This window comes from Oncorhynchus tshawytscha, linkage group LG26 (genome assembly GCF_018296145.1).
Source record: "Oncorhynchus tshawytscha isolate Ot180627B linkage group LG26, Otsh_v2.0, whole genome shotgun sequence".
NCBI classification, from domain to species: domain Eukaryota; kingdom Metazoa; phylum Chordata; class Actinopteri; order Salmoniformes; family Salmonidae; genus Oncorhynchus; species Oncorhynchus tshawytscha.
Genome location: NC_056454.1, coordinates 26,585,086 through 26,657,174, shown reverse-complemented (window position 1 = coordinate 26,657,174; position 72,089 = coordinate 26,585,086). Strand labels below are relative to the sequence as shown.

The 72,089-nt window shown below is 43.5% G+C and overlaps 2 protein-coding genes across 2 annotated transcripts; one reads left to right on the top strand and one right to left on the bottom strand.

The window, feature by feature from the left end:
* The first annotated feature begins 17,336 nt into the window (after window positions 1-17,336).
* LOC121841033 (extensin-like) lies at window positions 17,337-18,590 on the top strand. Its single transcript, XM_042306957.1, has 2 exons — window positions 17,337-17,661; window positions 18,388-18,590. Exons 1-2 carry the CDS (start codon window positions 17,337-17,339, stop codon window positions 18,588-18,590), a joined length of 528 nt encoding a protein of 175 aa, XP_042162891.1.
* A 5,031-nt stretch (window positions 18,591-23,621) lies between these two features.
* On the bottom strand, window positions 23,622-38,713 carry LOC112225448 (atypical chemokine receptor 3). Its single transcript, XM_024389429.2, has 2 exons — window positions 38,516-38,713; window positions 23,622-31,670 (listed from the first exon to the last, which is right to left on the bottom strand). Exon 2 carries the CDS (start codon window positions 31,625-31,627, stop codon window positions 30,491-30,493), a length of 1,137 nt encoding a protein of 378 aa, XP_024245197.1. The 5' UTR covers window positions 31,628-31,670; window positions 38,516-38,713; the 3' UTR covers window positions 23,622-30,490.
* Between the last annotated feature and the right edge of the window lie 33,376 nt (window positions 38,714-72,089).

The following is a 72,089-nucleotide window of genomic DNA, read 5'->3' as shown; positions in this document are numbered from 1 at the left end:
GAGAGCTGTTTTGTTAGACTTCAGTGTGGCTTTTGACGTTATCGATGATAGTCTGCTGATCGAAAACCTTATGTATTATGTCCTTACACCCCCTGCTATATTGTGGATAAAGAGAACATAATCTGGGTAGAATCAGGAATTCCCCAGGCCAGATGTCTAGGCCCTTTACCTTTTTCAATCTTTACTAATGACATGCCGCTGGCCTTGAGTAAAGCCAGTGTGTCTATGTATGCGGATGACTCAACACTATATACATCAGCTCCTACGGCAATAGAAAGTCACCACAACACTTAACAAAGAGCTGCAGTTCATTTCAAAATGGGTGGTAAGGAATAAGTTAGTCCTAAATATTTCCTAAACTAAAACCATTGTTTTTGGGAAAAATCATTCACTAAACCATAACGCTCAACTAAATCTTGTAATAAATCATGTGGAAATTGAGCAAGTTGCGGTGTCTAAACTGCATGGGGTAACCCTGTATTTTAAACTGTCATGGTCTGTAGCTACGATGGGGAGAAGTCTATCCTTAATAAAGAGCTGCTCTGCCTTTTTAACAACACTATCAACAAGGCAGGTCCTACAGGCTCTAGTTTTGTCACACCTGGACTACTGCTCAGTTGCGTGGTCAGGTACCACAAAGAGGGACTTCGGAAAAGTACAATTGGCTCAGAACAGGGCAGCACGGCTGGCCCTTAAATGTACACATAGAGCTAACATTAGTAATATGCATGTAAATCTCTCATGGCTCAAAGTGGAGGAGAGATTGACTTCATCACTACGTGTTTTTGTAAGATGTGTTGACATGCAGAATTGACCAAGGTATCTTTTTTAAACTACTAGCACACAGCTCGGACACCCATGCATACCCCACAAGACATGCCACTAAAGTTCTCTTCACAATCTACAAGTCTAGAATAGAATATGGGAGGCTCAATGTACTACGTAGAGCCATGGCTATATGCAACTCTATTTCACATCAGGAAACTGATACAAGCAGTAGAATCAGATTTAAAAAACAGATACAAATACACCTTAAGGAACAGCGGGGACTGTGAAGAGACACACACACAGGCACAGACACACATACACATGATAAGACACGCACTCTACACACACACACGGATGTTGTTTTGTAAATATGTGATAGTGGAGTAGTGGCCTGACATTACCCAATGTACATTACCCAACGTATTGGGTAAAGTGTTATGAAATGTTATGTCATGTAATATATTAAACTGTATATAACTGCTTTAATGTTTCTGGACCCCAGGAAGAGTAGCTGCTTGGGTATCCTTAATAAATACAAATACAAATTCAGCCATTACATGTCCTGTAAGGTATTTTCTCTGCTTGTAGACTCATTTTCCTCCAGCTGGTTGGCAGTATAAAGGCTGATGGGTCAGCCTTATAATGGCGAACTGGCTGCCAAAGGGAGAGATCCAAAGGGAGAGATCCAAGATCCAACATTTATAACTGGCTAATAATGGACTACATTTATATAGCTCCTCTCATCAAGCCTTAGAGTGCTCTGTAATGTCTGTGGGGGGAACTCACTGCAGATATGTGCAGTAGCATTAGCACCTATATCCCCTGTTCCTGTGGACTGAGGGACACTGAAACAGAGAGGGAGTCATCATGGTACATTGGACCCAACAGATACTGGGCTCTGTCCTCTCATATCCATCTTGTGTCGTGTGTGTAGCTGTGTTTTATGGCAGCGGTGTAAACAGAATCAATGAAAAAGGAAAGGGAGAGGTTAAAAGGCAGAAAGCTTCTCAGGAGATTCCACTCTAATCAATGAGCAGGAACTGAACTTTGACTCAACCCGACAATATAGGACACAACAACAGTCCTAATCTTTTTATATATACACTACTGTAAAAAAATTTGGGGCCACTTAGAAATGTCCTTGTTTTTGAAAGAAAAGCACATTTTTTTGTCCATCTAAAATAACATCAAATTGATCAGAAATGCAGCGTAGACATTGTTAATGTTGTAAATGACTATTGTAGCTGGAAACGGATGATTTTTAATGGAATATCTACAAAGGCGTACAGAGGCCTTTCAAATCGACCTGGCCCGGGTATCCTGGAAGGATATTGTCCTCATTTCGTCAGTAGAGGATGCCTGGTTACTCTTTAAAAGTGCTTTCCTCACCATCTTAAATAAGCATGCCCTGTTCAAAAAATGTAGAACTAAGAACAGACAGAGCCCTTGGTTCCGACCTGACTGCCCTTGACCAGCTCAAAAACATCCTGTGGCGTACTGCATTAGCATCAAATAGCCCCCGTGATATGCAACTTTTCAGAGAAGTTAGAAACCTATATACACAGGCAGTTAGGAAAGCAAAGGCTAGCATTTTCAAACAGAAATTTGCATCCTGTAGCACAAAGTCCAAAAAGTTCTGGGACACTGTAAAGTCCATGATGAATAAGAGCACTTCCTCCCAGCTGCCCACTGAGGCTAGGAAACACTGTCACCACCGATAAATCTACGATAATCGAGAATTTCAACAAGCATTTTTCTACGGCTGGCCATGCTTTACACCTGCAACTTGCCCAAGCCTCCCCCATTTCCCCTTCACCCAAATCCAGATAGATGATGTTCTGAAAGAGATGCAAAATCTGGACCCCTGCAAATCATCTGAGCTAGACAATCTGGACCCTCTCTAAAATTGTCCGCCGCAATTGTTGCAACCCCTATTACTAGCCTGTTCAACCTCTCTTTCATATCGTCTGAGATCCCTAAAGATTGGAAAGCTGCGGCGGTCATCCCCCTCTTCAAAGCGGGAGACACTCTTGACCCAAGCTGTTACAGACCTTGTCTACCCTACCCTGCCTTTCTAAAGTCTTCGAAAGCCAAGTTAACAAACAGATCACCGACCATTTCGAATCCCACTGTACCTTCTCCGCTATGCAATCTGGTTTCGGAGCTGGTCGTGGGTGCACCTCAGTCATGCTCAAGGTCCAATCATCACATTCATATCGGCAGACTCAACAGCCTTGGTTTCTCAAATGACTGCCTCGCCTGGTTCACCAACTACCTCTCAGATAGAGTTCAGTGTGTCAAATCGGAGGGCTTGTTGTCCAGACCTCTGGCCGTCTCTATGGGGGTGCCACAGGATTAAATTCTCGGGCCTCTTTTCTCTGTATACATCAATGGTGTCGCTCTTGCTGCTGGTGATTCTCTGATCCGCCTCTACGTACCATTCTGTATACTTCTGGCCCTTCTTTGGACACTGTGTTAACAAACCTCCAGACAAGATTCAATGCCATACAGCACTCCTTCCGTGACCTCCAACTGCTCTTAAATGCAAGCAAAACAAAATGCATGCTCTTCAACCGATCGCTGCCTGCACCCACCCGCCCGTCTAGCATCAATACTATGGACGGTTCTGACTTAGAATATGTGGACAACTACAAATACCTAGATGTCTGGTTAGACTGTAAACTCTCCTTCCAGACTCACATTAAGCATCTCCAATCCAAAATGAAATCTAGAATCAGCTTCCTATTTTGCAACAAAGAATCCCTCACTGATGCTGCCAAACATACCCTCATAAAACTGACTATCCTGCCGATCCTTGACTTCGGCGATGTCATTTACAAAATAACCTCCAACACTCTACTCAGCAAATTGGGTGTCGTCTATCACAGTGCCATCCGTTTTGTCACTAAAGCCCCATATACTACCCACCACTGTGACCTGTATGCTCTCACTGGCTGGCCCTCGCTTCATATTCGTCGCCAAACCCACTGGCTCCAGGTCATCTATAAGTCTTTGCTAGGTAAAACCCTGCCTTATCTCAGCTCACTGGTCACCATAGCAGCACCCACCCGTAGCACGGACTCCAGCAGGTATATTTCACTGGTCACCCCCAAAGCCAACTTGTCCTTTGGCCGCCTTTCCTTCCAGTTCTCTGCTGCCAATGACTGGAACGAATTGCAAAAATTACTAAAGCTGGAGACTTATATCTCCCTCACTAACTTTAAGCATCAGCTGTAATAGCAGCTTACCGATCATTGCACCTGTACATAGCCCTTCTGTAAATAGCCCACCCAACTATCGCATCCCTATATTGTTATACATTTTTTTTGCTCCTTTGCACCCCAGTATCTCTACTTGCATATTCATCTTCTGCACATCTATCATTCCAGTGTTTAATTGTTCAATTGTAATTATTTTGCCACTATGGCCTATTTATTGTCTTTACCTCCCTAATCTTACTACATTTGCACACACTGTATATAGACTTTTCTATTGTGTTATTGACTGTACGTTTGTTTATCCCATGGGGTAACTCTGTGTTGTTGTTTATGTCGCACTGCTATGCTCTATCTTGGCCAGGTTGCATTTGTAAATGAAAACTTGTTCTCAACTGGCCTACCTGGTTAAATAAAGGTGAAATATATATTTTTAAACATCTTATTTTCCTTCCCTGTTCTGTGGGTGTCCACCCAGTGCTGCTGGCTTATGTAACGTAGAGGTCTGCAGCAGGAAGAGTTTTATCAGCCCATATGGGTGGGGTTTCCCTGTAGTAAAATGATATCCCATGCCATCATATCAACCATCCACACACCTCTTGAACTTCATGCGCAATGGAAGAAAACTATGTTCCAGAGAGGAAATGACTCTGATGCAACTCTTTCCGCTGTTATAGGCTCTGTTAAAGACTTACAGAGGACGTCTAAAAGTACGTTAGAAGTGTATTATAGCAAAGCCTACTCTAATAAATAATTACTTTGACCATAAATAGTAGAGGAAGCAAGTAAGTTATTTTCAGACTTAATTGCATTGAATAGTGAAAGTCATTGGGTTATTATCCCCAGTGGTAAATAACCTTCACTGCACTGTGGTGGCAGTTGTGTAAATCATGTTTAGACCTGTTGTTGTTTGTATTTGAATGGGAGCCAGAACACACTTTTGATGAGATACTGCACTAGTGGCTCCCTTCAGAAACATACTGCATATCCTCTCTTGGCTTTTTTGGGGCACTTTATGTAAACCAGATGACCATGACATGTGTTTTTCTTCAACGCACATACAAGTGACAAGTAGGATTTTGGTTAGATAAATGTAGATACATTTGTCTCTAAGGGAGTGAATATTACGTATAATAAGGGTTACATGGACATTAACAGACTTCTCTGAAATGAAAATGTTTGGCCCTCCCTTCATTAAATATATTTGACCTAAACACTCCATAAACGCTTGAAAAAACAAACAAGTGACCATCCGCCATACCCAGAATAACAACTAAAACATGAAGTGGATAGCAGAGAACATTCTTACTGTTCACCCTCACTTCTTGGACAGTTTTAAAAACTGTTCTTATTCCTTTAATCATTACATGGCAACACAGAAATGCTGATAGCGCAGAAGGTTGCCGGCCAGTAGGTTGTGGGTTCATAGACCAACTCAGACAAGTGTAGGGGTGGAAAGATCTCCTTTATAGTAAAATCAATGCATGAATCTGTAACGGTTTTCTAGTGGTGATGAAAGAGAGTCGGACCAAACTGCAGCGTGTCGATTGCGATCCATGTTTAATATAACCAAGAAACACGAACTTACAAAAAACAATAAACGAAACCGAAACAGCCTATCTGGTGCAAACTAACAACGAGTACACATAGGACACTAAGGACAATCACCCACGAAAAACTCAAAGAATATGGCTGCCTAAATATGGTTCCCAATCAGAGACAACGATAAGCACCTGCCTCTGATTGAGAACCACTCCAGACAGCCATAGACCTTGCTAGACAACCCACTAAGCTACAATCCCAATACCACCACCAAAACCCCAAGACAAACACACCACAATTACAAAAACCCCATGCCACACCCTGGCCTGACCAAATACATAAAGATAAACACAAAATACTTTGACCAGGGCGTGACAGAACCCCCCTAAGGTGCGGACTCCCAACGCACTCAAAACAATAGGGAGGGTCCGGGTGGGCGTCTGTCCATGGTGGCGGCTCCGGCGCGGGGACGTGGACCCCACTCCTTTAATGTCTTAGTCCCCTCTCCCTTCGTCCCTGGATAGTCCACCCTCGCCGCCGACCATGGCCTAGTAGTCCTCACCCAGAACCCCACTGGACTGAGGAACAGATCGGGACTGAAGGACAGCTCGGGACCGAGGCAGCTCGGGACTGAGGGGAAGCTCGGGAGTGAGAGAAAGCTCAGGAGTGAGAGAAAGCTCAGGAGTGAGAGAAAGCTCAGGAGTGAGAGGAAGCTCAGGAGTGAGAGGAAGCTCAGGAGTGAGAGGAAGCTCAGGAGTGAGAGGAAGCTCAGGAGTGAGAGGAAGCTCAGGCAGGTAGATAGATCTACCAGCTCCTGGCTGGCTGGTGGTTTCAGCAGATCCTGGCTGACTGGCAGATCCTGGCTGACTGACAGATCTGGAAGAGTCTGGTTGACTGGCAGATCTGGAAGAGTCTGGTTGACTGGCAGATCTGGAAGAGTCTGGTTGACTGGCAGATCTGGAAGAGTCTGGTTGACTGGCAGATCTGGAAGAGTCTGGTTGACTGGCAGATCTGGAAGAGTCTGGTTGACTGGCAGATCTGGAAGAGTCTGGCTGACTGGCAGATCTGGAAGAGTCTGCAGACTGGCGATGCTGGGCAGACATTGCGGCGCCGGGCAGACTTCCGGGCAGACTGGCGGCGCCGGGCAGACTGGCGACGCTGGGCAGACTGGCGACGCTGGGCAGACTGGCGGTGCTGGGCAGACTGATATGGGCAGACTGATACTGGGCAGACTGGGGGCACTGGCGGCGCTGGGCAGACTGGCGGCACTAGCTGCTCCATATAGGCTGACAGCTCTGGCGGCTTCTTACAGACTGACCGCTCTGGCGGCTCCGTGCTGACTGGCAGCTCCTTAGACTGGCAGCTCCTTGCAGACTGGCAGCTCCTTACAGACTGACAGCTCCGTGCAGACTGACAGCTCCGTGCAGACTGACAGCTCCGTGCAGACTGGCTGCTCCATGCAGACTGGCTGCTCCATGCAGACTGACAGCTCTGGCTGCTTCATGCAGACTGACAGCTCTGGCTGCTCCGTGCTGACTGGCAGCTCCTTGCAGACTGGCAGCTCCGTGCAGACTGAAGCTTGCAGACTGACAGCTTGCAGACTGGCTGCTCCATGCAGACTGGCTGCTCCATGCAGACTGACAGCTCTGGCTGCTTCATGCAGACTGACAGCTCTGGCTGCTCCATGGGACTGGCTGCTTCTGCAGACTGGCAGCTCGGGCTGCTTCATGTAGACTGACAGCTCTGGCTGCTCCATGTAGACTGACTGCTTCATGCAGACTGGCAGCTCGGGCTGCTTTGTAACTGACAGCTCTGGCTCCTCCATGCAGACTGACAGCTCTGACTGCTCCATGCAGACTGACAGCTCTGGCTGCTTCATGCAGACTGGCAGCTCTGGCTGCTCTATGTAGACTGGCTGCTTCATGCAGACTGGCAGCTCGGGCTGCTTCATGTAGACTGACAGCTCTGGCTGCTCCATGCGGACTGACAGCTCTGGCTGCTCCATGCAGACTGACAGCTCTGGCTGCTCCATGCGGACTGACAGCTCTGGCTGCTCCATGCGGACTGACAGCTCTGGCTGCTCCATGCGGACTGACAGCTCTGGCTGCTCCATGTAGACTGGCTGCTTCATGCAGACTGGCAGCTCGGGCTGCTTCATGTAGACTGACAGCTCTGGCTGCTCCATGCAGACTGACAGCTCTGACTGCTCCATGCAGACTGACAGCTCTGGCTGCTTCATGCAGACTGGCAGCTCTGGCTGCGCTGAACAGGCGGGAGACTCCTGCAGCGCTGTGTCGGAGGAAGGCTCTGGCTGCGCTAAACAGGCGGAAGACTCCGGCAGCGCTGGAGATGAGGAAAGCTCTATAGCGCTAGATAGGCGTGAGACTCCGGCAGCGCAGGAGAGGAGAAAGGCTCTGGCTGCGCTAAACAGGCGGGAGGCTCCGGCAGCGCTGTAGAGGAGGAAGGCTCTGGCTGCGTTAAACAGGCGGGAGACTCCAGCAGCGCAGGAGAGGAGAAAAGCGCTTTGCGCTGAACAGGCGAGGCACACTGAAGGCCTGGTGCGTGGTGCTGGAACTGGTGGTACTGGATCGAGTCACGCACAGGAAGCCTGGTGCGGGGAGCTGCTACCGGAGGGCTGGGGTGTGGAGGTGGTACTGGATAACCGTGCAGGCGCACTGGAGCTCTTGAGCACCGAGCCTGCCCAACCTTACCTGGCTCGATGCCCACTTAGCCCGGCCTGTTGTTGCTGGAATATGAACCGGGCTGCACCCGCACTGGAGACACCGTGCGCTCCACAGCATAACACGGTGCCTGCCCGGCTCTCCAGCCCCCGGTAAGCACAGGGAGTTTGCGCAGGTCTCCTACCTGGCATAGCCATACTCCCTGGCCCCCCAAGAAATTTTTGGGGCTGACTCTCGGGCTTCCATCCGCTCTGCCGTGCTAGCTCCTCATAATGCCGCCTCTTTTTTGCTGCCTCAGCTCGGCTTTGGGGCGACAATGATCTCCAGGCTCATTCCAGGGTCCTTTACCGTCCAATTCCTCCTCCCATGTCCATAACTCCAGGTGGTGCAACCTCTCCCACTGTAGCTGCTGCTGCTCCTAAGCTGCTGCCTCTGTGCCTCTTCTCCTGTTGCTCCTTTGGGTTACACTCCCCTGGTTTAGCCCAGGGTCCTCTCCCGTGAAGATCTCCTCCCATGACCAGAAATCCTTGGTGAGCATCTCCTTTTCGGCTGCTCCTGCCTGTTGACACGCCGCTTGGTCCGTTGGTGGTGGGTGATTCTGTAAACTAGTGGTGATGAAAAACAAACTGCAGCGTGACCGATCCATGTTTAATATAACCAGAAACACGAACTTACAAAAAACAATAAACGGAACCAGAGAACAGCCTATCTGGTGCAAACTAACAACGAGTACACATAGGACACTAAGGACAATCACCCACGACAAACTCAAAGAATATGGCTGCCTAAATCATGGTTCCCAATCAGAGACAACGATAAGCACCTGCCTCTGATTGAGAACCACTCCAGACAGCCATAGACCTTGCTAGACAACCCACTAAGCTACAATCCCAATACCACCACCAAAACCCCAAGACAAACACACCACAATTACAAAAACCCCATGCCACACCCTGGCCTGACCAAATACATAAAGATAAACACAAAATACTTTGACCAGGGCGTGACAGAATCTATCATTGTATTTGCAAGTCAGAGCAAAAATAGCCTTTTATAAATGTTTCATGCAATTCTATGTAATTTTACATATTAGCAGAATGTATTTTTAATACCACACAAATTACCAAAACTACAGGCTAAGAATGGACAGAGAGATAGGCCTATGTGTTCATCTGATCATATTTCTTCAATGCTAAATCAATGTGTCTTGTTGCAATGAAACTGTCCCTGTTTGCAAATAATTCATTAGGAATCTGAGCTTAGTATTTTCAAAAGTTAGGCCTAGCTTTTCATCCCAGACAGTAGGCCTACCGACATGGAGAAATTCAGCTCTAACTGCTGTCTACTATTCTTCCGTGGCTTAACCCAACAAGAGAAGGTCCCAAGGTTACATTAAAACTGTCTGGGTTTCAACATCTTCTATCTTCATGCAATTACGTGATTTGACATATTAGCATAATCTGATTTAATACCACACATATATTGTTCAGAAAGTGAATAGCTTAATCAATTGATAGTGACAGAATTAGATTCAGTGCTTAGTCTCTTCGGCTATAGAAGGTTGTAACTCATGAATGTCAAAGACACTAAACAATGATATCCCTATATGGACAAGACAAAAAAATAAATACTAAACCCACCCCTTGACAGAAATCGAAAAAGCAGGACTCTTCCCCATTTCCCTCCAATTACCCATTCTGTACATTTTGATCCATCTCTAAACAAACCTGTGGTTGCTCATCTGTAAACAACAACAGAGCAGAAGACAGAATAGGTGTGCCCCTCTTCCTGGACACGGTTGTCATGACACTTATATAAATTTGGGCTGTACATTCCTGCTGTGTTAAGACACTCCTCGATCCCTGGCTGGAATTTCCCTTTGGCCAGCTCCCTGTTTTGCCTGTTATTTCCATCTTTTCCTGGAGTTGAGGGAAAGTTCACCGTGCCATATTCCGTGCCATGTGTGTAGGTTGTGTGTGTGGGTGTGTATTTGTATCAGTGCATGCATGTGTGCGTACATTTGTACAAACATTATGTTTAACATTATAAACATTAGGGCTTTTGGGATATGATTAGGATTATGTTTAGGATTACATCTCAGAGCACAGGGAGTATCAGTTTCAACCCAGGATCATGATAAGAGAAACAATCAGATGACATCATCAGACTACGTCAGGGAAACAGACAGATGCACATCATCACTTTGGCAGAGTTTCAGGAAAGCCCAACATTGTTTCTGCCGGCATACATTTCCTAGTTCTGTTCAGGGCTGGAGTGAGTTTTCTTCCAATGTATGTTCTCTGAGCAATTTATGTAGGATGTTAAGTCTGTAATCGTCCTCACCTCCACCCCTAAAGGTTGTGACCTGAGGATGTAATGTAATGTAAGGTCGTTGTAGATTGAGGGACTCATCTTGGCTTCTCCTATTAGTTTCACAGAGGCAGGGAAGTGAGACATCTCTGAAAACCATAAAGACTTGGGATGTTCTTGGATTTCAGTCATCTGTCACGCTCTCTCACACTCTCCAGAGTTACGTCCAAACTCCACCCCAAGGAATTGGCTTGATATTTAGCTCTTGGATTGTTACTAGGGCACTGTGCTACACAGTGCGAGCAGCTCCCCAGGACTGCCACACAGAATAAATATTGTCCAGCACAGAGAAGCACGAGATTGAACATTTCTAGAGTTTTCCCCATTAGTTAACGCTATCAACGTTTCCTTTTACTGTGGGAATTGTGATCGAATCAATGCAATATTAAGCACTTTCAATGCAACACCCCGAATCAAAACTATGTAAGACTTAGTATGCAAAACTAACAATGCAAGAGATTTTGTTGTAGGCCGAATGCAACGGAGTAGGATTCTAATTGCATTGACAGGCACTACTCAGCCCCTACTCTACACAGACCGGTGAGTCACAACCAATTAGAGCTGCAGTAGGCCTATATACAAATAGACCATTACCACATATGGATCTGTGCCACTCACTTTGCACTGGACTGTTTTTACAGTATGAGTGGTCATGAGTAGATGTGCTTCTTTAGAGATCAACGCGAGAGCTAAATGTACTTATCCTTTGCTACTTAGTGAGTTATTTGCCCAGTTATAGATCATTTGTAGTCGGGAATGGGGGAGGGATTGCTTTCTTGAAGAGCACGAAACATGTGCATTTCTAGACATCTTTGAAAATCAATTTATTTTTGTCTTAAAGGGGCAGTGTTGTATTTGGAGACAGGATTGATTAAGGTAAGTAGCCAGTAGGCAGAGGGTAGCATCATTTGTCTGATTCTATGTAATAATTGAATGTGAATAATTATGCCTTGTATTTTATAAAGTGTTTTCTTACATCAAACAACATAACAAAATTTTCAGTCACCTCCTTGTCTGAAGGACAAGTGGATAAACAGGTTAATGTCAAGCCCTGCTTTATTTTTTGTCAAAAGTCTCATGGAATGTAGGTCTACATTGAACACCACACATTGGCTGCTACTATAGGCTGAATGATAGAACAGCTATTTCCATGTTAAAATGTTATGTGATGCATTTTCTCCATTGTTTTTTTATGGTAGACCACTCTGGTAGGCCTACATTATGATCAAGTAGCCACAGTAGTCTGTTCAAGTTTGAGATCAGCAGACCTGAAATTTGCTCAGTGAAGAATAAATGTTGAGGGAACATTGGTCACTGGTCCTCCGGTGAGCTGACACCACTGTGCGCCAGCAGTGGGACATTACAAGTTCTGCATGGCACCATTTCTTCAGCCCACACTCTAATAAAGAAATGCACAGATGCGAATATGAGCCAATGAAACAATTTAGAAGTGTTTTGTCTACATTTGCCCATATAAATCAACCACTGAAGAGCAGAAGCAAAACACTACACAATACCAGGGTGAATCTAACCACAACACAAACCATATTAAAAGCAGTGAAATATGTGATGGGGTTCTTGTTTGCTTATTGAATCATAACACCCTCTTTTTCTAGACAGGACATTTTTCATCAGGCACCACAGACAGCTAAAGGCAGCTCTCTCAGGAGCGCGCTACCTACCTGACCGAGTCAGAGGGAAAGACTCCCACTGGGGTGAAATCATGCTGATCCTATGTGGAATTGTCTCAGTGACCCGTCCCTGAACCCACACGCCAGACCCCCTTGTCACACACTCCAGAACTCCATGTCACCACTGCTCCCGTCATACTTGAGGAAAAGTAAAAATACCTTAATAGAAAATGACTCAAGTAAAAGTGAAAGTCACCCATTAAAATACTACTTGACTAAAACTACTTTTCTATACTGTAGAATAATAGTGAAGACATCAAAACTATGAAAAAACACATATGGAATAATGTAGTAACCAAAAAATGTATTCCAGGAAATAACATCATGAAGCTGGTTGAGAGAATGCCAAGAGCATGCAAAGCTGTCATCAAGGCAAAGGGTGGCTACTTTGAAGAATTTCAAATATAAACTATATTTTGATTTGTTTAACACTTGTTTGGTTACTACATGTTTCTATATGTTATTTCATAGTTTTGATGTCTTCGCTATTATTCTACAATGTAGAAAATAGTTTTTTTTAAATAAGAAAAACCCTTGAATGAGTTGGTGTGTCCAAACGTTTGACTGGTACTGTACAGTACATACATATATACATATGTATTTGCTTGACATCATGGGAAAATCCAAAGAAATAAGCCAAGACCTCAGAAAAGAAATTGTAGACCTCCACAAGTCTGGTTCATCCTTGGGAGCAATTTCAAAATGCCTGAAGGTACCACGTTCATCTGTACAAACAATAGTACGCAAGTATAAATGCCATGGGACCACGCAGCCATCATACCACTCAGGAAGGAGACTCGTTCTGTCTCCTAGAGATGAATGTACTTTGGTGCAAAAAGTGCAAATCAATCCCAGAACAACAGCAAAGGACCTTGTGAAGCTGCTGGAGGAAACAGGTACAAAAGTATCTATATCCACAGTAAAACGAGTCCTATATCAATATAACCTGAAAGGCCGTTCAGCAAGGAAGAAGCCACTGCTCCAAAACCACCATAAAAAAGCCAGACTACGGTTTGCAACTGCACATGGGGACAAAGATCATACTTTTTGGAGAAATGTCCTCTGGTCTGATGAAACAAAGATAGAACTGTTTGGTCATAATGACCATCGTTATGTTTGGAGGAGAAAGGGGGAGTTACAGGGGTGGCAGCATCATGTTGTGTGGGTGCTTTGCTGCAGGAGGGACTGGTGCACTTCACAAAATAGATGGTATCATGAGGACGGAAAATTATGTGGCTATATTGAAGCAACATCTCAAGACATCAGTCAGGAAGTTATAGCTTTGTCGCAAATGGGTCTTCCAAATGGACAATGACCCCAAGCATACTTCCAAAGTTGTGGCAAAATGGCTTAAGGACAACAAAGTCAAGGTATTGGAGTGGCCATCACAAAGCCCTGACCTCAATCCCATAGAACATTTGTGGGCAGAGCTGAAAAAGCATGTGCAAGCAAGGAGGCCTACAACCTGGCTCAGTTACAACAGCTCTGTCAGGAGGAATGGGCCAAAATTCAGCTTCCCAAAACGTGTTGTGGGAAGCTTCTGGAAGGCTTACCAAAATGTTTGACCCAAGTTAAACAATTTCAAGGCAATGCTACCAACAATGCTACCAAATGCTAATTGAGTGTATGTAAACTTCTGACCCACTGGGAATGTGATGAAAGAAATAAAAGCTGAAGTTAATCATTCTCTCTACTATTATTCTGACATTTCACATTCTTAAAATGAGGTGGTGATCCTAACTGAACTAAGACAGGGAATTTTTACTCAGATAAAATGTCAGGAATTGTGAAAAACTGAGTTTAAATGTATTTGGCTAAAGTATATGTGAACTTCTGACTTCAACTGTATATACTGTATGTACAGCAATCGTTGAATAGGATATACCTTGACTAGGATATACCTTGACTAGTATATACATATGAAGTGGGTAAAAGTATGCAAACATTATTAAAATGACCAGTGTTCCATGACTGTGTACATGGTAGAGTAACCAGGTGGTACCAGGGTACTGGGTGGAGGCCGGCTAGTGGTGACTATTTAATGTTCTGATGGCCTTGAGATAGAAGCTGTTTTTCAGTCTCTCAGTCCTAGTTTTGATGCACCTATACTGAACTCGCCTTCTGGATGGTGGCGGGGTGAACAGGCCTGGGCTGAGGTGGCTGAGGTCCTTGATGATCTGCTTTGCCTTTCAGTGACACCGTGTGCTGTAGATTTCCTGGAGGGCAGGCAGTGAGCCCCCCGTGTGGCGTTGGGCAGACCGCACCACCCTCTGGAGAGTCCTGCGGTTGGGGACCAGGTGGTGAAAAAGCCCGACAGGATACCCTCAATTCTGCATCTGTAAAAAGTTTGTGAGGGTCTTAGGGGTCTCATGTCATGTTGATATGATTTTCAGTTGGTTGGTTTCACATTTGTCTCCAGGTATCATAAGGAAAAATCTTAATCAATTGCTATGAGTATTTTACATTCCCCTTCTCCAAACGGATGACTAATTTACCTCGCTCTAATCAATAGTTCTTAGCAATTTATAAAATAGAGTGCTTGTAGAATATTGTTATTGTTATTTCTATCGAAAAAAATGAAGTAAATGCTTTTTCCACTTGGAACCAGCAGGTTTGCTCAACCTTATTCACGGTTTCATGTAAAGGTGGTGGAATTATGAGGGAATTAAATCAAGGTCAGAATCCTGCATACTGTATCTGTAGACACACCTTCATTTATTCAGGCTCCATCTCAAACCAATACTAGGTTAAAAGCATGCTATTCTCATGCTTAAGTTCAAGGTCAGAATACACATAGACAAAAGCGCATAAAAAAGGGAATTACGTCCCATTTATGCGTGCTTAACTCGGGTCGGAATCGGGGCCCAAGAGCAGAGCAGGCTGGGGCTCAGGGTTGGAATATCTATTGAGTGTGTAATGCAGCCTGGTTTTATTTACACCATCCTAGCAGCTATCTTAGAAATATGACTTTACTCTAGGCTTCTGAGAACATGCACTTTGTATGCTACAGGATATAGGCTCCGGATCATTTGATTGAGACCACACTAAATAGCTTATAGGCTCACTTGATATTGCTCGCCCAGTGGAGAATCAGAGATGAGGGGCGTTATCAGGCACACATTGATATACTGTATAGCCTAATAAGCAAATAATTATAAAATACTGAGGAATATTGACATTTCATCCATTACAAATTGCATGATCCTCCCCTGGACTAGATCTAAAAAAATACTAAACCCTCCCTTTGACTGAAATTGAAAAAGCATGACCCTCCCCAAATATCCTCCAGATACCCATTATGTACATTTTGATCCATTGCTTAGTAGAAGGAATGAAACGCATGATTGGGAAAATCACTGCATCTGTCAATCAAACTCTGTAGAACTTTATAGGCCCTCCATGTGGCCTGACAGAGAGTGAGAACGCACGCACACACAATGGACATGAATGAGACCAACTGCCTATAAAGGCCCTTGTAGACTATTCATTCTGCTCTCTGATCTGTGTTTTTAGTCCCAGTAATGACCCAGAGAGTGACTGACACAAGTCAGCGTGAGATCTGACCCAGGCAGAACAGTGGATGATAGACAGGTTAACTACACACTGGCTGAACTAAAACTAGACCCCAGTGGCATCTAAAGCCAGAGTATCTCAGAGTATCTCAGAGTATCTCAGAGTATCTCAGAGTATCTTAGAGTATCTTAGAGTATCTTAGCATATCTTAGCGTATCTAAAAGAGACACAAGCTGTTTTTAACACAGACTGTAAAAAATGTCATATTTTCAATGACAGGCCAGTATAGGGTTTGAGAAGAAACAGAACATTGGAAACAGAGTGGAGATAAGGGTAACAGGGTTTAATCATACAGTAAATCTCCCATGACCGATGCTAATGGCACCAAAGAGCTTATTCTCTATCCAACACAGAGTTATGCATTACGTACACCTTTACCTATGACCCACTAGAGTCAGGGTTAACTTTATAGTGTAGTCCAGGGAAGTCCGTCTTGAGCGAGAGGCCCCAAAGCACTCTAGGTCGTTTATTAAAATGTGTCACAGCTTAGGGCCACCTGAGGCTTTTAGCAAATCAGCCTATGTGGGAAAGTGTAAACAGTGCAGCCATATGTTCACACCCACTTTCACAACATACACACATAAGGTGCAACGCGCACATAACACACACACACACACACACACACACACACACACACACACACACACACACACACACACACACACACACACACACACACACACAAGACATATTCACTCCATTGATTTATGAGTATAGAATGTGAGAGGGAGAGGGAAGCCTTTGATATCCATATATCAGTGTTTTCATTATGAGGCCACCTTCTCAGCACTATTTATACACCAGTCTGCAGACATAATCCACATAGCAGGGAGAGCATGAGGATGTGAGGAGGGAATGAAATAGTGACATCTCTGTTTTTTCCCCAAATCAAATCAAATCAAATTTTATTTGTCACATACACATGGTTAGCAGATGTTAATGCGAGTGTAGCGAAATGCTTGTAGTATGTTCACGTTTTGTCTGAGATGCAGATGTGTTCATGTTTGTGTATAAACTGTGTGTGCGTGTCTGTGTGTGTGTATGTGTGTGTGTGTCTGTGTTTACAATACCATAGGTCTGTGTTGGTCCACTCCCTGGTCCTGTGTGTGGATCAGGTTCCTCTGCTGTGTCCCACCCTGCACGCCCAGACCTCTGACCAGGACCCCGACCAGGACCCCTGACCAGGACCCCGTTCCGGACCCCCGACCATGAACCCTGACCAAGACCCCCAACCAGGACCAACAACCAGGACCCCTGACATGACCCCCAACCAGGACCCCTAAACAGGACCCCTGACCTAGACCCCCAACCAGGACCCCCGACCCAAACCCCCGATCAGGACAATTGACCAGGACCCTGACCAGGACCCCGACTCAGACGCCCAACCAGGACCCCTGGCCAGGATCCTTGACGAGGACCCCTGACCATGACTCCCGGCAGGACCCCGACCCAGACCCCCAATCAGGACAACTGACCAGGACTCCCGACCAGGACCCATGACAGTACCCCCAACCAGGACCCCCAGACCAGGACCCCTGACCTGGACCCCGAACTTGACCCCTGACCAGGACCCCCAGTCCTGGATCCCTGACCCGGACCCCCGACCAGGACCCCTGACAGGACCCCTGACCAGGACCCCCAGACAAGGACCCCTGACCTGGACCCCGAACTTGACCCCGACCAGGACCCCCAGTCCTGGATCCCTGACCCGGACCCCCGACCAGGACCCCTGGCCAGGACCCCGACCTGGACCCCGGACCCCTGACGAGGACCCCCGACCAGGACCCCTAGACCAGTACCCCCGACCAGGACCCCCGGCAGGCTGGGAGAGATGATGGATGATGCCCTGGGGGTATGGAGCTGCTGTATGTTTACAGGTGTGCTGTTAGCAGACAGTTATGAATGACTGTGTTCAGGAAACTGTTTTTGTTTTGTGTTTGCGTGGGTGCATTTGTGCACATGAGTGTCTAATGTCTGTAGTGGACTTTGTCGTTTATTAAAATGTGTCGCAGCTTAGGGCCACCTGAGGCTTTTAGCAAATCAGCCTATGTGGGAAAGTGTAAACAGTGCAGCCATATGTTCACACCCACTTTCACAACATACACACATAAGGTGCAACGCGCACAACACACACACACACACACACACACACACACACACACACACACACACACATAAGACATATTCACTCCATTGATTTATGAGTATAGAATGTGAGAGGGAGAGGGAAGCCTTTGATATCCGTATATCAGTGTTTTCATTATGAGGCCACCTTCTCAGCACTATTTATACACCAGTCTGCAGACATAATTCACATAGCAGGGAGAGCATGAGGATGTGAGGAGGGAATGAAATAGTGACATCTCTGTTTTGTCTGAGATGCAGATGTGTTCATGTTTGTGTATAAACTGTGTGTGCGTGTCTGTGTGTGTGTGTGTGTGTCTGTGTTTACAATACCATAGGTCTGTGTTGGTCCAGTCCCTGGCCCTGTGTGTGGATCAGGTTCCTCTGCTGTGTCCCACCCTGCACGCCCAGACCTCTGACCAGGACCCCCGACCAGGACCCCTGACCAGGACCCCAGACCAGGACCCCTGACCCGGACCCCCGACCAGGACCTCCAGCCAGGACCTCCGGCCAGGACCCCTAGACCAGTACCCCGACCAGGACCCCGTTCCAGACCCCAGACCAGGACCCCCGACCCAGACCCCAGACCAGGACCTCCAGCCAGGACCCCCGACCAGGACCCCTAGACCAGTACCCCCGACCAGGACCCCCGGCAGGCTGGGAGAGATGATGGATGATGCCCTGGGGGTATGGAGCTGCTGTATGTTTACAGGTGTGCTGTTAGCAAACAGTTATGAATGACTGTGTTCAGGAAACTGTTTTTGTTTTGTGTTTGTGTGGGTGCATGTTTGCACATGAGTGTCTCATGTCAGTAGTGGACTTTGTCATAGTTGGCAGATTCAGCAATCAGTCAGACCTATTGATAGAATGTATGGGGGAATGTGTGTGTATGTTGTTATAGGTGTGTGTGACAGGTTATTGATGACTGGCGTACTGTGTATGCTGTTTTTCCAGCTATATTGATTGCAAGGTGACAGACACGTGAAGGAAGCCCCTTAAACACTTGATACATGGAACACCTACACTGGTGTTTGTCCCAATCATCCCTGCTCAGACAGGGTTACTGCAACACAGCCTTATCATGTACCAAGTTTGTTGATCATGAGGGAGAGCCCAGGTACTGTTTCACTCTCTGCTCGGCACATTCAGGCCCAATGAAAGTGTTCATTCATCAGGACTGAGACAGAGGCAGCCAGGCATGAGTTTACAGCCAGGACAACAACAAGGGACTGTTTCTAGGTATATCCATAGAAATATAATTTCTATGGGTCTTCCTGTTTGTCTCGTTAGGTGGCTTTGAGATGAGCCTGTTGCTATGTAAAATGACGAGGCCAGGAAACCATGGATTTCAAAGAATACCAGTGTCATTCTGAGTAATAATGTATTTCCTAAAGAATCTTCACAATAAGGAAGTGGTGAAGTTTATTATTCTCAGGTTCACCCTTGGATTGAAAGATTCCGGGTTCACACTGAGAGTTCAACCATGCATGTGTGACACTAAGCGAAGCCTCATAGAGAGTTCACAGGGGTTCATACACGGTTAATAGGTTACTGAGGGTGTATAAAAATAACAGAAATGTGTTAGCTTACCAGTCCTGGCCAAAGCAAACATATCTGGTGAGTTCAGAATGGTTAATTACCTGATGATGTTTTATCAAAGGAACTTCTCAGTAGCAGACTCCCCTGTAGACTCTGAATGGAAAGATAAGGACTTACTTTCCTTCTATCTCTCATTCCCTCCATATTTATTTTCCTCCGTCTATGACACTTTCTGGGCTCTAGACGCCAGAGGCCCTTTGATGTTCAAAGTAGGCCTGGTTCCTGTCAGCAGGGCAATGTTTCGGGTTATCAAGATCACACATCTATTTCCAATGAGTCGGAATAGTGGGAGTCAAGTGTCTGACATGTGTGAAACTCTGTGTCTGGAGAGAGGAGAGAGGAGAGTTAATAAATATAAACTAGCATAGAGATATGGAACTGGGAATGGGAATTTATAGGGTTTAGATTACCATGGGCTTGATGAACAACCTGCTGTTATCTTAGCAGGTTGTTCTACTGTATCTGTAAACCATTATATAGCTATACCGTGGATCTCAACTACTGCTCAAAGTTATGGGTAGAGATCTGTTTTAATTCTATGATCAATAATACTTTGACAAATAAACAAATAAGCTGTTATTAGCTGAGAAAGTTATTTTCGGTTTGCTATGACGACGGTGACAGTCAACGGATGGATGGTTATTGATACATAGTGGATGTACAGTATAACCGGATCACTGCAGGCAGGGGATGGACAAAGGACAGCAAGATGAATTGAATGGACCCAGGAAGACAATCAATCCCTGAGTCTTGCTTCTTCCCTGAGTAGAGCCGCCATTCTAAGATCTGGTCAATTGTACTAGACGGACGCTGAGATTTGGTGTCGGATGTGTTGGGCGTGCCATACCTCCTAAATCCACAGCTCCCCCACCCTAACCCCCCTGCCCCCGTCCCTCTTCCCCCTCCCAGGAAACTACAGCTTCCTCTCCATTCATCTCACTTTTATTTCTATGGAGCTTTTTGCAAACTAATTTGTCAAACTTTTATGTCCTCAGATATTAAGCCCAGAGCAACAGTGTTGAGGAAATAGTCCCTTTTATTATGAGCACAGGGGGAAACTGAGAGAAACCACACTCCAGGGGGGAGCCAGAAGGACTGAATGAAAAGCAGGGTCAGTCAGTAAAGGGTAGTCATCCGATGCCTTTGAAAATTGACACTGACCACAGTGGGCATAACTTGAGTTTCACTTTCGGTATTCAGGTTTGGATCCTCCATTAAACCTGAAGAAAGTTAATCTGCAGTTCAGTTTATTCTCTGTGAGGGTGAGTGCATGAGAGTGTGTGTGTTTATGCGTGTTCGCAATCATATCACAGTGGGGTGCACAGGATGTAACACAGAGCCGCCCTCAGCAAGTGTGGACCTTCAACAACAACATGAGCACAGAGGGACGCTCAGATGATAGTCAAAAGATCTGGAGGGGGGAATCTGAGGGAACTATTGGTAATGGGGAGGGGTACAGCATGTCTCTATGGAGGCTGGAACAGGACCAGGGAACCAGGGATAATCTTCCTAGTTTTTATGGCTATTCTCTATTCCATTGAATGTTGTGTTCCATTCACTGAATGTTGTCCAGACCCCAGGGTGAGAAGTGTGTGTGTGGGGGTGTGTGTGAGTGAGACAGAGAGAGAGAGAGAAACTCCCTGTAAACTGATACTCACAGTGATATCAGGCCCTGTCTCTGTCCTGCTGTCCAGAGAGACAGAGTGAGAGAGAGGATAGAGAGAGAGGATAGAGAGAGAGGACAGAGAGAGGACAGAGAGAGAGAACAGAGAGAGAACAGAAAAGGTGAGAGGGGGAGGAGAGAGAGGGTGACGGACAGATAGGGAGAGGATATGTGTGCGTGCTTGTGTGCCTGTGCATATGTGTGTGTGTGTTTCCACTGTCCTATAGTGTGTTATATGAGACAGCAAACCTTTGTCTGGCCTATTACATGAAGAGGACTAAGCCATACCCTCCAGATAAACTGAGACATCCTTTCTCTTTCCAGGACAGAGGAACATAAACACTCTACACATGCTATCTGTGAGGAAGCTTGTTGAGAGACTGTGTAACAGTCTGTGTGAAGGTGCGTGTGAGTGCCTGATGGGGAGAGAGAGAGGAATTTGTTGCAATCAGTAACTGAAGCTATATGACACATGCAGTACAGTGCATTGGAGGCCTGCCCATCTCTCTTAGATATGTCAGAACTTCCCTCTGTAGTTTAGGCTGTCATTTTTGTTCTCATATTATAAGGTCAATAATATGATCGTTTTCCTGACCGTCTTGGGAGTGGACAGATTTGGCAGGCATTTTTTTAACATTATGTTTCTACTGGTTTAATGATATGTAATAAATCCCAGGCAAAAAGCCAATAACATGAATTAGGTTTTTGGCATTGGCAGTGCATTCCTTTATTCCATAGTGTGTACTGGCATTTATATCTATGTATCTCAGCCCTCTGAAACCCAGTATGCAAATTGTTGGCCTAAATGTGTAAATTGTGCAAATTCTCTGAATGTGTCTCAAAACATCTACAGGGGAATATGCAATCGCCAACAGTTATCATATTATCTCTGCAAGAGTCAGTCTTAACTGTGCTGGTTTCATTGACCATGGTGGCAGTGTGAGTGTGCCTGAGGGTGTGAGTAACTGTGTAACTGGACAGGCTGGTTTTCAGAGAAACCAAGTCAGTTTGTCCTCCTGTACACAGAAATAAAGGCATGTGAGACAAAGAGTGTTTTATAAAGATGTTAAACCTTATTAGGAAGAATTCTGGTCAATGTAACAGCGTGCTAGTCTGTTAGTCTGCTAGTCTGTTAGTCTGTTAGTCTGTTAGTCTGCTAGTCTGTTAGTCTGTTAGTCTGTTAGTCTGCTAGTCTGTTAGTCTGTTAGTCTGCTAGTATGTTAGTCTGTTAGTCTGTTAGTCTGTTAGTCTGCTAGTCTGTTAGTCTGTTAGTCTGCTAGTCTGTTAGTCTGTTAGTCTGTTAGTCTGCTAGTCTGTTAGTCTGTTAGTCTGCTAGTCTGTTAGTCTGTTAGTCTGCTAGTCTGTTAGTCTGTTAGTCTGTTAGTCTGCTAGTCTGCTAGTCTGTTAGTCTGTTAGACTGCTAGTCTGCTAGTCTGTTAGTCTGCTAGTCTGTTAGTCTGTTAGTCTGTTAGTCTGTTAGTCTGCTAGTCTGTTAGTCTGTTAGTCTGCTAGTCTGCTAGTCTGTTAGTCTGCTAGTCTGCTAGTCTGTTAGTCTGCTAGTCTGTTAGTCTGTTAGTCTGTTAGTCTGCTAGTCTGCTAGTCTGTTAGTCTGTTAGTCTGTTAGTCTGTTAGTCTGCTAGTCTGTTAGTCTGTTAGTCTGTTAGTCTGCTAGTCTGCTAGTCTGCTAGTCTGCTAGTCTGCTAGTCTGTTAGTCTGCTAGTCTGTTAGTCTGTTAGTCTGTTAGTCTGCACACTGCATTGTTTGGCCTGTCTTTCTTTCTGTCTGTGTTTCAGTAAACAGATGTTTTTTTACTGGGAAAAAGCAAACCCTGCCCCAGACAGGAACACAGCAACAGAGGGGGACATTTTTCTGCTTAAATATTGTCAGGGAAGTGACTGTACTGGAGATGTGTGAACAAAAGCCAAATGCCTCTTTGTGTTTCTTCGTGACTCCAGAGGAGCCCATAAAATATGTTGTTTTTCACCTCACCTCAAAATAAAACATATCAAAGAAAGATAAGGATGAGTAAATTAGATGAGTAAAAAAGCAACAGTCAAACCCAAGTACCTTGATAATGTGATAGAAGAGTATCATATTTGTCTTCTTTGGCCCATATGGAAAACAATACATGAATTTCATGTGAACACACATGATCTAGTGTGACGTTAATGTGATAACGTGTAACAACATGTGAAGCAAAATGTGATAACATAAAACTACACACATGATCTCATGTCAAATTCATGTGAAATAAATGTGACAACATGTAAAATGTCGACATGTGTTTTTGGAACACTTCACATGTGCTCACATGTTGTCACATATGTAGTAGTAATGTGTGTACCTACTACTGTAAGTCACTCTGGATAAGAGCATCTGTTAAATGACTCAAATGTTCAAATGTAACATGTTTAATGTTGTCACATTGCTTTACATGTTGTCGCGTTATCACATTAACTTCACATAATGTCAAACCAACCCAAACCATTATAAGAAAGGTAATAAACTAGTATGGGGAATTTAAAGTAAATTGTATGCTGTTCAGCTAAAATGTAACCCCATCTGGAATTTGAACTCTCAACCTCTGGATTTGAGATATGCTGCTCTTTCTGCTGTGCCACAAAGTCTACAACCTTCCCCTACACATTCATTACTTATAATACATCTCTGCACTTAGCAAAGGAGTGCCATCTGCACTGCTATTTTAGTTTTCAGTTATTCTGACTATTCTCAATTTCGGGTTTTCTGTATAGTTGTTTAATGTTGGTGAGTATTATTTTGTTTGAATGTTACTCCTGAATAACTCTGATAAGAGGGTCCTGGGTGGCGTATCGGTCAAATGCACTGCACTGCTGAGGTGACACTACAGCCTCCGGTTTGATCCCAGGCTGTGCCATAACCAGCTGTGACCAAGAGCCCCATAGAATGCTGCACAATTGGCCGAAGGGAAGGTTAAGTGACAAGTAGGTGGCCAGGCATGTCATGTTTTGGAGGAAACATGACTTGAGCTTCGGCCTCTCCTGAGCGCATTGAGTTGCAGAGATGAGCCAAGGGACCTAATAAATAAAATACACTTGTGGCCTTATATACCTTTTCACAGTCCAGCCTGGTTAGTACAGGGACAGGAGACCGCCTGGGGGAAAATAATTGTATCATTATGATAAATAGGATCGTTTTTCTATAGTGTATTTTTAACAAAGCTGATATTTACTTTGAAGTCCAAAATGTAGGAATATTTGTGAAATCAGTTATTGACACAGACATGGTGGCATATCAGGAAGATCAGAACGCAGTGAACCAATAGGTTGTGAGTTCAAATCCCAGGTAAGGACATGTTGAATATGAATTACTCTATATATAAACATACATCCACAATGTAGTCAAAGTCTATTTGATTATGTAAGCTGAAAACACGGTATGCTAAACATGCTGTGTGTATCACAATGACTCATTTCAGTATGTGGGGCATCACCTGGGGAAATGTGATCATTTGAATCCACATGTGAAAGGTTATGTGATCATGCAAAAATCCACTTGTGAAATATCATCACGTGATGTGTTCCAAAAACACATGATTTTGCAAAATGTGGAAATGTCACACATGTTTTTTCCATATAGAGTGTGGTTATTTGATCCCTTCGTCTTCTTACACTTCGAGAAACGCTTAATGAAGAAACACGTTGAGCTTAGGATAACACAGAGGAAATGGTTTTGCTCTTGTTCATGTCTTCTTAAAGGTTTAAACAGCTGCCGTCTCTTCGCAGGCGCTTTTCTGAAGTTCTGTCGTTAAGGATGACAATAGCATGCTGCTCTGACAGTGTGCGGGCGGGTGGGGTGGAGTGTGTGGAGCTTTTTAGTGGACAGGGTGTTGGGTGAATTAAGCGATGCCTAAATACCGGAACCATAGCCTCGGCACGTATGAGCAATATAAATCAACATTACAAGCCCCAGCTTTCAAGACCATGTGTCCTGTCCATACCATCGCCTTTGATCTGGTTAAGCTCGTTATTAACATAGACATGAGCCATGTGGCAATATCAATGAGCGGGCTAAGCACTGGGTAGGGCGCACAGGTGGTGGGTTACAGCGAAAGTGATAAAGAAGCATTGTTCAGATAAAGGGCAATTCCACCACTTTTAAACCTCATTTTCATTATCTCCAGCACAATACATGTCAACATACTGTATGTGAAAACAGCACATTTCTAAGTTTTGTAGAAAAAAAAAGAAAGTCAAAAAGTTCTACGCAATGACATCATCAAAAGATAAAACATTTTAAAACAGAGATTTTCAAAGACTATGAGATTGGTGTGATGGGGGAGCAGGAACATACCCTCCTTTGGGATAGAAACCCATTGCAGGTTTTGAAAATCACCATTTTAACCCTTTAACCCTACACAGTGATGTCACAGAGAAACATTTTTTAGGAACTTTCTTCTTATCTTTTTAACCACAGACCGTAAAAACACGCTGTTTTCACATATGTAGACACTGGTTTCCTGCTGGAGATGATGAAAATGAGGTTGAAGAGTGGCAGAATTGCCCTTTAAGATGGACTTCAGAGACTGTTCTGATCTCACCATTGCCACCATATAGTGATTGAGGTGAAGCAGTCAGAGCAGGATTTGAACCAGCAACTGTGCAACCATGTTCTGCTTATGTTTCATACAAATAACCTAAAATAACACTGAAGGGCAGTTGCTTCTTTGGATACAAAGTTATAAGAGAATCATGCTGACATACAAAGTAGGAAGTCAGACACATATTTACTCTCAGTAATCCCAACGTCTAAAGGTGTGGGCAAGGTCATCACAATAAAAGTATTGCAGGCCTCCACCTCCAAGTATAATCAGTCAAAAACATTGAGGCACTATAAATCAAATGTTACCAAGCCTGTTCAGGTGGTTAAATAAGGTGTGGCTGTGTAAATGAATATGTATGATTACTCTGTGTAAATGAGTATGTATGATTACTGATGTTTGATCCAACTCATGATTTGATGACCTCTCACCTCTCATTTCCCTGTCTCTCGCTGCAGAACATCTGTCTAACATCTGCCTGCCAGTATGACTGGTCCTACTCTTCTCTCCTAGATGAGTGAGGTGTCCTGGGGTGATAAACTATCCCTATCCTCTATCAAAATAGTCTCTCTGCTCTGACTCCTCCTCAAATTCACTCCAGAAACTCCCCTAGGAGCATGCACAGCTGTACTCCTCAACTTCATTAATAATTCAAGACCTTCCACAGCCATACATTCTCATATGGAATTGATCCCAGGCCCACTGAAGCAAATATGGGCTTGATTGAGAATTAAATCTAGTCTAAAGTAAGCGCTTGCATCTCGGCCAGAAGTAATGTAGACCTATAGTGCTGTGTGTGCACATGTGTGCGTGTGTGCATGCACATTAGTGTGTATGTGTGTGCACGTGTACTGTATGAGTAAGCTTATATTTCCCTCCCTAAATTCCTGCTAAATTACCCTGTACCTCTCTTCATCCTCCCCCTTTCATCCTTTCCAGTGTTAATGGTCTCTCTATCGTATGCAGGGCATGAGCAGGGCATGGACCATGAGATCTATAGCTCCATAGCAATATAAAGCAACCCGCCCTCCATCAATATCTTATCTGGGCCGTTATCTGTCCATATTAAATCAAAACTTAGTGATAACCCACAATGGGCTGCACTGTAAATCATACAACTCACAGAGAATGGCTTGCATCAAGTCAAACAACAGATGATTTCAACATATACAAACCATATGCTGCACTTCTACTGTACTCAGCCTCCGTGCTGTGCTTTATTTACAGTGACTGTGCTGCATATCCTTCCTTTCTGTTGGCGAGCCATGTGAACAGAGGAGTATTTCACCAAGATTTAAAGTGGGCTTTCATAATAGTGAGAATAGAGGCCTGCTAATAAGAGAGAGCCCTGTCTCTAAAGTAAACGGCTCTGACAAGACACTTGACAGATAGTTTGGATGGCTAAATAGCTGGGTCTGGAATAATACTGCTTGACTCGTCCTTTGTAAGCACTATACACATCATACTGCACACGTTAGAAAATCTAAAGTGAATCATAAAGGGAAGCAAATCGTAAAGGGAAGCGAAAACACTTCACACTACAGTGCGAGCCAAGGAAAACACATGCTCTTCAGTCAGTCATGAAGCAGCAGGAGTGTGTGTGTTACTGTGTGTTACTGTGTGTTACTGCAGTTAAGGCCAATCAGTGTGTATCAGAACCACTCTGTGAGAGGACCAAATGAAAGTCTGAACACATGCTGTAGAACCACATGGAGACTCTTGTCTGTTCCGAACTAATGCTGATGTACTATTTAAACCATAGAGGTATCACTCCATCTAGACTCTAGAGCCAGAGTAAATGTTATGACTGTCATCATAATTTCCCCATTGCTCAGTCTGGTAAGAAAGGCTATGACATTTCATGAGGTGCAGAGAACCCCCATGTTAAACACTGTGTGAAGCCCGTGTTTATATATGAGTATGTGTCTGCCTGTCCCCCTGACTGAGTGAGCACATATCTGGATATATTAACCTGGTTTGTCTGCCAATCAACTGGGTCTACATCTCTATTCCTGAATTCTTTCTCATTTCATGTCTGAATAAAACATGCATTGTTCTGCATTGTGACTTTAATTGTAAGACATGTGTCCTACGTGTCATGATAAGCATTGTAAAAGCACTGTGTATATTGCAGCCGTGCTTCATAACTGAACGGTTACGGCTAGGATACAGGATCTAATTAAACGTTATGAATGACATAGTCCATTTATTGGCCACCTAAAGTTTACAGTTGAAAATGTGTCTGGTTGAATGTGTTCATGCTAATGCACTCCAGTCAGAGCTGCCATACTAAAATGTGTCCTCTTGTTACTTTAATTAAAAGGCTCTGATTAAAGTAATAACACAAAGCAAAAGAACTTCAGACACGAGATTCATTTTTGGTAAGTAACAAAATCCATAACATACAGTAAACACAAAACATCAATGGTCCTTGGCTTTCTCTTTCAATAATGACTGCTAGGATTGGAATTCTCACAATGTAACAGGATACATATGCATCCAATCAGATGACACTATAACTCCATGGCAATGGATCAAACAAAATATGTTTGTTACCACAGACAGACAGACATAGCATTGTATAACTCAATGTTTTTATCCATCATCATTTGGTATGGAACTTTGTGTGAGTCACACTGTTTTCACTATAATAGCAGGACTCGTGTCACAGAGTCATTGACTTTCATTTACAATGAGGCAGCTTCATGAACACATAGAAATTACTGATGTGAACTTCTGAATCCACAACATATGAATTACGATTAACAAAACTACAGATGTAGGATCTTAAATTGACCCGTTTGTCATCGCAAAATTATCCCGCAGCAACAGGATTTGAATGTTTAGTCCATAGTGCTTGGTCGGTGGTTAGGCTATTAGCTGGACATGTAGAGTGCAATACTGTTCATACAGAATATGACCCATTTCAAGAAGCTAGGCGTATGTCATACATCACTACTTCACATAATAGGCATTTTAATTTTAATTTTTAGCTAAATGCAGTGTGAACTGGAGTGACTTGACACAACAACGGGCAAAATAAGCTGTATTTAACTACAAACCAAACGGAAAAGACACGCTGCCGTGAAGCGTTCATCCACTCATTTCATCTATGGTGGCTTGCTATGACAATCCGTTTGTACTATAGCTATGGGTGGGATTATGGTGTATTGTTTAGCTAATTAGCCAGCATTCTCACTTCGCAAGAGAATTATATCATGACCGATCAAGTTAGCCAGGTGTATCTGGGGGTGATTTCGGACAACTATTGTATTTCATGAACAAACAGTAGTGACCCATCCACTTAGTTAGGCGTGTCTGGGGGGTGGTTATAGCATTTATTTCACATGACCCTTCAATTTAGACAAATGTCTGGGCAATCTCTTATATTTATAAAATATCATTATCTGGACACTTTCAAAGTTAGGTTAGGATATAGACCAAGGACTAGATCAAGTGTATTTTTACCTGGAGTTTGTCCTTCTTTTAGGCTACTACTTAAACCACTTTTAGTCTTGACGTCTTTGGTTGTTTACTACACTACCTTACTCACCCTGTTTAGCACATGGCCTCACATGTGAATCTTTAAAGAGATGGTTGGGGCTAATGCTTAAGAGGGTGTGAATGATGCTGAATAGGTGTAGACAAAGAAGAGCTCTGTAGTTGGTGTACCAAAACATTCAAGGGCCATTTTCTTAAAAGTGGGGTTACAAGTTTATCAACTTTCCAAGCAGAATTACTTCCCCATTGTTCCTCAACTGCAGTGTATGATATACCATTTTATCCAATGTAAAAAAAAGTTTAAAAAGAAAATGTTGTTACATAACTATCGAGGCGGGGGTCTCATATAACCAGTGGTTTTCAGTAACTCTATGTAAATTAATATGTGGTGATTAAGATCCTACATCTGTACATAAACAATGCCAAATTTGAAAGTATTTTATAATATGTACAAAAATACAGTATATAGAAAGTTGAATAATAACAATCTAACAATTATAATATATGTATTTCAATGCCCTTCTAACTATTTACAAAGTGGATTTGAGGTGTCACACAAGCACACACACACGCACTCACGCACATACACACACCTCTAGCAGTTATATAGGACTCTTCAGACAGACAAACTGGGATTGGTATGTCTTGAAGTGGAGAGAGGGATTGAGAGAGAGTTTGTCTGTGTCGCCATGACTACAATGGCACTACTTCAGAAGCACTTTAAAACAGTCTGTTTGTCAGACAGAGAATCTACTCTTCCACTCAATATAAGTGCTTTTCTCCAGACATCATTAGTTTGAGTTGATAATGGCCTGCAACTGCAGTCCCTCACACCATCCTTATTAGGAACGCATGGTAGCAGGACAAATACACAGGTAGTTTCTGTGAGGGGAATGTTGGATTATAAATAATGTTTGGTTTGCTTCAGATGAGGTCACACAAACTTGTGGCAGTGATGAAGTTTGTGTACAGCTTAGGCTTTGGGAAAGGTTATTTGTTATGCTCTAGTTGTTAAGACACATATTTAATGTTGTTCTTTGTGATGGCCCAAATTTAGCCTATATAGGTTATCATGGGTTACTGCATTTTAGGTCATTTCAATAATTTGGGGTCAGGTGGACAGACTATGTTCTAGAGTTATATGGTGGGTTCTGAAGTTCCAGGGTGTGCTCTAGAGTTCAGTCTCAGATCTGTGGTGGGTTCTCCACGGCGACAGCAGAGTACTCTGTCTCAGAGATGTGGGGCTGCTCTATGAGCCTGGTCAGGCCTGTACGTGTGGAGTACTTAAAGATAAAGGCCTTCATCAGGTCATAGCGGTAGTTCCTGTTGAGGAAGTTGTAGAGGATGGGGTTGAAGCAGCAGTGGAGCAGGGACAGACACTGGGTGAGGTGCAGCGCCACGTAGAGGGCGTTCTCCAGCCCACAGCTCAGAGGAACCAGGCCCAGCAGGGAGAGGGCATCGGCCAGGAGCACTCCGTGGTAGGGCCCCCAACAGCCCAGGAATACCACGGTATAGGCCAGGATCACCCTGCGGCTCACACGACGCTCCTGCTCCATCGCCGAGGAGGAACAGGAGGTGGAGGAGAGGGCTTGGGCCAGGAGGGCATAGGCCAGAGCGATGACAGGGAAGGGTAGGACGAAACCAAGCAGGATGAAGCTCAGCTGAACTCCCACCATCCACTCCCTGGAGTGTTCCTCTGGGTACACCGGCCTGCACAGCACTACCTCCCCGTGTGATGACCTCACCGCCTGCAGGAAGTAGGTATCGGGCAGGGAGGCCACCAGAGCCAGGAGCCACACCCCTACGCACACGCTACGGCGAATCAGCTTCCGCCGTCGTCCCCCATCCTCACTGTCGGCGGGCCGTGTCACGCTCAGGTAGCGGTCGACACTCATACAGGCCAGGAAGAAGATGGAGCTGAAGAGGTTAACAGAGAAGAGCAGGTGGGTGAGCTTACACGCCACCTCGCCGAAGGGCCAGTGGCCATGCTGCGCCAGGGAACTCACCCACACGGGCAGCGTGACGCACACACACAGGTCAGCCGCCGCCAGGTGGGCGATGTAGAGGTGGGTCTCATGGCGAGGGGAGGAGCTGGAGGTGGTGCGCTGGGAGCGGACATTGACCCAGAGGACGAGGCCGTTGGCGGCCAAACCGACCACGAAGATGAAGATGTAAAGGATGCACATGGAGTGGAGCAGGGCGCTGCGGTCGAATGCTGTTGGACACCCGACCATCTCCACACGCGTCCCGTTCTCCAGGAGGCCCGTGAGGTTCAGGTCCTCCCAAGTGTCCAGCAGCTCAACCAAATCAAAGCTGCTCATCCTTCTGCTGGGAACGATCGCACACACCTCACGGACCTGGGATCTGTAGAGACAAGAAGGCAGCAGCCCATCATTCCTGATATCAGTTTGTCTGTTTGGAACTAAACATCAACATAAAGTGGCTTCAGAAAGTATTCATACCCCTTGAATTGTTCCACATTTTGTTGTGTTACAGCCTGAATTCAAAATGGATTAAATAGATTAATTTGTTTTCAACCATACACACACACACACACACACACACAACCCCAAAATGAAAAAGCTAAAACATGTTTTTAGAAATATTTGCAAATGCATTGAAAATAAAATACAGAAATATCTAATTTACATAGAGACCAGTCAAAAGTTGACACACCTACTCATTTATTTATTTGTTCTACATTGTAGAATAATAGTGAAGACATCAAAACTATGAAATAACACATATGGAATCATGTAGTAACCAAAGAAGTGTTAAACAAATGAAAATATATTTTATATTTGAAATTCTTCAAAGTAGCCACCCTTTGCCCCGATGACAGCTTTGCACACTCTTGGCATTCTCTCAACCAGATTCACCTGGAATGCTTTTCCAACAGTCTTGAAGGAGTTCCCACATATGCTGAGCACCTTTTGACTGCTTTTCCTTCACTCTGCAGTCCAACTCATCCCAAACCATCTCAATTGGGTTGAGTTTGAGTGATTGTGGAGGCCAGGTCATCTGATGCAGCACTCCATCATTCTCCTTCTTGGTCAAATAGCCCTTACACATCCTGGAGGTGTGTTGGGTCATTGTCCTGTTGAAAAGCAAAGGATAGTCCCACTAAGCGCCAACCAAATGGGATGGCGTATCGTTGCAGAATGCTGTGGTAGCCATGCTGGTTAAGTGTAGTGGTTCTAACCGCCGTGTTTTTGTGCGACGCAGAGTAAGTTGACAGATGATCTCCGCATGTGTGGTTCCCACCATGAAGCATGAACGAGGAGGTGTGATAGTGTGGAGGTGCTTTGCTGGTTATTTAGAATTCAAGGAACACTTAACCAGCATGGCTACTACAGCATTCTGTAGCAATACACAATCCCATCTGGTTTGTGATTAGTGGGACTATCATTTGTTTTTCAACAGGACACTGACCCAACACACCTCCAGGCTGTGTAAGGGCTATTTGACCAAGAAGGAGAGTGATGGAGTGCTGGATCAGATGACCTGGCCTCCACAATCACCTGACCTTAACCAAATTGAGATGGTCTGGGATGAGTTGTACTGCAGAGTGAGGGAAAAGCAGCCAACAAGTGCTCAGCATATGTGGGAACTAATTCAAGACTGTTGGAAAGCATTCCAGGTGAACCTGCTTGAGAGAATCTCAAGAATGTTCAGTTTCTTTTTATCCCACCCGCCCCAAAAGAAACCTTGTCTTTGCCGATGACAAGCATACCCATAACGTGATGCAGACACCAGCATGCTTGAAAATATGAAAAGTGATACTCAGTGATGTGTTGTGTTGGATTTGCCCCAAACATAACACTTTGTTATCAGGACATAAGGTACATTTATTTGCCACGTGTTTTGCAGTTTTACTATAGTGCATTCTTGCAAACAACAAAAATGTTTCCATTCTGTTATTTAGGTTAGTATTGTTGAGTAACTGCAATGTTGTTGATCCATTCTCAGTTTTCACCTATCACAGCCATTAGACTCTAACTGTTTTAAAATGTCACCATTGACCTCATGGTGAAATCCCTGAGTGGTTTCCTTCCTCTCCCGCAACTGAGTTAGGAAGGACACCTGTATCTTTGTAGTGACTGGAAGTATTGATACACCATCCAAAGTGTAATTAATAACTTCACCATGTTCAAAGTGATATTCAATGTCTGCTTTATGTTTTTTACCCATAGGTGTCCTTCTTTGCGAGGCATTGGAAAACCTCCCTGGTCTTTGTGGTTGAATCTGTGCTTGAAATAAACCCCTCGATTGAGGGACCTTACAGATAATTGTATGTGTGGGATACAGAGCAGAGTCATTCAAAAATCTTGTGCAATACTATTATTAAAAACAGAGTGAGTCCATGCAACTTATTACGTGACTTGTTAAAGCTAATGTTTTACTCCTGAACTTAATTAGGCTTGCCAAAACATAGGGGTTGAATACTTATTGACTCAAGACATTAAGGCTTTTCATTTTTCATTAATTTGTCAAAAATAACTTTGATATTATGGGGTATTGTGTGTAGGCCTGTGCCACGAAATCTTAATTTAATCCATTTCAAATTAAAGTTGTAACACTCCAAAATGTTGTGTGAATTGGGGTGTGAATACTTTCTGAAGGCACTGTACATCCCAGTTAGCACATAAGGTTCTGGGAACCGTAGGTTTCTGAGAGCGTGGTTGTCCTATAATTTTTTTGCATACGACCTTCCCACAACATTCTGGGAACGGTGCAGGATTGATACCCAGGGAGTACATAACATTCTGAGAACTATGTGTTTCTTAGGTTGGAATTTTCGTACTTCAGCATAACGTTTCCTACAGGCTTCCTCGTGGTTCTTTTTAAATTAATGCTCTCAAATGGTTCCAATAACGACAAAAAACAACATTCTCTGTGGGAATGTTTTCTACAGGTTTCCTCATGGTTCAAATTAAAGTCAGGTTCTCAGAACATTCAGAGAACATTAAGAAACAACATTCTTCTGTGGGAATTTCAGCACTTCAGCAAAAGGTTTTCCGCAGGTTTCCTCACGGTCAAGTCATGTTCTCAGAATATTAAGAAAACTTTCCAAAAAAGCCAAAAGAAACCATTAGTAACATTCAAAGAATATTATTTAAAAACATATATATATATATATATAACAGAAGATGTAATCACGGGTCACTTTAATAATGGAACATTAATCACTTTAATAATGTTTACATACTGCTTTACTCATCTCATATGTGTATACTGTATTTGATTCTACTGTATTTTAGTCAATGCCACTCCGACATTGCTCATCCTAATATTTATATATTTCTTAATTCCATTATTTTACTTTTAGATTTGTCTGTATTGTTGTGAATTGTTAGATACTACTGCACTGCTGGAGTTAGGAACACAAGCATTTTGCTACACCCGCAATAACATCTGCTAAATATGTGTATGTGACCAATAAAATTTGATTTGAGATCATAGGTTTGAATCTCGCTGATGCCGTTCCACAATAAATAAATAAATAGTTTGCATGATTAATGCCTAAGCAAATGAATTTCCATGTGTACTATATGTGCTTGGAGTTCAAAACAGTTAACCTAAGCTATCAGTATGATTGAAATATTTAGTGAAAGTTAAGTTAGTTATTCAAAAACCTTAACATTTCATTTAAAATGTTCACAACATTTAGAGAATCTTATTTAATAACCTTCAAATAACCTATAATTTCCTTTAAAAGAAAGTTAATAAAACCTCCCAGAAAAACCTTCAGGGAGCCATAGTAAAATGTTCTCAGAACCTCACTGCAACGTTAAATGCATGTTCCCAGAAAAGGCTATATTTTCTCTTCCGTTTAAAAAAACGTTATGTTTTACCGGTCAGGAAACGTACGGCTTCGTTCCCAGAACCAATGGGAAACCAAAAACGTGCGTTCCCACAACTTCAAAGGAAACATAATGTGCTAGCTGGAAGGTCTCTGAATCTGTCTGTTTGGAACCAGGCATCAACATACATACAACATGTTACAGTAAATGTTTGAATTATATTTAGTGAGTGCTGCCCCGAGTTCCCTTGGCTTTTCATTAATGAGACCTCAACCAATCAGTCTATTTCTGGGGCAGAGTAAGATCAGAAAATCAATTGACTTCTACACAGAGCACTGCATTCTATGGTATTATGTGCTACACAGAGCACTGCATTCTATGGTATTTAATTATACAGAGAGCACTGTATTCTATGGTATGTTATGAGATCCAATAAGCATCCAAATGAAATGTACAAAAAAAGCTTTTTATGATATGCCACCTGATCCCAAATAATCTAAATGTAGTTAACTCTTTAAAAACTGCTTTATGAGTTCATAAAGACTGTTGTTTTGGGATGATTGAGGAATGATTAAAAACTCTGTATCTTTTTATGTCCAGTCAGAGGGCAGCACCAGCTACAGTATGTTTACATTAGTCCCAAAACAGATTAAATGTGAGGCAATAGGATCTGGGACACAAACATTGTGTAATTCCAAAATGCTCAGAGATCCAGCATCAGTCGGAATGGTAAACCTGATGTCGCTTTAAATAATGTTTTCCATTGATGTGCATGCAAGAAAACATTTTCCCGTGTTCCACTGCTCCTCTAGAAATAAAGTGAGGGAAGGAGAGAGAAGACAGATTTGTTATAACCACAACATCATCTGAAAACATCTGAGGCTAATCATATACAGTATACAAACACACGCAAAGGGATCCTGCACACTCATGCATGCACATCATGGACACATATGGACACACACTGCTCTCTGTTTTATGTATACCAGGGTCACAACACAACCTCTGACCTCTCTGTACAGTATGTCTGATTGGTCATTTTACGCTCTAGCTTGATGTCTCTCTTCCCATGACAGACACAACATGACGATTGAGAGGTGAGGGGTTAAAGGTGAGAGGTCAGACATGAGCTATCAGTGATTTAATCCTCCTGTTCCTTAAGATTGACATGCATGTCCACAGACTGTGAGACATCAGAGCGGGGTTACCAAGGGGTTTAACTACTTTAGAAACGGTCCAGCCACGGTCAAAGACAGGTCGGCGACCGCTGGGCAATACAGCAGGTTAAAGTGCATTGAAACGTGACCCGCTTAAGCAGCTGTGCGTGTGAGCTCAGTGAGTGTGTGACCGCATGGCCCACGCCAAACTGTCTGTGATTCCACAGGAGACCATGTTGACAGTGGAGAAGGGAGGGCCTATCTGTGGCTGAATGTGTTGTTGCACATGTCTGTAGCAGTGGCCCATAGGCGTGTGTGTTATGACTGCGTCTAGTTTCAGCAGATTCTATCAGTGATCAAGAAGCTATACAATTGATTGCTCTTTTCATTTTTATTTGGCCCTTCACACCTTCACCTCTGGCACACAACCACTTGCCCTTTAATACAGTAGAATTTTAATTTTCTGTTTTAGAGGGATGGTGTAGTCTAACTCAGGCCTCATACATAAGTGTCCCTGTAATTCACCTCTATTATATGGTAAACAGAAACACCTGAGGTGCCAGCTCACGTCACATCTCTCTGATCCATTATCCCCTTCACACTCAGCCCATCTGATAACACACACATACACACACACACACACAAAGAAACACACATGCACACACGCACAGCAGCAGAACACTGCACTGATAAGCAGTCCCTCTCCCCCTTTCTGTCTGTCTCTCTCTCCTCATCTCCCTCTCTCTCATTATCTGCCCCTCAAACTCTCATTACAAGTAACTGGGGAATACTCAGATCACAAACCTATAGTTTCACCATACTCCAAATACCCAATAAGGCCGAGCTCGTTGCAACATAGAACATGAGAGGCTGTATGAACATGAGCATTATATGTTCCCCCTTACTAGCTCTGATTGTGCTGATTTACTGAGGAAAAATGTATTCTATGACTGTGAATGTGGTTGTCCCACCTAGCTTAAGATGAATGCACTAACTGTAAATCGGTGCACAAAAATAATCCTGCAGCAACAGGAAATGTGAATTATTATGTGGATTATAATTAATTTTTGAAGCGTTGATACATTTTTCATAAGGGAAAATCACATCTGAAATTTCAATGTGGAAATTACAAACTTTAGAAGCCTTTTCATACCTCAATTACACTACAAATTTCCATTTCCTGCCGAGCAGGAAAATTCTAGGCAACAAAATAGTTATCCAATTCAGATCCTACATCTGTATTTTATGATCCCCGGTGATTCCCTATCTGGTTAAACATTAGCCAAGCAGCATGCAGGGCAGATGATGCATGCATTCCAATACTGGACAAATAGGGAGCAATGTTTTCATGTGTTAATCCAAAACCAGAGAATGCTGCAGGTGTGACAATAAAAGATCGGAGCTCTCTCTTGCTGGAAGCGCTCTCTCCTGTTGGTTTAGGCTTTTGTCTTGCAAAAGAAAAGGACTCAATGAAGAGGGGCCAAGGGAGGGCCCACAAACGTCCCTATAGCTGCCAGAACCCTATATGAGATGAGGAAGATAAACGTTTTCGTTTTGGTTATATATTTCAATATGGGGAACCTTCGTACCCAAGCGCATTTATTTGCACTTTTCTAGCGCATTTGCACTTTTATATGGTATTACATTATCCATGCGTCACAATGCTTATATTTAAAATATACAATTGAAATATAAGAAAATATGTATATGATAGGGAACGGATGAATTTACATAAGTGAGAAACACACATTTATGTAGAGTTACAAAACCGAGTTGTTCTTTATATCCGTACATTGCCATTACGCGCGAGAGAGCACTGAAATAATCTGACGTGAAGCTCTTGTAGCCTATCTGAGAACACATTCAATTCCGTAAACCATGTTTAAATCTTCCCTGAAAACAAACCACATTCCTTATCAAATGCCAGGGGACTCCGTGTGTAACCTGGCGACGTTTATTGAACAGCCACTACTAATCCGCGCGCCACGCTGCGAAAGCCGATGGCGCTTTCTATGGATAGAACGACTTGAGGACATCAGAGGCAAGTAGTCACATTAGGATAATGTTTTAGCCAAAACTCAACACGCAACAATGCACCATTAGCTGAAACGTAAAATTGACTGTCGGCTGTCCACGAAACCGAAATGTTAGGAGTGCAGCTGTTTGGCCCGCAACCTCTTGTTATGGAGATGCTCCTGTCAACTGGTTTACTTAGAAACTCAAATTAATGTAAAATACAATGTCTTACTTGTAATTGAGAAGAAAATGCTTTATGCGTGAGCTCTTCGATGAAATTGCACCGCTTCTCCTGGGCGAAGGGATGTCCTGTTATGCTTTGTCCAAGATAGGGAGAGGTGGTGGTTGTGAGCTCTCCGCTATGTGATTCGAATGAGTGGGTGAGTACCCAGTGTCTCTCTCCTCCCTGCTATAGTGAACCTGGCCTCGTGCCTCCCACTGCACTTGTTAAATAGGCCTAACCTATTGCGTAGTGATACGCCTCCCAAGGCAGGTCCCAAAACACATTCATTGAAGTTTCTGCCAAGAGCGAAACAAAGGCGTCTGATTTTCACTTTGTCCCACAAACAATTGCCCAATAGTCGAAACACGTTTGTGCTTCATACAAACAGGTGGATCTATTGTGTGCAGACTGCCAAAGACAGATGATAATAAATATTTACTTAGTAGACAGTCATTATCTGAGATAGGTCTATGATAGAAATCAATAAACTACTATTCTGCACATACAGTTGAAGTCGGAAGTTTACATACACCTTAGCCAAATACATTTAAACTCAGTTTTTTTTAACAATTTCTGACATTTAATCCAAGTAAAAATGCCCTGTTTTAAGTCAGTTAGGATCACCACTTTATTTTAAGAATGTAACATGTCAGAATAATAGTAGAGAAAATGATTTATTTCAGCTTTTATTTCTTTCATCACATTCCCAGTGGGTCAGTAGTTTACATACACTCAATTAGTATTTGGTAGCATTGCCTTTAAATTGTTTAACTTGGGTCAAACGTTTCAGGTAGCCTTCCACAAGCTTCCCATTATAAATTGGGTGAGTTTTGGCCCATTCCTCCTGACAGAGCTGGTGTAACTGAGTCAGGTTTGTAGGCCTCCTTGCTCGCACACGCTTTTTCAGTTCTGCCCACAAATTTTCTATAGGATTGAGGTCAGGACTTTGTGATGGCCACTCCAATACCTTGACTTTGTTGTCCTTAAGCCATTTTGCCACAACTTTGGAAGTATGCTTGGGTTCATTGTCCATTTGGAAAACCCATTTGCGACAAAGCTTTAACTTCCTGACTGATGTCTTGAGATGTTGCTTCAATATATCCACATAATTGTCCTTCCTCACAATGCCATCTATTTTGTGAAGTGCACCAGTCCCTCCTGCAGCAAAGCACTCCCACAACATGATGCTGCCACCCCCGTGCTTCACGGTTGGATGGTGTTCTTCAACTTGCAAGCCTCCCCCTTTTCCTCCAAACATAACAATGGACATTATGGCCAAACAGTTCTATTTTTGTTTCATCAGACCAGAGGACATTTTGCCAAAAAGTACGATCTTTGTCCCCATGTGTCACGCCCTGACCTTAGAGAGACTTTTTATTTCTCTATTAGGTTAGGTCAGGGTGTGATTTGTGTGGGCATTCTAGTTTTTCTATTCCTTTGTTGGCCGGGTATGGTTCCCAATCAGAGGCAGCTGTCTATCGTTGTCTCTGATTGGGGATCATAGTTAGGCAGCCTTTTTTCAACCTTTAGTTTGATCTTGATTTTGTATTGTTGCTTGTTAGCCCAACAAAGCTGTACGTTTAGTTTTGTTACTCTTTCTTGTTTTGTGCCGGTTATCTTAAATATAAAATTATTAACCTACCCCATGCTGCATCTTGGTCCAACCATCCTTCCAACAACGATTGTGACAGAAGATCCCACCACAAATGGACCAAGCAGTGTGGCCAGGAGGAGCAGACATCCTGAACATGGGAGGATATCTTGGATGGTAAGGGATCCTGGACGTGGGAGGAGATCCAGGCCCGAAAGGGAACGCCTTCCATGGGAGCAGACGGAGGCAGCGAGGGAGGAACAATGACGACACAGGGGTTCGCGACCACGAAGGAAGCACGAGAGCCAGCCCCCAAAAATGTTTTTTGGGGGGGGGGCACACGGGGTGGTTGGCGGAGCCAGGTTTCAGACCAGAGCCAACTTCCACACTCGCTTTAAAACCTCTTTAGGCTAGGGGGTAGTATTTTGATGTTTGGATGAAAAACGTGACCAAAGTAAACTGCCTATTTCTCAGACCCAGAAGCTAGAATATGCATATAATTGGCAGATTAGGATAGAAAACACTCTAAAGTTTCCAAAACTGTCAAAATATTGTCTGCGAGTATAACATAACTGATATAATAATCATCCAGGAAGTGCTGTTTTTCTGAAACTACTCTTTTCCATTGCAAGCCTATCCTCCATTTAAAGGGATATCAACCAGATTCCTTTCCCTATGGCTTCCACAAGGTGTGAACATTCTTTAGACATAGTTTCAGGCTTTTATTCTGAAAAATGAGCGAGAATGATCACATCGCGTTAGTGGATAGCCAGATGTCCTCAGATTTGTGCATGCGTGCGTGCCTGGAGCGAGACCTTTTCTTTCTCTCGTCTATTGAAAAGGCTACTGTCTGGTTAAAATATGATTGATTATTTATTGTAAAAACAACCTGAGGATTGATTATGAATTTCTACAAACTTTACGGACACTATTTGGAATTTTCGCCTGCCCGTCGTGACCGCAGGAGCCTGTGGATTTCTGAACAAATTGCGCCAACCAAATGGAGGTTTTTGGATATAAAGAGAATCTTTATCGAACAAAACAAACATTGTGTAACTGGGAGTCTCGTGAGTGCAAACATACGATGATCATCAAAGGTAAGTGATTCATTGAATTGCTTTTCTGACTTTCGTGACCAATCTACTTTGCTGCTAGCTGTTTGTAATGTTTTGTCTGCTGAGGAGCTGTCCTCACATAATCGCATGTAACTGGGAGTCTCATGAGTGCAAACATACAAAGATCATCAAAGGTAAGTGATTCATTTTATTGCTTTTCTGACTTTCGTGACCAATCTACTTTGCTGCTAGCTGTTTGTAATGTTTTGTCTGCTGAGGAGCTGTCCTCACATAATCGCATGGTTTGCTTTCACCGTAAAGCCTTTTTGAAATCTGACACGCCAGGTGGATTGATCCATGGCAGTCCAGAGCCTCCACCGACGGTCTTCAGTACAGAGTCTCCAGCGACGGTCGGCAGTCCAGAGCCTCCAGCGACAGTCTGCGGTCCAGAGCCTCCAGCGACGGTCTGCTATCCAGAGCCTCCAGCGACGGTCTGCGGTCCAGAGCCTCCAGCGACGGTCTGCGGTCCAGAGCCTCCAGCGACGGTCTGCTGTCCAGAGCCTCCAGCGACGAACTGCTGTCCAGAGCCTCCAGCGACGGTCTGCGGTCCAGAGCCTCCAGCGACAGTCTGCGGTCCAGAGCCTCCAGCGACGGTCTGCGGTCCAGAGCCTTCAGTGTCAGTCTGCAGCCTAGAGCCTCCAGCTAGGGTTCCCAGTCCAGAGTCTCCTGCGAGGGTTCCCAGTCCGGAGCCTCCTACGAGGGTTCCCAGTCTGGAGCCTCCGGCGACGATCTACATTCCGGAGCCTCCAGCGACGGTCTGCTGTACAGAGCCTCCAGCGACGGTCTGCTGTCCAGAGCCTCCAGCGGCAGTCTACGGTCCGGAGCCTCCAGCGGCAGTCTACGGTCCACAGGTGCACCTCCAATTGACTCAAATTATGTCAATTAGCCTATCAATTATGTCAATTAGCCTATCAAAAGCTTCTAAAGCCATTACATCATTTTCTGGATTTTTCCAAGTTGTTTAAAGGCACAGTCAATTTAGTGTATGTAAACTTCTGACCCACTGGAATAAGTGAAATAATCTGTCTGTAAACAATTGTTGGAAAAATTACTTGTGTCATGCACAAAGTAGATGTCCTAACCAAAACTATTTTATATATGAATGCTTCCGCTCAGTGTTTGAGATCAATTGACACTCTTTACCATGGCACTGAGATTTATTTTAAACTGCAAAACCCTTACAGACCACTGCACTTTGTATACCAGGGTTGGCTGGCCTTCTCTAGTCCCTCGTAGGCTCAGTCACTGGTATACATTTATTTACAAAGCCATTTTGGGTTAACTACCTTTTTATTTGTGCATTTTTATTGTTCAGAAATGTGGTGGGTACTCTCTTCGTTCACTGGACTTTATCCTGCTAACTGTTTCAAATGTCCGAACTGAATTTGGTAAAAAGGGCTTTTATGTACTCTGCGCCATCGTCTTGGAACACCTTACAAAATACTTTTAAACTGAAAGAACTTGTCCCGATTGGTGTTTTTAAATCACTGATGAAGGATTTTGAGGTTGATTCCGTGACCTGTCAATGTTTTTAATTTGCTGTTTTATACTCTTGTGAATTCAATGTTTTTTACTTGTAGTTTTTCATGTTGTCTGTGTAATTTTTTTGTAATGACTTGGTGCTGCCTATCTTGGCCAGCGCGCTCTTAAAAAAGAGATTTTAATCTCAATGAGCCCTTCCTGGTTAAATAAAGGTTAAATAAATAAAAAACTATAGTTTGTTAATAAGAATTTTGTAGAGTGGTTGAAAAACGAGTTAATGACTCCATCATTGTAGAGAATTTTGCAGTACTTCCAACCGGCCTCATGACCGTTGTGTGGGCAAGCGGTGTGCTGATGTTAACAACGTGAATAGAGTGCCCCATGGTGGCGGTGGGGTTATGGTATGGGCAGGCATGAGCTACAGACAATGAACACAATTGCCTTTTATTGATGGCAATTTGAAAGTGCAGACATAACGTGACGAGATCCTGAGGTCCATTATCGTGCCATTCATCCACCGCCATCACCTCATGTTTCAGCATGATAATGCACGACACCATGTCGCAAGGATCTGTACACAATTCCTAGAAGATGAAAATGTCCCAGTTCTTCCATGGCCTGCATGCTAACCAGACATGTCACCCCTTGAACATGTTTGGGATGCTCTGGATTGACGTGTATGACAGTGTGTTCCAGTTCCCGCCAATATCCAGCAACTTCGCACAGCCATTGAAGACGAGTGGGACAACATTCCACAGGCCACAATCAACAACCTGATCAAGTCTATGCGAAGGAGATGTGTCGCGCTGCATGAGGGAATTGGTGGTCAAACTAGATACTGACTGGTTTTCTGAACCACGCCCACACCTTTTCTTTTAAAGTATCGATGACCAACAGATGCATATCAATCCCAGTCATGTGAAATCCATAGATTAGGGCCTAATGAATTTATTTAAATGAACTGATTTCCTTAATTGAACCTTAACTCAACTGAAATTGTTGCATGTTGCATTTATATTTTTGTTCAGTATAAATAATACAGTATTTATAAAGTCAGGTGCCGTGTTCTTTTTTTGTTGGAATTTATATTGTTGTTCACCAGCATTCAGTCTCATTCTGAGCACCCACGTATCCTCTTGGAACCGGCACAAAGCATTGTGGGAGCCGAATGTGTGTTGACTGAGTGCTCACCTGCTCCTCTGTCCCCCATAGAGCAGCGCTATCTGTCTAAACAACCAATCACAAAGCATTTAGGCCCCAGTCCATTGTAATAGCCCAGTTTGAGACATTGACTGTGAAGGGAACTGTGTCTTGAAAGGATGTCATCGTTCATTAGACAAATAAGACTGTCGGATATATATATATATTGACCATCTGATCAAATATGAACTTCTGTCATGAATCTTACAAACAGGCTGAGAAGATAGATGTCTGTAAACAAAGCTTATTATGCAGTATAAGTCTATGAAACAAAGTACAAAGGAATACTATCATCCACATTGACCACATCATCAATAAACCATCCATAAACCAAGCAGACCTAGATATTTAACACACGCTCTCATTACAATACAATTAGTCACAGATTTCAGTTACTCTCAGTACATGACTAGACTAATGATACCAATAAATAGTCAAAGCTACAACAACAACATTCACTATGATAATACGCCCTCTATTCAATGATCTCTCCTCTGAAATATGACTATTAGGTCACATGGCCACTGATCTCTAATCAGGGAGTACTCTGACCTCATAAAGGACCAATAGAGTGGATGCAGTAGTATTGTTTCTGTGCGGGTTGAAAGGGAGTCCCCAGTGCTCACGCATATCCATTGTCCTCGGTATCAGGAGCATCAGGGGGGATATAGGAAGTGTATTAGATAAGCATCCGTGGTCCTTAAACCGCTGCCAATCTCTGTTCTGTTCTACAGCAACCCTCATACAGAGTGTGAGAGAGGGAGAGAGAGAGAGAGAGAGAGAGAGAGAGAGAGAGAGAGACAGAGACAGAGACAGAGACAGAGAGAGAGAGAGCGAGAGAGAGACAGAGACAGAGACAGAGAGAGCGACCAGCGGACGAAGTGGTTCCTCTGAGACCCCGGCTGCCAGGCTGGATGTGTTTGTGTTTGTGTGTGTGTATCTGCACACGTCTGTGTGTGTGTGTGCGTGTATGTGTGTGTGTGCGCATCCATGTCTGTGCGTGCAGCTGCAGAGCTAAAATAACAATTCCCACAGTACTGTGTATTCAAAACATTCCAAGCAACAGGTGTATTAATACCTAAAGTCTAATGGACTAAACCGACCTCTGATATTAGAAGGGTAGGCCTACCATACACAAACAGCAATCAGGGACACAGAGAGTTCCTTTTCTCCTTTAGAAGACAAAAGCCATACTAATTTGTCACTGATTATTGCTTAAAGGTTAAACACAGCATATACAGTTGTAGACCTGTTCCTGTAAGGTTTCTTTACCAGTCTTTAATCTAGTACAGGAGGTGACTGTTATGAGTCCTGTGGGGGGGCTAGATTACTGTAATACGTATTTAATTATGTATCCTGGGAAACCAAAGCTGCTCTTTCTGTAATAATAACTCTGTGTGTGTGTGTGTGTGTGTGTGTGTGTGTGTGTGTGTGTGTGTGTGTGTGTGTGTGTGTGTGTGTGTGTGTGTGTGAGAGAGAGACAATCAGAGACAGAATAGGAGACAGACAAAGAGAAATAGAGTGTGGTGTCTCAGTCTGAGACTGATTTATAAGACATTCTTTCTGTTTGGGTTTACTTATACACAGATTAAATAGGAGCTGGTCTGATCTGTGGTCTCGTAGTTTAGTTATGTTCAACAGTGGACAGGGTGGTCACTGTAAACAGTCCTCATGTTGCACTGCTCAGGGTCAGCATGGACTGGCCTCACACAAAATGAAAACAAAGATTTAGAGATAGGGAGAGATGGAGGATAGAACGCAAGACCCAGAAACCAGAAAAAGAGGCAGAAAGAGAAAGAGAAAAAGTGAAGAACCCTTCATATGAAGTCCTCTTCAGTGTGGCATTGTCCTCTTACCCTGTACCCAATAGGAGGGTTGAGAGAGAGGTCCCTCTCTCCAACCCCAAGTACATTATTCACACTGACCCTCTCTTTCCCCTTCCTAAACCCCACTCCTCACACTGTCTCCACCCTCATTATGCAACTACCTCACCACAAAAAGCCTCACCGCCTCTCTACCTCCCCATTCTCCACATCTTCTCTCCCTCTCCAACTTCACTCATTCTCTTTCATCCTTGAGAAGAGAGACAACATAATTCCATGTTTTTGTGTGTTGAAGAGATGGGAGGTGCTATCCTAGAAATTCGATATATGTAGGTGTGATGTTGTTGTTTGTGTTTCATAAGAAAATGTAACACTGTGTTAATGTTGTTGTTTAGCATGTGTAGGAGGATATTCATTTGATTCTGTGTTCTGGGTCAGGCTCATGCAGATGTGTGTGTTTGGCAGAGAGTGTTCCTATCAGGTAGCACAGTCATAAAGACATTCCACACTGAGTGTCCCTCACAGCAACCTTGAATGGACCGCAGCTGAAACCTGATAACTGACTAAATGTCAAACATGCTGGAAAGGCCAGCATTTACCCAGATGCTTTGTTGTAGAGGTATACAGGTGTGAAATGCTTAATACTTACCTCTTCTCAGTTTACCTATCGCTCAAAATGTCTAAGTAGTTGCTGTCTCTCTTTCTCTCTCTCCTTCTTTCACCTTCTCCATCAGTCTGTCGACTATGTTTACTTGTTCAGTCACTCACAGCCCCTATGTACTGCTGTCCTAAAAACATCTCATCCAGCCTAGGGACCACTCTAGGGATATCTATCAGTCTACCATCCCAGTGAAATAACTGGAGAAAGCGGTTTCATTCATCTGAATATGACCTCTATGATTGAGGGTTCACCCAGGGTGTATTCATTACACCGATTCTGTCGCAAAAAAACGTTGTCTGTTGTAAAACGTTTTGAAACAGATTAAACGTTTTGCAACAGAACCGGAGTAATGAATACACCCCAGGCTGTGCCTACCACAGGCTCTGCCTACCACACACACACGCATGCAGGCAGGCACACACACACACACCTTTATGCTCTGTAACTCCATATGATATATAGCCCATTAGGTCCATGTAGATAATAGGTAATAACTCTGAACAGGTGTTCCCTGAGGGCTCAGAGTGTGTCCACTACGGATCAGTGAGTGAGCTCTGACAGGCAGACTCTCTCAACAGAGGACAAGACAGGGTGTACACTTCAAAACCGTTCCCTATATGCTAACAGCGCTAATCCCGTAATCCTATCCCGGCGTTCCTGACGTCTGCCCCGGAGAATGCCAGTTTTATACGCTGCAGACAGAGAGAGTTCACAGATAAGGTGGCTGACTTTTGGCTCTTTTGTGCTGTCAAACAGCGAATGAAAAATGAACCACCTCAGGACTCTGCAGGAATGTGCAGTCTTTTTAAACACCTCTTGACAGAGATGAGGGAAACAAAAAAAGCCTTGCTCACAGCCACAGGTACCTTGTCACCACAGCCTAGAGGGCTCAACGTTGTGTTACATTGCCTGGTTAAACTAACCAGCCACTGGTGAGTTATGAACATCTAAACAGGCATCTTAACAGACTGTCTATACTGTCAACAAAAAGACCATCCAATCTCTGCGATCTGAATCGACTACATTCCTTATTCAAACTGAAAAAACAGAGTTTAGCAACAGCAGACATAAACATACATGGGGGAGTCAACACTCAGCTTAATAGGATACAACGAATGACTCAAACAGCTTGATAGAATAAATGACATAAAGAAATGTATACACCCAGCTATGCGGACGGATCATACAGCTGGGACATAAAACCTGCACTATAATACTCAGAAGTATCTAGTCCCCTAGCTAACACATTTAGTTCCTTGGAAGTTGTGGGAACGTATGTTTTTGGTTTCATATTGGTATGTGCTAGCTGGGCCCTTACTCCAATGATAGAGTACAAAGGTTTTGAGTTGCCAGGGTAAAATCATGTGATGGAAAGTTACCTCTGGCTATTTCTCTCCATCCCAGGTGGTTCCCATTCATGGTTTTACCCTCCGATGGTCCACAAGGGTGAACACAGCGCTACGGGGCGATTATGGCCAGGATGTGGCAACCCAACCGCCATCTGGAGTTGAGCCCTGTGCGCCTAGAGCTCCTAGTGAGGGATAGGAGTGCTAACACTCCCATTCATCCATCCTCCCTCTCTCTACTCTCTGTTCTCTCCATTCCTCCCTCAGGGCTTGTTTATGACCAAGTGCTTAACTTATGTTACATTGTAAATACAGTAATATCACTGTGTGCACCCATTACTCACAGACAAGGGATATGACGGATGATGTAGTGTTTTGTAGTTTTATACTATGTGGTGATATACATCAGCAAAGCTACATGTGTAAGAGAGAGAGGCAGAGAGAGAGAGAGAAAGACAGGCACAGAGACAGAGACAGAGAAAGCGAGAGAGTGACAGAGACATAGAGGGAGAGAGAGAGTGTGCAGTTCTGCCTGTTTCTCCCATCAGTCCCCAGACTCTGCTGTAGATAGTGTGGTAGGGGGCTGACGAGATCTGCTTCTCATTACAGCATAGAGGGGCTTTAGAGAGGATTCTAATGGCTGACTCCAGTCTTAACCCTGTCACTCAACCACCAAGGCTGCACTGAGCCTCCCAGTCGCACTCACACTCTACCATTAAATATGAAACAGCCCGTCACTGTCTCATGTCAGCCTGTTAGTGCCTGGCACTCTATTCATCAGAGCCGGAATGGAGGACCATGCAGGCTGATGTGGAGGCATTTATTAGAGCCGGAATGGAGGCCTCACCATGTGAGTGTGCTCTGAGCTGTATCGATCTTAATCCATGGTATAAAGGATCGGTCTGGGGTCTGTCCTGAGAATGTTTGAGTCCTTAGAGGATAAAATACAGTTCATTCCCTAAGGAATCCTGGGCCATTTAACCTTAAACACACTGTAATGACCAGAAGGTGTGTAGGAAGTCCCACTGTTTTCAGTGAAAATGGCTTCCTGTACGCTCCTACTACAGAGAGAGGATATTTTCACAGTGGAAGCAGAAGTAGAGGAAAAATAAAGGGATGGAAGACGTGGAGTCCAGTAAGTGGAGGAAAGAGAGGAAGGAAGGAGCTGGTGTTTGTTTGCTGTGATATTTTCTCCCTTAGGGTTATGCTTCCTCAATTCAAACCATTTCAAATAGAGCACTTTAGTGATTCGACACAGCTTATTTGTTGCAGTGTTCCTCTCCAGCTGGTGGTTGAGAATTCCTGATGGCTGACTGAGTTAAATGCAACATTAACCTTAAGAGCTGAGGTCACAATGTGTGTATTTGCCCACCGCCTTACAGGAATTTTCTGACTGTTCTCTGGGGCTAACACACACACACACACACACACACACACACACACACACAATGTGCGACAGGAGGAAAATAAGTCGATATGACCGTCTCTCTTAGAGCAGATGCCAGTAAATCTGGCAGGCTAAAATGTGTCTATGGCTGGCGGGAGGCGGTGTGTCTGCATTCACCACAGTAGAGTGTGGGTCAGAGGTGGGACATAGCTAATGATTACAGTCACTTCCACAACTGATGAGAGGCATACTGTGTGTCCTCTCTGTCTGTATGTAGGTTTAGCTCTCCACATGCTGCGCTTCGATCAAAAGGTGCTGTGTTAGAATTGCTCTAAATAACAAAGACTAAGGGTGAAAGTCAAAACGTAGTTAAGTCTATAAGTGCTTTAGGAGGGAGTACACAGCTATGTAGACTAATGGAGGAAGTGAAGTTGGGAGCTATGATTGGTCCATAAGGAGGGGGATTGGACTCCGACATCAGACTGACTGAATTCCTTGGTTCAGTAATGACAAGGTACCATACAAAGGACATACTGTTAGTTTTGAGGTGTGTGGAGGGGGAGGGGATATTCATGCTGTACCTCTCTCCTGTGTGGAGGGGGAAGTGGAGGGGGGGGGGGGTTGTGGCAGGAGGGCAGGTAGTCATTGGTGGTTGATTACACACTTTTCCTGCCTGTCAATCTCAATCCAGCTGCTCTGTTCTGAACCCTGTCTCACTCTCCCCTAACACACTGTACACACATTGCAGGCACGCACACACACGTTGGACCCCCGTTTTCTTTCTCAGGAGGTAATTGATTGTTTTTTAATGTGTGTTCTGACAGCGTGAAAGGATAACACATGGATCATATAAATCTCCTTCAGTCTACACCTCTTCTCCATTTCTCACCCTCACTATCTCTCACTTTCTCTCCCTCACTTTCTCTATACCCCTCCTCCCAAACTTTCTCCTTTTCCCAAACTCTCCCCCTTCTCCCTTTCCACCCCATCCCACTGGGCACACGCTGGTTGAGTCAACGCTGTTTCCACGTCATTTCAATCAAATGACCTTGAACCAACGTGGAATAGACGTTGAATTGACATCTGTGCCCAGTGGGATCTTTCTCCCTCAGTCTATTTTTCTCCATTTCTATCACCCTCTGTCTCTCTCCTCGTACCCTGCTGTGGGTCATCATTTTTAGTGACTGACCCATCGTTAACCCTGTCACGTCTGGCTCAAACAGAGACTCATTTACTGCCCCGTCAAGACACCCCATGGCAAGAGGAAAACAGATCAATCAGGGCACACTTCAGTGGCTCACCGCTGCATTATCTAATAAACAGACATTCAAACCTCTCCCCTGATACCTAGACAGCCTTTGGGATGTAAAAATTCAATGTCATATTATTCAAAGTCTTTCGAACTGGTAATATAATATAGTAACTGATCTTAGAAGTGTCATATCCATTTAATTCAGTGAATTGGCTTATTGTAAGTGGTCTAATGTCATTTTTGAGTCAGTTAAGGTGCCTACTTTTCCCCTTACATTATGCAAGTCTTAGTTACTCTTGGCTTATATCGGATATTTTTAACCAGTGCCTTTAAAAACATATGTTGGTTTGCGTGTGTGTTTCACACCTGTCTGTCCAGCTTCAAACTGTGCCAGAAAGGTTTTTCTCAATGGATGTGCGTATTTTGGCTCCCTGAGAGATCCAGATCTGCTCTTCCGGACAACCGGGCTCTGGGCCTGGGAAGAGAGTGCCCACTTCCTCCCATTGATTGTGTGGAGAATGGCCTTCCTTAAAGTGTGGGAGAACCAAGGAGGACAATAGCAGAGCAGGGGTTTTGACTAGGTAGTATACGGGAACTTTTTCATAGCAGGTTAGGAGAACTAACATAGTAGGTTAGGAGCATTAGGTTAAGGTTAGGAAAATAGTTAAGGTTAGCTAAAATGCTCTCCTAACCTGCTACGAAAGTCACTTCCAGTCATAGCTGCACTCCATCTAGTCACAACCCAGAGCAGGGTGGGCACAGGACTGGAGACCAGGATTTCTCTACACAAACATACACTGACCCTTCAACTATTTCTGCTCTTGACTTGGCGAATGTTAGATGTCAGAAACCTCAATTAGAGGTTCAGGAAAAACTCCTGGCCCTACGTCATAACTATACTCTCCCTCACATAAACACTGTACCCCTTGACCCTTTAGCTGTGCGGTTTTGCTTCCTGTGTTCTGTAACAGCCGTCCCAGTGAACTCCAAGCATTCTAACCATGTTCCCAGTGTGCCTCTATCGTGTGGTGAACCACAGAGGGGCGTGTGGCAAGGGGTGCATTCAGCCAAAACAAGAGTGCTCCCACTGGCTCCAAACACCACATGGGAACCATCGAAGAGAGTCTTCTCACACAACAAGCAGCCACAGATACTAGGTCACTAAGGTACGTTCAGGATCACTGAACAGTTTCAAATGGTTTTGATAGCTGCAAAAAGCCTGAACTGGAATGAACAGAAGCAGAGAAGTTTCATAACACAATGCAATAGCTTGTAGTGCTGATGTAAACAAAGCACCATGCAACCTGGTGAGATCTTGCCTGTAGAAAGCCTTCTCTTAGCTCCTATATGTCAGACTTCAGTCTACATCTGACTGCATGGATCCATTTCCTCTCTCAGTCTAGAGGCTGATGGCTTGGAGTGGCAGGGTACAGGCCCCTTTTCCTGTCGACCCAAACAAAAGCCTATTCTCTAGGAGAGGGGGAGAAAGGTCTGAGGCCTCAAGCTGCTGCACAGTGGGGAAACTGCATAAAGTTCACCAGCATGTCTTTGTGGGGAGGGTATGAACTGACAGACTTGAACTCCTAAAGGCCAGATGGGATGATGTAGATTCAACAGAACTGAATGTAATGCGGCTGCTTTTGTGTCCATAGCAAATTAGTGAGCCTAAACCCAGGAGTTACCATTCAAGATTAGTAAACTAGGGGAGAGTGGGGTAAGTTTAGCATTTTTTTAATCTTCAAAGAGTACATAAATCCACCCTTTCCCTCCCAGCAACCAGAGAAAAACCCACCCCTTCCCTGTGGGCCTGAAAGAAAAAAATAATGAACAGTTGGGAGTTGGGGACAATTTTGTCGTAAAACTTTTCCTTGGTGTTAAACACAGTCTGTGAACAAATTAAAATGTATAAATTGATGGTTCAAATTATGAGATGCCAAGGTCAAATTCTTTAATATTCTGTTCCAGTTAAAGTGTTGTTCAGATTCACTTAGATCAGTGGACCATACTTTTTTAATTGCAAGCTCAGAATAGCAGCTTTCCCAAAGTTGCTATACATAGAGATCAGTCATTTTGGGAGCCCAAATCATTTATTTAAAAATTCCATCATTGGATGGTTTGGTAGTTGGGTTTCTCAAGGGATTCCATAGGCCAACATAGCTGACCTAAGTTGTAAATATAGAAAAAAGCAGTTGCCTAGTAATGAGTATGTGGGAGTATGTGTCTTTTAAATCTTTGAATGTTCTCAAACCATTACTGTCCATAATATCGCTAAGGGTACGGATTCCACATTTGGACCATTGGGGTATGCAAAAGGCTGCCCTCCAGATCGCAAGGCGTTATTGTGAAATTTTGGAGTATGGGCATGCATTGTTTTTCAAGTTTGTGCCCAAACAGAAATTGTGTGAGCAATAATAGGACCAAAGTGTCATTTATATTGTTTAAGGAATATATCAGTAAAGACCACCTCTTCCAGGGCAATAGGAGACACCATATTTCTTTCCATACTCAGCCAGGGGGTGGAAGAATAATTTGTAAACCAATTTAGGATGGGACGAAATGCTTTTGCCTGGAAATACAATTGAAAGTTTGGCACGGATAGTCCTCCTATGTCCTTCCCCCTTTGCAAGTTTGGTAATTGATAACATTTTCAGACCACACTATGGATTGTATCCCAATAGCCAGAAGGGGGAGACAAGGGAAGCATTGAACTACACAAATTCAGCCATGGCAATATATGATTTTTTACAATAGATATTCTGTCGGTCAAAGTAACTGGGAAATTAGTCCACTGAGGTCGGATTGAATTGTTTTGGGCGTCCTGTTAAAGTTTCTGCCAATGGTTTTGGTTTTATCTCAGGAAGAAGATATATATATTCCCAAATATTTCAATTGTAAATGATTGTAGAGAGTAGAGATGGAGTCCTCCATCGGGGTCTTGAGAGGCAGTCAAGCTGATTTGGTTTGGTATATTTTATAACTTGAGATGGAGCTGAATTTGTTTACAATCTTTTGGGAGGGCTTGAGATACGTTGTCTAGATAAAGTAAGACATTGTCGGCATATAATGAGATGACATGAGCCGTAGAATTGAGATATTGGTGTCATTTCTTTCGATTGTCGAATTGCCTGGGGCAGGGGCCCCAAAGACAAAAATAGCACCTTTCTGGCTACTTTCTTGTTATAATTTCTTGTTATAATGAACGGAACAGAGCAGGTATTAGAGCCTGTTATTCCTATGGCTGAGGGATTGGCATATGGTATTTTAACCATATGAAATTGGAGCAAAGGTCCCGTATGTTCAAAAACTGACCAAAGCTATGACCATTCTAATCTATCAAAAGCTTGTTTTGCATTGAGAGATAGAACTGTCTAAGAATCTTTGGTTTCTGATTAAGCATATAAGTAATACACGACAGAGGTTATCTGAGGATAATAGTTTATGAACAAACCCGCTTTTGTCCAGATGTATCAATTTTAGGTAAGTAAGTTTCAAACGAGACAACAGAATTTCTGAAAGTAATTTAATATCTGTGTTCATCAAAATAGGGGGTGATAGTGACAGCACTGGGTGGTGTCCTTAGCTTTCTTAAATTAAAGCTACATTTGTGCTGTATTTACATCTCTTCCAAATAAACCTTTGTGAATGGCGGTGTTAATCGTCAAAGTAATTGACCTAATTGGTTCTAACATTTTAAATAGACCTCTGGAGGAAAATAGTATTCTAGCAAAGATATCTACATGTATTGTTGTGTGTCCCTGGAAATAAATCAGAATTCATGTAAACATTGCAGTTTTGAAAACACAGCTTGCTATTTTGGCACAACAACTTACTCTGGGGGTATGGGGTAAGTTGAGCCGCAGGACAGGGTAAGTTAAGCCGACCTATACATTTCTGTACTGAATTAAATATTACCACTACCTTTTTAAAACCATGTCCATCTTTATTTCCCAAACACAATTCAGCACAATCACTTTGTATGTTAATAATTGAAAGCATCTTTTAACACAGGCTAAAAGTTTATATTTTTGAAAAACTTAACATAGGAAAGGCCCTACCCATTTGCTCATCTTTATTGGCTCAACCATTGACTCAACTTACCCCATGGCCATTGGCCCAAACATGGTCACTATATTAGTCCACACAGCTACAAGGATGCACTTGCATACTAGGTTTAGGACTTCTGTTTGAAGCTTACATAGACACCAACTGATGTATAGAACACTCTATCCTAGAAACAAGGGTGGCCCAACTTACCCATCCCTCCCCTCCACTACAGACCTGAATGAGTCAGAAACTATTATCGTGAAAGTTTAAATTACTCAGTGTCACATCCTGATCTGTTTCACATGTCCTTGTGCTTGTCTCCACCCCCCTCCAGGTGTCACCAATCTTCCCCATTATCCCCTGGGTATTTATACCTGTGTTTTCTGTCTGTCTGTGCCAGTTTGGTCAGGTCAACCAGCGTGTTACGCTGGGCTCCTGCTTGATCACGGTTTGCTGTTTTTTTGGGCTAGTCCTCCTGGTTTTGACACTTGATTCTGAACCCGCCTGCCTGACCATACTGCTTGACCTCAAGCCTGCCTGTCACTCTGTACCTCCTGGACTCTGACCTTGTTATGATCTTTTGCCTGTCCATGACCATTCTCTTGCCTCCCCCTTGGATACTAATAAATATCAGAGACTTGAACCATCTGCCTTCCGTGTCTGCATCTGGGTCTCACCCTGTTCCTTTATAGAAAGTTAACCAATTAAGCGACTTAAGTTCAATCAAATGTATTTATAATGCCCTTTTTACATCAAAACATGTCACCTAAAATAGCAAGAAATGCAGATGTAGAAGCACAGTGGCTAGGAAAAACTCCCTAGAAAGGCAGGAACCTAGGGAGGAACCAGGCGCTGAGGGGTGGCCAGTCCTCTTCTGGCTGTGCCGGGTGGAGATAAGAGTACATGGCAATTAAGGCCAGATGATTCTTCAAGATGTTCATAGATGACCAGCAGGTTCAAATAATAATCACAAAGGTTGTAGAGAGTCAACACCCTCTACAGTTAAAGCCATATACTACCATAATTGTTGATAAAGTGAATAAACCACTGACTTGAAGATAACACCATTTCTGAGGAAAGTTATATATGTGATTAAGAGCATAAACAGCAGGTGGATAGTTGCCATATGGCTGAAAAAGTTTATTCTAAAATTCAAGAAAGTTGCAATAAACTTAACTCAATGTTATATGGCCACCTTAAATCTTAAGATAACGAATTTAATGAACCATGTAATGCTTAGTCCCTTGAACTTGTCCTCTAGTGTGACACATGATTCTTGAATAGACATTTTTATTCATTAGTTACTTCTGTAACTAATATTGCATTTCAATTGAAAAACACTTCCTTTAATGTGAACCAAGTGTCTTGCCATTAAGTTTTGGGTAAGAATGTCATTTTTGTAAACCTAGAAAAAAAGCAATGCGCTTACTTGTATACTATGTCACCTGCGTAACAATTTTTGCATTTTGTCCAAGACAACGCATGTTTTTCTTTTCATCGGCACAAAGGACATTATCACCCCGATGGACAAATCACTTGCAATCATGCTTTCAGAAGTTTCTGACAAATGGGAAAAAAATGCTTCCAATCGTTACAAAATATCAGTAATGGATCCTCATAAGGATGTAAATTTCACATTAAAGGGACCATTGTTTTGTCACTACCTCCAAGTAGGGAGTGGAAAATTGCAGCCGTTTTACACGCTGACTACATTGCATGCATAAAATAAATGTACACACAGTACCAGTCAAAAGTTACCTACACATTCAAGGGTTTTTGTATTGTAGAAAAAGTTCAGTTGTGCATTGAGAGATACTGTACTGCTGGCACTAGGAACAAGCATTTCGCTACACCTGGTAAATGTGTATGCAACCCACACAATTTGAAGTCTAAAAAAGTCCTCATAGGTTAATGGCTTCTGTCCCCTGGAGTGACAGCCATTTCCTCTGGTACATCATACCAATAAGTATTTAGATATCTCATTGTCCCTGTTGGAAATTTCAGGCTACATGGTAATTTAAAAAGTAATGGTTACCCCAAAGGACTAAGAAACTGACCCCTTTTATCACAATGACAGAGTGCAATACTTTGATAAATATCTTTCTAATAAAGCATCCCAGTCTGTGCACCAGCAATATCTTCTGTACGTCATTGCAAGAGACCCCTCCCCTGCGCAATAGTGCCCAAATGCTTGAGTAATTCAAACAGAAGTGTGTCACACCAAGTGGACATTACTTTAGTGAACAAAATCAACTATTTGGAAATATGAGTAGACTTGGGACTATTGTTCCTTGACATAAACTGTAAGAACTACAAGAGCAGGTGAAGGGAATTTTATTAATTAGGTGCCTTCACAACCTTAATGAGAACAGTCACACCAGTGGACAGTTGTCATATCAGGTTCAACATTAAGACAAGATGCATGACTTTACTCATGATTGAAGCTTTTAGTAATATCACAAGCTACCCAATTTAAGTTATTAATTTGCCATCATGAAAAAGGTTGTTCCGTCAACGACCCAGGTACAGAAGAGCAGGACATTATCCCAGAATCCTTCACACCCCAGCTTTGATCTGGCTGTGGGTTCCAACAGTAAGGCCGAACTCTTTGGCTGCATGCTTCTCCTGGATATCCTCTTTAAGCTGAAAGCCCCGCCCACCATCAAAGCTGTCTGAGGGGGTGAAGGAGAGCGGAGTTTCTCCCAGAAGCCCTTCCAGCCGTGTGCGCCATGCCTCCAGCATACTGCAGCGAGCCTCAGAGGGGATGTGGGTTGGAGCCCAGAAGATCTGAGGAGCCAGAACCTGGAAGCCACAGTAGTGCAGGTTGCCATTCTATAGGAAAGATAATTAACTGGTTTAGTAAACATGCTCAAGGTGAATAAACATGAATTGTCCAATGAAGCAGTTTTGGACAGTGCCCAGTTTTGGACAGTGTTTCTTATTGCCGGTGAAACATGCCAAGTAGTGTTGAAGCTATTCTGGACAATATTTGTATCCTGTGGTGCAGGCCAATGTGGGACCCCTGTCCGAGCCCAACCCAGCGTGTGTATGTGCATGTGTACGTGTACAGGTGTGTGTGAGCTTACATTACTTGCATGCTGGCATCAATGTGTGGTTGCGTATAACATGGCTATAGGCACTATGCAGATGCGGTTGAGTAGCTCTGTGCTGTAGTTCTGTTAGACTTCCCCTCGCCAGGCAGTGGTGTCTCTGTTGTTGAACTGACTCACGGGTTGCGGTCTCATGAAAAGGAACCCTGTCCAAACGGGCATCAAAGCCAGCCTCGGAAACACACACGTACAAGTACACACACACACCAACCCGGTCCCCACAGGGGTACTAAGTAACAACTGCTACAGATTATCACATGGGTATGCATGCATGCAAACACAGCATGAACCAGAACATGAGTGAGACACGTGTTCAGTTTGTCACCCCGTTCTCTCCTTCTCTCCCTATCTCTTGTTTGCATGACATCAGAATCAGAATCACCTTGATTCGCAAAGTACATTTACACATACCTGGAAGTTGCCTTAGTGAGAAGGTGCTGCCAGCAATAGATATACAAACCATCAAGCACTATGACGAAACTGGCTCTCCAAAATCTCCAATTTGGACTCATCAGACCAAAGGACAGATTTCCACCGGTCTAATGTCCATTACTCGTGTTTCTTGGCCCAAGCAAGTCTCATCTTATTATTGGTGTCCTTTAGTAGTGGCTTCTTGGCAGCAATTTGACCATGAAGGCCTGATTCACGCAGTCTCCTCTGAAAAGTTGATGTTGAGATCGGTCTGTTGCTTGAACTCTGTGAAGCATTTAATTGGGCTGCAATTTCTGAGGCAGAGGTAACTCTGGGTCTTCCTTTCCTGTGGCGGTCCTTGTGAGAGACAGTTTTATCATAGCACTTGATGGTTTTTGCGACTGCACTTGAAGAAATGTTAAAAGTTCTTGAAATTTTCCGTATTGACTGACCTTCATGTCTTAAAGTAATGATGGACTGTCATTTCTCTTAACTTATTTGAGCTGTTCTTGACATAATAAGGACTTGGTCTTTTACCAAATAGGGCTATATTCTGTATACCCCCCTACCTTGTCACAATACAACTGATTGGCTCAAACGCATTAAGAAGGAACAAGGAACAAGGCTCGCCTGTTAATTGAAATGCATTCCAGGTGACTACATCATGAAGCTGGTTGAGAGAAAGCCAAGAGTCTGCAAAGCTGTCATCAAGGCAAAGGGTGGCTACTTTGAAGAATCTCAAATATAAAATATGTTTTGATTTGTTTGGTTACTACATGATTCCATATGTGTTATTTCATAGTTAATCTACTTTTGACTGGTACTGTACATGTCATTCAATAATTTAATCCAAAACTGCTCATGGGCATCTGCATAGCCCATGATCTTTGACAGCCATGAGTTCACATTTATCCATGTTAAGATATAGACCATATGCTTTGAAAAGGATTGTATCACATTGATCAATATGGGAATGTGGTTAGCGTCTTTCAGAAAAAGTGTAGTATCGTCAGCTGGCTTATAATAATGCTGGCAATGCTGGCAATGGAAATACCTTGTACAGGCCTATTATTTAAATAATTTGTAAGAAGTTGGGTGATTAATGTAAACAGATATGGAGAGATAGGGCAACCTTGCCTAAATCCTCTCTTTAACTCAAATCTAGGGGAGGTGCCATGTTTCAGTTTGATAGAGCTGTTACTATTTGTATAGAGAGTCTTACAGAAAAAAATCCCCAAAGCCAAATTTCTCAAGGGAGTGGAAGAGGAACTGATGCTCTACTGTGTCAAATCATTTATAGAAATCTAAGAATAATATGAAGCCATCCTCAGTTATTAGGTCTGAGTAGTCACGTATGTCTAATACTAGTCTGTTATTGTTATAAATGTATCTGTTCCTCATAAAGCCAGACTGTGTTTCATCAATGATTGCATCCAGGACTTTTAAAATGATTTTTGCAAGTAAGAAGGTTAATATCTTATAGTCATTATTAAGAAGACAAATTGGATGCCAGTTATCAATGAGCAGCACTTCTCTTTTAGGCGTAGGTGTCAGTGTTATTAACCCCTGACGCATTGTAAGAGGGAGAACATTGTTTTTAATACTCTCTAAAAAAATACTTCAAGTAGGAAGGGAGCAACTTGTTCAGAAAATAATTTTTACAATTCTGACGTAATTCCATCAAACCTGGGGAAGTTTTGTTCTTTAGGTGTTTGATAGACTCTATAATCTCTTCAACTTTGATGGGTTCATCACACTGTTTAGATTCTGTATCACTGATAGAGTGAACATTATTCAGTGAGTCAAAAAACATATCTGTGGATTCCTGATGGAACGTAGATGTAATGGGTGCGTGTCGGTGGTAGGGAAGTCAGGTGCAGGAAAACGAACTTGATATAAACGGAGTCGTTTAATAAGTGCTCATAAAACTATATGCAAAAAATAATATAAGTGGGTACAAAACCTGTCGCACACCGACACATGACTTGCACATAACATACAATAAAACAATCTAAATAAAACAATCTCCGACAAGGACATGAGGGGAAACAGAGGGTTAAATACACAACATGTAATTGATGGGATTGGAACCAGGTGTGAAAGAAGACAAGACAAAACCAAAGGAAAATAAAAAATGGATCCGTGATGGCTAGAAGGTGGGTGACGTTGACCGCCGAACACCGCCCGATCAAGGAGAGGGACTGGAAGTCGTGACAGTACCCCCCCGGCCTGAGGAGAGACACATGGAACGAGGGGTTAATGCGGTAATCGGAGGGAAGCTGTAACCTGTAACATACCTTGTTCACTCTCCTCAGGATTTAAGTGGCCCCACAAACCGCGGACCCAGCTTCCGACAGGGCAGGCGAAGGGGCAGGTTTCGGGTCGAGAGCCAGACCCGGTCCCCCATTGCGAACACCGGGGCCTCACTGCGGTGACGGTCTGTGCCAACTTTGTGGCGCAGTGCGGTGCGCTGAAGATGGACATGGGCGGCGTCCCATGTTTCCTCCACGCGCTGGAATCAGTCATCCACCACAGGAGCCTCGGTCTGACTGATGCCAAGGTGCCAGAACCGGCTGATACCCCAATACACACTGGAAGGGAGAAAGGTTAGTGGAGGAGTGGTGGAGCGAGTTCTAGGCCATCTCTGCCCAGGGCACGAACGCTGCCCACTCCCCCGGCCAGTCCTGACAATAAGACCTCAGAAACCTACCCACATCCTGGTTAACTCTCTCCACCTGCCCGTTACTCTCGGAGTAAATACCTGAGGTAAGGCTGACCGAGACACCCAGACATTCCATGAACGCCCTCCAAACCCTCGACGTGAACTGGGGACCCCGATCAGACACTATATCCTCAGGCACCCAGTAGTGCCGGAAGACGTGTGTAAATAGAGTCTCCGCAGTCTGTAGGGCCGTAGGGAGACTGGGCAAAGGGAGGAAATGACAGGACTTACAAAAATTATCCACAACGACCAGGATCGTGGTGTTACCCTGTGAAGGAGGAAGATCAGTCAGGAAATCCACCGACAGGTGCGACCATGGCTGTTGTTGAACGGATAAGGGTTGTAACTTACCTCTGGGCAGGTGCCTAGGAACCTTACACTGAGCGCACACCGAGCAGGAGGAAACATAAACCCTCACATCCTTAGCTAAAGTGGGCCACCAGTACTTCCCACTAAGCCTGGTCTATAGGAAAGGGTAAATACAAAACGGGTGAAAAACATGGCCCACCTTGTTCAGTCTCCTCGCCGACCAGATGTAGTCCAGATTCCGGTGATCATTCCAGATGAGAAAAGGGTGTTTAGCCCCCTCAAGCCAATGTTTCCACGACTTCAAGGCCTTGACGACAGCCAACAGCTCCCGGTCCCCCACATCACAGTTTCGCTCCACTGGGCTGAGCTTCTTCGAGAAGAAGGCACAGGGGCGGAGCTTCGGTGGCGTACCTGAGCGCTGAGAGAGCACCGCTCCTATCCCAGCCTTGGACGGGTCCACCTCCACTATGAACGCCAAAGAGGGATCCCGATGGGCCAACACGGGAGGTAAACAGAGCCCTCAGGTGACTAAATGCCCTGTCTGCTTCAGCTGACCCCTGCAAGCGCACCAGGCCCCCCTTCAGCAGTGAGGAAATGGGAGCCGCCACCTGACTAAAACCCCGGATAAACCTCCGGTAGTAGTTGGCCAACCCTAAGAACCGCTGCACCTCCTTTTCCGTGGTGTGAGTCAGCCAATTACGCACGGCTGCAATGCGGTCACTCTCCATCTCCACCCCTGAAGTGGAAATGCCATACCCTAGGAAGGAGACAGACTGCTGGAAAAACAGGCATTTCTCAGCCTTGACGTACAGGTCATGCTCCAACAGGCGACCAAGCACTCTGCGCACCTGGAACACATGCTCAGCGCGTGTAGCGGAGTATATCAAAATGTCATCAATATACACCACTACACCCTGCCTGTGCAGGTCCCTGAAAATCTTGTCTACAAAGGTATGGAAGACTGATGGCGCATTCATCAACCTGTATGGCATGACGAGGTACTCATAGTGCCCAGAGGTGGTACTGAAAGCCACTCGGATACGCACCATGTTGTAAGCGCTCCTGAGATCCAGTTTGGTGAAGAAGCGCGCCACGTGCATTGACTCTATCGCTGTGGCTATGAGCGGGTAACTATACCTCACAGTGATCTGATTCAGACCCCAATAGTCAATGCACAGGCGCAGACCCCCCTCCCTCTTCTTCACAAAAAAGAAACTCGAGGAGGCGGGTGAAGTGGAGGACCGAATGTACCCCTGACACAGGGATTCGGAGACACATTTTTCCATTGCCTCCGTCTCCGCCTGTGAGAGGGGATACACAGCGTCTACCAGGAGGTCTATCGCACAATCACCCCGTCAATAAGGTGGTAATTGAGTCGCCTTCTTTTTGGAGAAGGCGAGAGCCAAATCTGCATATTTAGGGGGGAAGCGCACAGTGGAGACCTGGTCTGGACTCTCCACTGTTGTAGCACCAACGGAAACCCCTAAACACCTACCTGAGCACTCTCGCAACCACCCCGTGAGAGCCGTCTGTGGCCAAGAAACAGTGGGGTTATGACAAGCTAACCAGGGTAGGCCCAGCACCACGAGAAACGCAGGAGAGTCATTCAGGAAAATACTAATTCTCTCCGTATGACCCCCCTGCGTCACCATGCCCAAAGGAGCGGTGGCCTCCCTACTCAACCCTGACCCTAATCCTCCCTAATCAACCCTGACCCTAATGGTCGACTATCTATGGCGTGAACGGGGAAAGGCAAACCACAGGAATGATGGGGATCCCTAAACTATAGGCTAAAGCTCTATCAATAAAATTCCCAGCTGCGCCTGAATCGACGAGCGCCTTATGCTGAGAATGCGGGGAAAACTTAGGGTACGTGACAGACACAAACATATGAACAACAGAAAGCTCTGGGTGAGAGTGGTGCCGGCTCACCTTGGGTGACGCCAGAGCGCCCTGCCTGCTGCCTCGCTTCCCAGAGGAACAAACCCGACACCGACCGGCACCTCTGCGGCCACAGATGGTACACGAGCGTGAACCCCCTCCGGTCTCTCTGCGCACCGCCCCTCCCAGCTCCATGGGTATCGGAGAGGGAGTGTGGGAGGATGGAACCACCAGACCCCGATCTGAACGACTGAGAGTAGCCTGCAGGTTGTCCACCAGCTGGTCAAACATGAGGGTGGTGTCTCTGCAGGCCAGCTCCCGACGGACATCCTCGCACAGACTGCAGCGGTAATGGTTGATCAGGGGCCTGTTGTTCCATCCCACGCCTGCAGCCAGGGTCCTAAACTCCAGGGCGAACTCCTGGGTGCTCCTCGTCTCCTGCCTCAGATGGTAAAGGCGCTCATCCGCCGCTCTTCCCTTGGGCGGGTGGTCGAAGACTGCCCGGAAATGGCGGGTGAACTCCTCAAACTGGTCCAACGCCGCATCTCCCTCTCTCCACACGGCGTTGGCCAGTGAGGCACGAGATGAAGGCTACACCCTCTCACGGTCTGATGGAGCCGGGTGGACGGTGGCCAGATAGAGGTCTAACTGCAAAATAAAACCTGGCTGTTCGCAGCCCTCCGGTCGTACTCCTGGGGCAAGGAGAGACAGATGGGTTCAGACGGGAAAGGGGCGCTCAGGACAGATCCCAGTTGTGCTGGTGGAGGCGCTGGAAGAACTCCCTGTCTCTCCCAGCGGTCCATTTTTTGGACAACGCGATCCATGGCGGCGCCAAGATGGTTGAGCATAACTGCATGCTTCTGGATGTGCTCCTCCACCTCAATGGTCGGGGTACCCTCTCCTGCTCCATAGTTTACTTCGACCTCCGAACACCGCCCGAACAAGGAGAGGGACCGACTTCGGCGGAAGTCTTAACAGAGAGCTATACAATTTCCTGTAAAAATTGCTACAGTATTTGGCGATACATTTCTGGTCATCTGTATTAACACCATCCATGTTTAACTTATGGATCTGCTTTTAATCTATATATATTATCCAGTTTATTTTGTAACTCAATCAGTTCCATCTTCTCCTCCCCCGAGAGGCCGGCTGGGAACCTCTGAGAAAGGCAAGTTATCTTAATGATCACCTTTTCCTCCTCTCTTCTGGTCTTAGCAAGATTACTAGCATATTTTCTAAGGTATTTGGACACCTCAAATTCAAAGAGCTCCCAGTTCTTGCAATAAGATTTTTCTTCACAAGCCCTTTCCCAAAAGTGTGAGAGCAGAGCTTCTATCTCGAATTTAACTATATCATTATTTTATATCAAGCTATTTAGCTTGCAGTAGGATACTCTACCAAGGTTAGTATCAGGGGTAAATATTTTGATATCAATGTAAATTGCCCTATGGTCTGTGAGGGGAGTAGTACAAATATTTGTAGTAACACACTCGCTATCAATACATTTGGATATAAGCCAAAAATCTATTCTGGATATCGTTAGCTTGTCCATACATGGCTATATCCTTTGTAGACGTAGTGCTTCCTGCTGAAAGATTAGTAATTTCCTGACATTCGATTGGTTACTGGCAATTAAAGGCCCTTTCCGGCAACCTGATTGGCTAAAAGTGCCGCGCAGCACTTCCTTGTTTGAAAATATCTCCCGCGAAGAATCAACGTAAAGAGAGACAAAATGAGAAAATCTCGAAGAATATACCTACAGTATGTGAATAAAATAGGCGATCTCAGTTAGCCAATGCAAGAAAAGCAGTGAATGAAAGAAACAATTTGCCTGATCCGCCGATCAAGGCAGTGGCAGTACAGTGCCCTAAGTTTCTACTAAACACTGGACTGAAAATCACCATAGACTTCACCAACCAGATAAAATGTGCAGACTGTAAAGGTGATCGTGATGCATTTAGGAGGAGTGTTTACACTTCATCCAGGCTGCGTGAGTGCTCCAGGGGAGATGTGGCATTTGATATAAACGTGAGGATGGTTCTTCTAGCCCACGAACTTGGACTTGGTTATGCAGCTCTAAAGAAAATAAGCAAAGTCCTAGGGATTCATATCAGAGACATTACAGGAGAATGACAGGTAAATAAAAGGGAAGAGTGGCCCATTATTGCCAGGTGACTTGCTGTGTATAGATAATATTTATTTCAAATGTTTTCAAATTTAATAAAAAAAGAGTGATAAGAAAACATAACTATACAATGAGACTGTCACATAGGCCTAGTGTCATAGGGCTGTAGCCTAATATGATTAGTGAGAAATTAGCATTACATAAAATAAATGCTTATATGCTAATATTTGGTGAAAAAATGTTGGTACCCTTAACCAGATCTGTGCCTCGACACAGTTCCAATTCCTTCGACCTCATGTCTTGGTTTTTGTTCTGACATGCACTCTGAACTGTGGGACCTCATATAGACAGGTGGGTGCCTTTCCAAATCATGTCCAATCTATTGAATTTACCACAGGTGGTCTCCAATCAAGTTGTAGAAACGTCTCACAGGTGATCAATGGAAACAGGATGCACCTGAGCTCAATTTTGAGTTTCATAGCAAAGGGTCTGAATACTTATTTAAATAAGGTTTTTCTATTTTAAATGTTTAATAGATGTGCAAAACATTTCTAAATGTTTTCACTCTGTCATTATGGGGTATTGTGTGTAGATTGATGAGGAAATCATTTTATTTAATCCATTTTATAATAAGGCTGTAACATAACAAAATGTGGAAAAAGTCAAAGGGTTTGAACACTTTCTGAATGCACTGTATATAAGCAGAAGGAGGGATGCTGCTGTGGCCATTATATACAGTGAGAAACCACTGTACATCAACACAGGCCTGCTTTTTGGGGAGTCTTGTCAATCTTTTGGTATTTGGTACGTATGGAATGTGTATGGACTTGTACAGGACATTACAAGATGTTAGCAGTCCAGTGTGAAGATATACTGTATATTTTTTTACCAATGCTGGTATGTTTTCAGGCTGTTGCGTGATGGTGTATCATGTGTTGCTCACACTGGAATTTTTCACAGTCCACTGTAAAGGCATACACTGAGTGTACAAAACATTAGGAACACCTTCCTAATATTGAGTTGCACCCCCTTTTGCCCTCAGAACAGCCTCAATTCATCAGGACATGGGCTCCTGGATGTCCTTTGGGTAGTGGACCATTCTTGATGCACATAGGAATCTGTTGAGCCTCAAAAACCCAGCAGCATTTCAGTTCTTGACACACTCAAACCGGTGCACCTGGCACCAATAGTACTACCATACCCAGTTCAAAGGCAGTTCAATTTGTCTTGCCCATTCACCCTCTGAATGGCACAGATACACAATCCATGTCTCAATTGTCTCAAGGCTTAAAAATCCTTCTTTATAACCTGTCTCATCCACCTCATCTGCACTGATTATTAACATAGATTTAACAAGTGACATCCATAAGGGATCATAGCTTTTACCTGGATTCACCTGGTCAGTCTATGTCATGGAAAGAGCAGGTGTTCCTAATGTTTTGTACACTCAATGTATGCGTTATGCTCAATATGTTCTGAAGGTAAGGTATGTCATATATTTTGCTTGGGGATATGTTTCTTGTGAGTCTTGCTTATATCATGTGTTGTACTGGAGTGGTATTTGTCTCACTCTGTTGTGAGGGTGTATCCTGTTGGGTACGGTTAGGTGTCAGACTGGGGCACACAAAGGAAACATCTGCAGCCCACCTTTAAACATCTTCAGGATTGGTGGGTCCCCCATGGGACGGTTGAGCTAACGTAGGCTAATGTGATTAGCAAGGTTGTAAGTAAATAGAACATTTCCCAGGACATAGACAAATCTGATATTGGCAGAAAGCTTAAATTCTTGTTAATCTAACTGCACTGTCCAATTTACAGTAGCTATTACAGTGAAAGAATACCATGCTATTGTTTGAGGGGAGTGCACAGTTCTAAACTTTAAACGTTATTAATAAACCAATTAGGCATATTTGGGCAGTCTTGATACAAAATTTTGAACAGAAATGCAATGGTTCTTGGATTAGTCTAAAACTTTGCACATACACTGCTGCCATCTAGTGGACAAAATCTAAATCGCGCCTGGGCTAGAATAATACATTACGGCTTTTCTCTTGCATTTCAAAGATGATGGTACAAAAAAAATACATTTTTGTTTTGTTTTTTTCCTTGTATTTTTTTTCTTCTAATGTGTTATATTCTCCTACATTCATATAACATTTCCACAAACTTGAAAGTGTTTCCTTTCAAATGGTATCAAGAATATGCATATCCTTGATTTAATGCCTACAGGTAGTTAGATTTGGGTGTGTCTTTTTAGGTGAAAATTGAAAAACGGGCAGATCCTTAATTAAGAGGTCCCCTTGTATAATTAAGACCATACAGTTTACAGAGTGAACAGACCACACAAACTCACATGAAAAAACTTTAAAGTATACACATATTCATTCTGATGACACCAATAATGCTCAAGAATGGTAATAGGGAGGTATTATCTTGTATTATCTTGTGTTATTATCTTGCCATCTTGTGGTCATTGTATAGTGTTACAGTGCACTTTATGAAAATTAAATAAATGGGTTTATGTTTGATGAAGTGCAAATAAGTGGAACAAATTTAAAACAAGATAAAGACATCTAGATTGATGAGTATTTCAAGGTTCACTCTTTTAATTTAAAATCCATTTGCAAATCCAAATGCAGATAAACGGCTGCATTTAAACAAACTGCCCAATTCTGATCTTTTGCCCACATATTGGCAAAAGAGCTGATCTGATAAGTCAAAAGAGTCCAGTTAATGAAACAAATAACAGAATTGGGATGCCTGTGTAAACATATTGGAGTATTTGTAGTAATCACTGATCTGACAGGACTGAATTGGTAAAAGCTAGTAGTGGAACCCTTGTTTTCAGCCATCGTATAGTGTGGAATGGAAGGAGGAATTATTTTTCAATGTGTTGGAACAGGGCGAATCAGTGTGTTCAAACAATGCTGACAGGTGTGTGTAATAATCCAAGCTGGTAGGCAATTCACTAAATGAGAAACAGGGAGGAGTCATGGACAGGATCTTTGGCTGCGTTTACACAGGCAGCACTTTTTTCCACTAATTGGTCTGTTGTTTCTCTTTGCTTATTTGAGCTGCTTGCCATAACATGGACTTGGTCTTTTATCAAATAGGGCTATCTTCTCTGTACCACCCCTACCTTGTCACAACATAAATGATTGGCTCAAACACATTAAGGAAAGAAATTCCACAAATAAACTTTTAACAAGGCATACCTGTTTATTGAAATGCATTCCAGGTGACTACCTCATGAAGCTTGTTGAGAGAATGCCAAGCGTGTGCAAAGCTGTATCAAGGCAAAAACAAGTTTAATTTTACTAGACAAGTTAGTTAAGTACAAATTCTTATTTGCAATAACACCCTACCCCGGGCCAAACCCTAACAACACTGGGCCAATTGTGCACCACCTTATGGGACTCCCAATCACAGTTGGTTGTGATACAGCCTGGACTCAAACCAGGGTCTGTAGTGACGCCTCTAGCACTGAGATGCAGTGCCTTAGACCGCTGTGCCATTCAGGAGCCCAGAGGTTGCTACTTTGAAGAATCTAAAATATATATTTTTTAACACTTTTTTGGTTACTACATGATTCCATATGTGTTATTTCATAATTGTAATGTGTTCACTATTATTACACAATGTAGAAAATAGTACAAATAAAGAAAACCCCTTGAATGATTGGGTGTGTCCAAAGTTTTGACTGGTACTGTGTATGTATGTGTGTGATGGTATTGGGCATGATCTGTGTGGTCATCCTGGTATCAGTCCTATACAGGAAACACTAGCCCACTACCTGCTCCTGTGGTTGACCCATAGAGGTAGAGGACTCATATTTGTATCTGTGCCATTATGCCGTCTCAGACAGCACAGAAGGTGCCATTGAAAGTAGTACATTTTCTTCTTCTTTTGTGTTTGAAAAAGGCGTAAAGTTAATATTGAGTCACTGAATACATTTTCAGATTGCCAGCATGATGCATGTCATAGCCAGTCTCTATTTCACCACTAGATGGAGACCAATGTTAGCCTCTCATACCACAGCCTCCTATGCCAGTCATGAGTGATTTGGGACTTTCATCTTAGAGTTTATGGTTTAATCATTGGGTTTCAGATTGTCTGCCATATCTCATTGAAGTTAAATCCAAAGTGAATAATGAGCATCCCAAATGGTGGAACATGAATTGTGGCTGTATTTTGGAAGGACACAGTGCCTCTAAGCCAGGGATGCAAACTCCAACCATAAACAGATAGTCACTGTTCTAATCACAGTAACGACCACAAGTAAACACTGTCAGGATTTACTGTTAAATCTTTGGCACTGGCACAACATTGCTAATTGTGTGGCAGACAGATTAAAATGACCTACTGGTAAATGCATGTCTATAGGTGTGATGGGTATGTTTTTCACCATGTTTCTTTATATCATTCATTGATGACCCGAGACTGAACCATAGGCTACCTTCAGATGTAGAGGCCTTGCTTTTGAGTCCACAACTTAAAGAGAAAGTTATTTAGGTTGCCTTACTGTCAATCAGCTCTCTCACACAGCGGTGTATTCGCTAGGAACCAAGCAGAATAAAACGGAACATAACGAGGAGGGACCTACCTGAATTCGTCCAATAGGATCTCTTGTCTTCGTTACAAAAAGTTTTCAGTTTGTAACTGTTTGAAACTGTTGCCAAGGTGTGCCTTCTGCACTAATGATTACATCCCTGTTGAACTGACTCCTGTGCTACAATTCTCAGCTGCACTGAGGTGTCATTTCACCATTTCACCACCAGGAGAAAGAATTCTGCATGCACTCAGAGCCCATGCTCAGACCACCCACCCCCAAAAACTAATATTACGGGAGCATATGGGACCCAAGATAGATCATAGTAGGTCTATCTGATCCCAAATGCTTTATTAACATGGCTTGTGATGGTAGCAGGTGCAGCGTAGATTAATGTTAGCCAAATTGTTAATTTGTATTTTATAAGCATGTATGCTGTTCTGAGCCATCATCCATTGATCATTTGTAATTATTCTGATGCTGGCAATATGGCACTAAGGGATAATACTGTACACAATATAGGCCTGTGTATTGGGAACATACACAAGCTACATTATGAGATATGTTCGATGAAACAGATGGGACTTCCAATAGAGACGCTAAATGTTATGTCTCGTTCCCTTGCAATGCTGTCAAACAGTGTTAAATTATCGGTTTTATTCGAGACAGATTCCAACATTATTTGCGCGGCTTTCAGGCTACACATATAAATCCTTCTCGTTTCGCAAAACTGTCCAATAATATCGACCTGCTTGCAGACAACACGCCGTCCCGAAGGAAACATTGATGAGAGAAATATCATTGAAAAACAAATCAATGCAATATGAGGCCTATATCTGAGTAAGGCATTGTAAGGAACCATCGTTTTAGTTTTTCCTGTCCTAAACTGAACTTTAACTTTTACAAAAAAAAAAAAAGTTAAATCATTCAATCTGGTCAAAGACTTAATCGCACTGAACAAATTGTTACACCACAGTGTGTGGGACTTCACAATAAAAACGTCCTAAACAATCTTACTTTTCCATCTTTGTCTATAGCTGTGGGTTTATAAATGGCATGACTGGTTTTGGGGCAGGTTTGGGTCCGTCCACCCTCGAATGGAATGCTTCAGTTCTGACGCTAGAATCTATTAATTCCCGTTCTGTCACTCTTCATTCCCTGACCCCCGGTTGCATCCATTAGCACCGTATAATATTATAACAACAATCAGCCACGGCTAGGGATGGAGAGGAGTTGGGCAGATGGCGCGTAAATTGGCTCGCGGCGCAAGCCAGGGGAGTCTACGCTTGCGGGTCTCGAGGGAGAGAACGTTTCAAAAAGTGCAGGTGCATTGGGTGTTGATTTTAAAAAATGTCCCGAGGAAGTGTCCGAGATTTAAAACATCAAAACGATCCTCTTCTGAGGAGAAACTTCTCAAAAGCACTTTTACTAAATTAGAGAAGGCAGGGTGCATCTGGACTCTCCAATTACATCCATGGAGTCGAAACAACAGGGGGATTGGTTGGTTCCACTGCTTTATAGAGCCCCACAGTGGGGATGTCATAATACCATAAAGCCTAGCAGTCAAACAGGGAAATGGTTCCAATCGTTTTTCCACCATTCATTTTTCTCATAGGGAAACACTTAAAATAAGGGCTGTGTTTCATGTAGGCTTACCCTGGCATGACTTTTTGATAACTACATAAGTGTCTCTCGGACAAGGTGACTTTTATCAATATATTCAGCTCTATTTACTCTCGGATTTGAGAAGACTACAAATCCCTGCAGGCTCCTGCATGTCATCTCTAGCTGACACCTATGCTAACAGGTATTGTGTCAATTTAAAACTGGCACAGGACAGTTCATAGAATGGTCCATTAAATTTTTATGTCTAATTTATTCATAACTACATTTAGCTAACATTTGATAGTTAATCCAGAAATTCTTTCCTTTACCTCGAAATTAAGCTTTGAAAGTTGATCAACTTCTACCCCACTTTTGAGAAAATGTCCCTTGAATGTTTTGGTACACCAACTACAGAGCTCTTCTTTGTCTACACCTATTCAGTATCATTCACACCCTCTTAAGCCTTAGCCCCAACCATCTCTTTAAAGATTCACATGTGAGGCCATGTGCTAAACAGGGTGAGTAAGGTAGTGTAGTAAACAACCAAAGACATCAAGACTAAAAGTGGTGAAAGTAGTAGCCTACATTAAATTATATCAAATCAAAAAAAAATATCACATGCGTCGAATACAACAGAGAAATACTTACTTACAAGCCCTTAACCAACAATGCAGTTTTAAGAAAAAAAGTTTTTTTTAAATAAACTAAAATAAACTAAAGTAAAAAGTAAATAAAGAAAAATAACAAATAATTAAGGAGCAACAATAAAGGGCTATATACAGGGGGTACCAGTACAGAGTCAATGTGCTGGTTAGTCGAGGTAATTGAGGTAATATGTACATGTAGGTAGAGGTAAAGTGACTATGCATGGATAATAAACAGAGAGTAGCATTGGTCACATACACATGGTTAGCAGATGTTATTGCGAGTAGTGAGTTCCGACAGTGCAGAAATATCTAACAAGTAATAT

Coding starts and splice junctions, on each gene's coding strand:
- LOC121841033 (XM_042306957.1), top strand. CDS start 17,337: ATGACAGTACCCCCAACCAGGACCCCCAGACCAGGACCCCTGACCTGG. Junction 17,662..18,387: donor CCGACCAGGACCCCCGGCAG/GCTGGGAGAGAT, acceptor ACCTCTGACCAG/GACCCCCGACCAGGACCCCT.
- LOC112225448 (XM_024389429.2), bottom strand. CDS start 31,627: ATGAGCAGCTTTGATTTGGTTGAGCTGCTGGACACTTGGGAGGACCTG.